Raw genomic sequence first — 72089 nt, 5'->3', positions numbered from 1 at the left:
TGTCTTGCATGATCCATGCTTTATGCCCTTCATGCTAGCTTGTTTTCGCTTCCTTCCATACATGTTTTAGACTCATTTTGACATGTTCTATGACTGTTTTAGGTTGCTTTGGCCATATGCATCATGTTTTGCATAGTTGTAGTACAAATGCATATGCTAGCTTTGAGCTTTGAGTACCATAGCATGCTTCATTTGTGTTGTGTACATGATTTGGCATCATTTCATATGTCATTTTAGAGCATATAGACTTGCCATGTTCCCACTTCTTTCACCCTTTGAGTGCCTTTGAGGGTTGTGCATTGTTGTCTTGTTTATGGCCTAGTGTCTGTGCTTGCATGCCTAGGTCTTTGAGCCCTCGGCTCAGCATGTTTTGGTCTTTGTTTAGACCTACTTGAGCTCTGTCCATGTTTGGTTCAATCATTTGTGCCATGTATTGCATGCCCCTTGTGTAATCCCTTTAATGGCTTTGTGCCTTAAACCCTCTTACATGCTTTACTTGTGCTGTTTGAATGATTTGGCATCATTTCACACTTGATTTCAAAACCTTTAGTGTTGTCACACTTTCATGTTTATCGCTTCTCCATCATGCTTGAGAGTTGTGTTCTTAGGCCTTGTTGATAGGCCATTGCATTGTGCATGCTTACCTTGCTCTTCATGCCTTCATTTTAGCATTATGGCCACTGATTTGGGCATGCCTGAGGTCTATCCATTTTGGTTTAAGTCCATCGAGCATTGTATATGCCATGTTACATTACGTTGAAGTATGACATGTTGCCTTGCATTGTGAACGCCACGTTGTTATTTGCATTGTGTATGCTATTTTATTGCTTTGCATTAAGTGTGCATGCCATTGGCATTGAGTATGCTATGTTACATTGCATTGCATGTTTGCATGCTTGTCCCTTGCATATTGTTCACATTCTCGTTTCATTGTATTGCATGTTTGTATGCTTGATGTTGCATTGCATGTTTGCATGCTTGGGTTGCATTACATATTTGCATGCTTGTTGTTGCATCTTGTTTGGAATAGGTGTTAGTCCAAACACGAGAAACGAGGGGCGTTTCATACTTAAAGTGGTGAAATGTGCCTTAATTCCCGGTCGCTGACGCTCTTAATCATACACGATAGAGTTCTAGGCTTTAGGTGTTTATGTGTGCATTCATTTCATATTGAATTGTGCAGTTTGGCTTCTCGGCCATCATGCATCGAGATGCGTGATTGGTGGCCCGAGGGTCAAGAACCACACTCCCTTGAGCTCATAAAATGATAGGGAGGGCGGTTGTGCACACATATCTTGCAAATATATTGTCATGCCCTTTCTTACTCTCTGTTGCAGCAAATTGGAGAAATACAGCAAAAACTGGCCGGCCAGCTAGAAAAACCAGCTGGCCGATCACTTTTTCTGGTCTGTAGTAACAAAAAGTGGTCGGCCAGTGGCTGGAAGCACTCCTAGGTGGTCGGCCATCCTCTCACAGGTCCCCAAGGTGAGTTAGAAGCTTTTTGGAGCTTGGTGCAAGGTTCTGAGAACAATTGCAAACAGAGGCAAGTTGGGGCATCGCGACGGATTTTCGAACGAGGCGACCGGGCATACATACACTCTTCTCCCTCTGAAGCTCCTGATTTATCACTTTACGTAGCTAATTTGCTTAGCTAGTTTATGCTTTGGTCTTGTACTTAATTAGCTAATGTGCTTAGCTATTCAATTTATGATGTAATAATTAGTTATAGCTAGTTATTCAATTTTGTGATGTAATAATTAGTTTAATTAGCTTAGATTAGCTAGTTAGCTTCTTATTCGGACCCTCCGTCGAGAAGGCCAACTGTTGTAATAAGCGTGTGTGTGTGTGATGCATGTCTTTCAACCCCCATTTCTTTCTCCTTTTTACTTAACCGCTTATGATGGTTAGTTTTAAGGCATATTTCGATTAACATACCTTATGTTTGCATGCGTCCATCCATCCATCTGTTTGCATGCACCGGGCTCGACGCATCATACTAACTGCATTGTGTTTCAATTCCTATTTGAATACATGTACCAAGTTGCATTTCATATGCCATCTTAGAATAGTCGAGCCTATTTTAATTACATTCTCGCATGTGTTGCATTAGCCATCTTAACATGAACTAGAATCATGCATGATTTCTAACTAGTTCTCTATTTTAGCTTGGAGTACACTGTGAGTGTTTACGTTTTAGCATACTGCATGTGTGTTAATGTTGTCATGAAAGCATGCTTGCCATGAGGCTAACTGCTTATGTGATTAACTGCATGAATGCCTGTGGATGAAGATTGGATTGTTCGAATTGGAACAATTCATTGAAATCCGCAATTTAGCCTACTTGCGAGTAGCAACTTTAAACCGTTTTCAAACGAACATGCAATGTTTTGTTCCAAGTTAGGTGATCTAGTCTATACTTGTATGCTGTGCGCATCACATAGTAATTCTAGGTTAATAACCGAAATAAGAACACATGTGTTTTCAAAAACAAAATATCATGCTTAATAAAGACCGATCTTTTGATCGGACGAGTGGGTGTCACGACCCAAACCCGACCCTATGGGTTTAGCACCGTAACCGGCCAGTAATCCGAGATTACCGAAGGCCTGCTTAACAGTAGTACAGTAAAACAGAGTACAGGGCCTGGCGGAAGCCAATATAGTAAAGAAACAATGCCCAATGAGCTGTGACAGTCTGCATGCAAAAAGACTTTCCAAACATATTTACATTCAGTGGAAAGGTAAACGCAACATATATACAATCATTCAGAATAGGGACTTACTCCCTATATAACAGTACAGTAACATTCAGTCCAAACAATCCGTTCAGTTATTACAGAACAGCGAGACAGTACAGAAGGGGGAGTCCTAAAACACCCCTAAGCCTTGGCATGATAGGCTCGGAACCTCGCAGTGAGGTACATAGGCTGGCTTGACAAAACTAGAGTAACCCTGACGCTCCTAGCCGCGGTCTGGTGCCTGTACACCTACATACATATATGAGCAGTGAGCTAAAGCCCAGTGAATAACATAATGCGTAAAGAGGTTAAGAATGAATGTCCTTACAGTAATGAAAACAGTCCATTTAAACAGTATTTTAGTCGTTCAATCAGTACAGTGATATGTGGTATACCCATTAGCATAACTGTAGGTCTTGAAAGACCGAACAGTAATGATGGCCATCAGTCAGTAAACAGTAGTGGTTCCAACAAGGGAACCGACAGAGATCTCTGTAACAGTGTCAGTAAACAGTAGGTGCTAAGGATGCCACAATACAGTTCAGAATATAGGACATACATTCATTCAGTTAACAGTAATCAGTTCAGAAAACAGTACAGTTCAGTTGTTCAAAAGATAATCATTTGCGAACATATCTTTACACAAACGTTACTCACAAAGTTCTGGGCTACAGTATGCTAGAGCGTGTCTCCCCAGTCGCCAACCCTACACAGTTACAGATCAACACACACTAAGCTACACGGTTGGGAAAATAATAACTTAATCCCTAATTGCCTCAGTGTGTTCTACATCTATATCCTCACTAAGATGCCTTAAACTAGGCCTAAGAATGCCTAGAATGGGATGAGGATGCAAAGATGTGATCAGAAAACAGTTTCAGGATTTTCAGAAAAACAGAGTCCCGCTCGAGCTCGGGTTTCCCCGCTCGAGCAGACATGCAACAAAGGTACACGCTCGAGCATCAAATCCCCCGCTCGAGCGTACTGTAAAAGTACTGGATGGGTGAAATCTCCGCTCGACGGACGCTCGACGCCCGCTCGAGCGTGAGACACATGCCTCCGCTCGAGCGGACTGTAAAACAGTGCAAAGAAATACTGGAGGCTCGGATTCCCCGCTCGAGCGCCACTTTCCCCGCTCGAGCGGTAGTGCAAAATCTGGAAAACCCAGATTGCACCTCCAAGCTCAAACTCAAGTTTTAACAACTCAAAACTCGACCTCTTGGGCTGAATTTCCAGAAAACATTTGTAAACACATAGTTAAACATGATTCAAAACTCAACTTTGAGAAATCAAAGCCCAAGGGTGTTTAATTCAAACCCAATTTCAAACCATTTTCAAGAATAGGATGAACATGCAAACGTGCATGAATTCAAATCAATTCAAAGCTTCAATTTGATGCCCCAGAGAGCCAAATCTTTCAAAAACATGATGAGTTCATGGTCTCTTGTAAAAATATGAGCATGCATGTACAATTTTTATGAATAACAAGCTCAAAAATGCAAGAGCATGCCATGCATGCAACAATTAAGCTACAATTCAACATGTAAGAGCCATAACTTGGCTCAGGGCTTCAATTTACTATAAATCATGCAAGAATTTACTTAAAGTCAAGAACAAAAGAGTGGTTACTCTACCTTAGGTCTTGTATGCAAGACTAGGAGCTCAATTTAGCAATCTACACTTTCAATTACCAAGCAATTCTTCAAGTTTCCAAGCAATTCAAGGTGAATTCGTTCTAACTCCCTATTTCCCTCTCTCTAGTCGGTGATGTGCTCAAAAGAAATGGCTGAGCAAATGTTCATATCAGGTATAAGGCTCAAATGTGTGTGAGATAGTGGCCCACTAAGTGGCCTAATGGTAATTAAGTCAAATTATGCAATCTATCAATATTTAATCTAATTCAATCATACCTAATCAGTTTTCAGATAATTACACCATAAAATCACATAAATCACAATGATCGTAAAACACTTAACCAATTCCCGGTTCGGCCGCCAATAAAGCCTTCAATTAGCAGTTTAAACACTAAAATACGAACAGATCAAATAAGCAATCAACAGGTAGAATGCAATTCAAACAGATGTACTCAATCGATTCAGTTTCAAATTTCAGTCAGTCAGTTCAGTATTTCAATCAGTTCACTTATCAGTCATAATCAGTTCAGTTTAACGGTAATCAATGGTTATTCGGTAATCAGTGACGAGGGTTATTACAGTGGGGGTGCTCATTGCATGACTTTCCCCTCTCGTATCCAAGTTCCCAAGCTGAGGCAACTTTGGTGATAACGGACACGTGGCCTGAGACACGAGCCAGAGTTTCCCAAATTCCCCCAAAATAAAATATTTAGGTGGCGACTCTATATCTGACAAAGCAGTCCATGTTGGTAGTTCTTTGTAAAAATCAATTTTTCCAAAACGATTTGCCGGATTTGGACTCTTTAGTGATTTATCAGTCTTGCATTGCACTTTGCGAGATTAGATTCAGAGCCGTGACATTGAGTCTGAACTGTAGTAGCCTAGAACAAAACAAATTTCGTGCCCTCGCAGCGCAGAGCCTGGAGAGTTCTCGGGACACGTCTACACATATGTTTAAATGCAAAACTAAATTTGAATACTTGGTTGAATTGATTAGAATTCTTCCATTTTACTATAAGATTTAGACTCTTTTTTTTTCACAACTGTTACACTTAATATTTATTCAAGACATGGCCAACAATATATCAAAAAAATTAAATTAAATTAAGAATAAATAATAAAATAACAAATTGGGCTGAGTATATGGGCTTAAGGTGGGCTTAGCCCATATCGCAGCCCTAAATGTAGGTTCTCAAACAAAAGCCACAAAAAAAAACACCACCACACCACACCGCTGGTGAAGAGGGCGGTGTGTATGTGCGGTGGTGTTCTCAGCTTCCACAGAGACCCAAAATTTGACGCAAACTACTCAACAGCCGTAGCTCAAACACTGCCTCAGAACCCCTCTCTCTCTCTCTCCTCTGGTGGGATAGTCTTCAAAATTGCTTCTTTGGTTCTATCTTCTGAAACTGAGTTATACCCACCACATCATTTTTCACATTCCATAGTTAGTTTGTACTCGTTCTTGTAGAATTCGCTTTATCGTTAGTCATATTGTATTGGGTTTATCTCTTTATCTCATCAATCACTCGCATGGTCTCGCCTAGACTGCAATGGTGGAACAACACTTTTTGTTTCTCCGACCCCAGAGAATTGGGATAAGTCTAAAACTGGAATTGTTTTTGATTCATGGGTATGTGCTTTTTTTCGAAAAGAAGATCATTTAGTTTAATTTCCACAACTTTATTGGAATTGGGTTTGTTTCAGAATCAAGTTTGGTTCAGAGAAAAATAGTTTTGTAAAATGTATAGCTGTGCTTCTCTTGCTTTGTTGTCAGATGACACAGTGTAAAATGTATAGCTAATCAAATTGTTGTCCCAAGAACAAGTGCGAAAATTTGGAAAAAACGTAAGCTTTATCCGGTTATAGTCAGAGTTTTGAAGTCTTTGAATTGGATGGTTGCAAGAAAAATTAGGTTCTCGAAGATATATGGATTATCTCATTCAAGTGAGGCATTTAGAATCATTACACGTGCTTGCCTTAGCGGGAATGGATAGAGAAGTATATGCTTTTCTTAGGGATATTGTTTGCTACTATGAAAAAACCAATCTTGATTTGTTTGAATTGTTCCCTGCATTACTGGATTCGCCTAATCATGCTTCGAGATCAATTGTTGTATTTGATGTACTTGTAAAGGTTTTTTGCAGCAAATTCGATGCTTGAAAATGCAGTTGATGTGTTTCTGCAGGCTAAGAATATTGGGTTAAACCGTAGTATTTTTTCATGCAATTTCTTATTTAAATGTTTGGCAGAAGCAAAAGAGTGGAATATCTTGTAAGTTTATTTGAGGAAATAAAGAAGTCTGGACCATTGCCTAATGTACGCTCCTATACCATTATGATGAACTTTTACTGCAAAGGACATTATGCAGTAGATATTGGACAAGCCGCTGGAATTCTGGAAGAAATGGAGAGTGGGGAAAGCCCAACTGTTGTAACATACAGCACATACATTCATGGGCTTCGTAGAATTGGATTTGTTGAATTTGCTTTGAACCTCATTCGAAAATTGAGGCAAAAATATCAGCCTGTTAATAGTTACTGTTATAATGCGGTTATTGATGGATTTTGCAAAAGAGGCGAAGAGGATGAATCTTTGAGGGTTATGGAAGAAATGAAGAGTTGTGGAATTTCACCAGATGTGTATAGTTATAGCATTTTAATTTTTGGGTTCTGCAAAAATGGAAATGTTGAGAAAGGTCTTAGTTTGATGGAAAAAATGGAATCCAGTTACTTAAAACCATCGCTTGTTAGCTATGCCTCACTCTTAAAAGGTTTCTGTAATAGTGGACTCATGGAAACATCACTGGACATGCTCTATAAACTCAGAGCTTCGGGTTATAAATGCGACCAGACTGCTTATGACAAATTAATCAACGGTTTCTCTATGCAGGGTGTAGACACAAATTTTAAAACATGAAGTGTTTCAACACATTTCAAAATTTTATGTTACAAATGTCCACTGTTTAGTCTTTTTTTGACTAAACAGTGTTGATTATTTGAATAGCAGGTTCTTATTTCCGATCTGTATTTCAGATCGTTAATTACACATTTTATGCAAAATGAAACCTCTGATTAATGAAGAACAAAATAAACAACAAAAGACAATTTTAAAAAAAGAAAATATTTTATTACGATTATTATGGGTTTTGAACCCTCGAATACAAAATACAGTTTGGGTTTGGAACCCTTTACCTATTCATCGCCATTAGCGTAGGTTCTTGAATTCTCTAGCCTTCTCTTCTTCTTTCTTGTAACGATTTGTTTAGCTCTCAACTTCTTTCTCTCTCTCTCTGATCTTTTTCACTTCTGATCTTCCAATCCCCCGGTCTTGTGTGATGGTCCTCATATTTATGGAGGGCCATCAGGTGATAGGAACGCTTCATCTTCATTTTGAATTTCAAATTGAATGATATTTGAATTTCAAATTGAATGATAACGCTATTTAAATTTTGAATAATAGCGCTATCTGATTAATCGTATATCTGATTAACCGAATTGATCTTTGGGGTTTCATCCTGTGTGATGTCTTTGCTGTAGGCTCTACAGGTGTCATTTTTTCGTAGGCTCCACGTGTCATTTGAGCATCTTGAATAACGTCGTTAAGATACGACGTTGTTTTATTTATATACCTCAACGGAGCAAATTAATCATTTTGGGAAGTGATTGCCTACAACAATCTTATTGTAGGCTCTATGTGTGTCATTGACTGTATTTGAAATTTAAACATAAATTTGATTTAAAATTTATGTGCCAACAAATGCCCCTCGTGACTTGCACAAGTGAATTTTTTTAACTGTGCGAGTCACGACAATTTGGCACTTTTATGTGGATGATCTTTAGGTCTTGGATGGGATTATTTCTGTGTTTTGGTCCCTGGCCTTTTTTTATTTTTTTATTTTTTTTATTTTTATTTTTGGGTTGACGGCTTTTTTTTATAGGCCCTTTTACTTTTGTTGCATGGGTCCTTCTTATGGACTTGACCTTTTATTTTATTTTATTTTTTTTTTTTGAAGGGTCATGAGTAAGGTCCAAGATTTAATTGGGCATTTCCTTTTGTGGGCCTCCAATTTGCCGCCAATTTTTTTTTTTTTTTTTTTTTTTTTTTTTAAAGGCTATAATGGACCTTTCCTTTTCTAGGCCACCGTTTTAATTGGGCCTTTTCTTTTGTGGGCCTCCAACTTGCCACTAGTTTTTTTTTTTTTTTTTTTTTTTTTTTTTTTTTTTTTTGCAGTAAATTGTTTTCTAGGCCATCATGGATTTTTCTAAACCATCATGGACCTTTTCTTTTCTAGGCCACCATTTTTTTAAATTGGGCCTTTTCTTTTGTGGGCCTCCAACTTATCACCATTTTTTTTACAGCAGATTTTTTTCTAGGCCATCATGGATTTTTCTAGACCATCCTGGACTTTTCTTTTTTTTAGGCCACCATTTTTTAATGGGCCCGTTTCTTTTGTGGGCCTCCAACTTGCCACTATATATATATATTTTTTTTTTTGCAGTAAATTATTTTCTAGGCCATCATGGATTTTTCTAAACCATCATGGACCTTTTCTTTTCTAGACCACCATTTTTTAATTGGGCCTTTTCTTTTGTGGGCCTCCAACTTGCCACCATTTTTTTACAGCAGATATATATATATCTATATATATTTTAGGAGTTTGTCTAAATGGAATAGGATGGATTGACATTGGTAGGATTTCTAATCCAACACAAACTCTTACTTAGTATTTCAAATCCTACCTAAACTCTTGCTTGTTTGAAGTATTTTAGGAGAACACTACCTCCTTTCTTAAGCAAGAATTTTTTTGCTTTATATAACACCTATTCATATATTTTTTCCTGCAGCCCCTTTTTTTCCCTGCAGATTTTTTGTTTTCCAGAAAAATTCCAGCAACTTTCCAGCCATTATCTTTCTTCTTTTTCCAACAAAGTTGTTCTTCTTATACTTTAAAGAAGATACAAAAGAATCTCTTCAAACTCCTTTAAATCAGGTATGCTTTCTTTTCCATAAAATATTTTCTTTCAGCATGTATATCACCATGTGATGGCCCTTCCCAAAAATTTTTACTAGACCCTAAGTCCACAAATTCTGGACTGCTTTAAAGGATATAAATTTGTGTCCGTTAATTATAAAGGGGTTTATGGCCTCCAGCAAAATTTATGACAAAATTTTTCCTCTGCTCCAGCAAAATTTTAAGGGACAATTTGTGGACCAGAAATAATTCTGGACTGCTTTGGTTACAAATTTATGGCCTCCCAACGCTAATTAACGATTCTTTAAAACCATTCTTCACGTTTTACTAGACCCTAAGTCCAAGTAGTCCCAACAAAGACCCTTCTTGAAAGGATGAATAACCTACTGCCTTCTTTCATAACAAAAGTTGTAGCCTCTTTTCTTTTTATTATTTTTTTATTTTTACTTGTACAAAAAACCCTGCTGCCTTTCAAGCAGATTTTTTTACTAGCCCAAAGACCCCTTTTTTTTTGTAACAGTTTAATCTGCTCTCTTTTATTTACCTTCCAACAGAAATTCTCCTCTCCATGAACCTTTTTATAACCCATGAAAATTTCCATGAACCTTTTTATAACCCATATGAACCTTGTGTATAACCTGCTGCCTTTCAAGCAGATTTTTTTTTTCGTAGCCCAAAGACCCTTTTTTTTTGTCACAATTTAATCTGGTCTCTTTTTTTTTACCTTCCAGCAGAAATTTTCTTCTCCATGAACCTTTTTATAACCCATGAAAATTTCCATGAACCTTTTTATAACCCATATGAACCTTGTGTATAACCTGCTGCCTTTCAAGCAGATTTTTTTTTTTTTTTCTAGCCCAAAGACCCCCTTTTTTTTTTGTCACAGTTTAATTTGCTCTCTTTTTTTTTACCTTCCAGCAGAAATTTTCTTCTCCATGAAACTTTTTATAACTTATGAACCTTGTGTATAACCTGCTGCCTTTTTTTTCACAATTTAATCTGCTCTCTTTTTTTTACCTTCCAGCAGAAATTGTTCTTCTTATAAGGCCATATCAAGTATGCTTTCCTTTTTTTTTCTTTTTTCTTTTTTTTTTTTCATGCAACCAGAATTTTTGCAGCATGTATGCAAACATCAAACTGCTCCTCACTTTTGCTCTTTTTTTTTTTTTTTTTTTTTTTTGTCAGAGCAGTCCATTTTTCTTTTGAATCAAAAAAAAAAGAAGCAGTCTTCTTATGCCTTGAATTTATATGTCTTATTGTCCTTTACCAATTCAACAAAAAGCACCCTTTTTAGTATAGGCCAACCCCTTTTTAAAATAGCAAACTAGTACTGCTACTAGCCTCTTTATTGGCTCTTGTATTTTCTAAAGGACTCCTGCAACAACCTCATATAGATATGCAGTTACTAAAAATTTTGATGGTCCCAAAAGGGTAATGACCCAAACTTTTTTATTACTTCAGGCATGATGTGAAATAATTTTTAGCCAGAATAACACCTTCAATCACTGAACCTCGATTTTCTAAGCAAAAGGTCCCAAAAGGGTAATGACCCAAACTTTTTTTGTTAACCATAAGCCCAAACAAAGACTTTTAAAAAGAAAAAACATGCTATACCCTTTTGTGTAACAACATATATTTGTTTTTTTTTTTTTTTTTGGTACAAATTACGATTTTATTTATTTATTTATTTTTTTTGGCAATTATTTCACGTCTTTTTCCCTCTTTTGCAGGCAACACGCAAGGTGTTAGAGTTTTTTTGCAGGTATCATTGCCCTTTCCAACCTTATGGCAATGAGTGGCTTAAATCCTTGGCAGTGATTGTGTCCTTCACCCCAATGGGTTGAATCCTTGGCAGTGAATGTGTCCGTCACCCCAATGGCTTGAAACCTTGGCAGTGATGGTGTCTTTCACCCCAACGGCTTGAAACCTTGGCAGTGATTGTGTCCGTCACCCCAACGGCTTGAAACCTTGGCAGTGATTGTGTCTTTCACCCCAATGGCTTGAAACCTTGGCAGTGATTGTGTCCTTCACCCCAATGGCTTGAATCCTTGGCAGTGATTGTGTCAGTCACCCCAACAGCTTGAATCCTTGGCAGTGATTGTGTCCGTCACCCCAACGGCTTGAAACCTTGGCAGTGATTGTGTCTTTCACCCCAATGGCTTGAAACCTTGGTAGTGATTGTGTCCGTCACCCCAACGGCTTGAATCCTTGGCAGTGATTGTGTCCTTCACCCCAACGGGTTGAATCCTTGGCAGTGATTGTGTCCGTCACCCCAACGGCTTGAATCCTTGGCAGTGAATGTGTCCGTCACCCCAACGGAAACCTTGGTAGTGATTGTGTCTGTCACCCCAACGGCTTGAATCCTTGGCAGTGATTGTGTCCTTCACCCCAACGGGTTGAATCCTTGGCAGTGATTGTGTCCGTCACCCCAACGGGTTGAATCCTTGGCAGTGAATGTGTCCATCACCCCAACGGGTTGAATCCTTGGCAGTGAATGTGTCCGTCACCCCAACGGCTTGAATCCTTGGCAGTGAATGTGTCCGTCACCCCAACGGCTTGAATCCTTGGCAGTGATTGTGTCTTTCACCCCAACGGCTTGAAACCTTGGCAGTGATTGTGTCCGTCACCCCAACGGCTTGAAACCTTGGCAGTGATTGTGTCCGTCACCCCAACGGCTTGAAACCTTGGCAGTGAATGTGTCTGTCACCCCAACGGCTTGAGTCCTTGGCAGTGATTGTGACCGTCACCCCAACGGCTTGAAACCTTGGCAAGGGGCTTTCGTCAATTCCTTTATATTTTGACATTTTGCCTTCATTAACCTTTTTTTTTTTTAGGAAGCATGGAAAAGACACTTGAATATCTTCGACGTGACGAGAGGAATGTATTGGATAAATCTGGTCCGAAAATAATTCGGCACAAACCTATCACTGCTTTATTGTCACCTGCGGAGTTGGACCCTTACATCCCTTTACATACAGCTTCCGAAGACTTGATCTATACAGGAATTCGAAACTGCTGTGAGATTCTCGAGAAAGGGCACTCCAAATCAATTGGTTCATTCCCTGTCTCAATCCTTCGTCCATTTTCTGAAGACCTTCACTGCTCCGAATTTAATACTCTTCTTAAGAGAATGAAGCATGAAAAACTAAAGTGGGATAATTCCTTTAATGTCCGTGGCATTTCTACCCATTTGCAATCCCCTATATGGATTTTTTGGTTGAACGACGTTCTTTCCACATTTGCCCCTATTTTGAAGAAGTGTGGGATTTATGCTGCAATCTATGTATCCCAATTTGCTTATGCCAGGAATGTCTCCCTCCTCAAAGGATTCTTAGAGCGATGGTCACCCGACACCAACACTTTCCACACCATTTACGGTGAACTTGGGATCTCTCTATGGGACCTTCATCGCATTAGCGGGCTCCCCATTTGTGGCGAGTTTTATGAAGAGTTCACCCCCTCCAATGACATTTTATATTCGTCCCAGACATCCAAGGCGTGCCGTGGGCTTTTCAACATTTATGCCAGCTCTTGTCAATCCAAGAAGTTTAACCACTGGACTTTCAAATTCATTGACGAATCCCCAACTTCAATTAATGGTTTTCAACGAAAAGACAGGATCCCTGATGATGTGTATCTTTCTGGTTTTTTGGCGAGCTGGCTTAGCGGATTTGTCTTCCCTCACTCTTCCGGAGAGATTCGTCCGACGACCTTTCATGTAGCCACCAAAATGGCAGGTGGAACCTTATTTAGCCTGGCCATCCCCGTCCTTGCATACCTCTATCATTGTCTTGGCAAAATGGCATCATCATCTTCACCTGGGAAGGAAAATATTCAGGGTCCTTTACATTACCTTTTTGGATGGATTTCACTATATTTTGTCAAGACTTACTCTCATGGGGATCCTCAGTCGATTTGTCCGATTCCTGATATTCATTTCATGCCATATCTTGGGTTTATTGGAAACCAATCGGCTGCCCAGTTTTTTACTGATAAATTTCCATTTGTGGACTCTCTCCTAACTTATCGTACGGAGTGTCAGTTTAGGGCTCTTACTCATGAAAGTGAACCTTCAGGCATTCTGGTCGACTCTGAAAGGATATCACCTTTCCACCTTGGATATCTTATATCTTTGAGGCAAGGGATTTTAACTTTTAAAATGGGATTTAATTTCATTTCTGAACCGTACTCCCCTAACCGATACGGTCGTCAATTTGGGTTTTCTCAAGCATGCCCTATACCGCTTAATGTATCTTGTCGGCGGCCCTCTGAGTGGTTTAAATTTTATTACAACTGGCGCCATATGCTACGCTGCGGTACAAAAGTCTCATTGGAGTTACCAGGCTCCCGATCTACTTCTCACGTAACCATGCCTTATGCCAATTGGTGGTTGGGAACTTCCTTTACCGTGCTCCAATATGTTACTCATTCCCAGCCGAAATCTTCACGCAAGAGAAAACTGGATATGCCAATTAAAGACCGAAAGACGAAGAATCCTTCTTACTCTAGAGCTAGGTCATCATCTTCACCTACTGTTCTGGAAGCATCATCACCTCAAAGAATGGATAATAGTCGACCACTTATTGCTCCTTCTCGGTCAAGTTACTCGGTTTCAGATCTCCTTCATCTTTTCAAAGATATGTGTAATTCTCAATTTAAAATGAGATTTAGCTTTGAGAAAGTAGATTCTGGCCCTCAATTTGCCTGTCTCGCAAAGCTTTTTCCAGAGACTATGTCTATCAGTGATTGCACAGGAACTTCCCAACCCACCGTAGCGACAAAAACCCCAATGGATCAATTTCGCACATACTTGTACTCTTTTCTTGAAGATAAAGATGAGAATATGATTCAAGAACTCTTTGAGGGAGATGGGTATGAATTAACTGCCTTGGGTCGTATTCGCATTAAGAGTGTTGAAATTCCTTCTCCTACCAAATCTTTTGATTGTTCTCTCAATGGAAGTAGCGAGAGTGAAGATGAGTTTTATGGCTACACCCCTCTTTTAGATGGCACACCGACTAAGATGAGTAAATCGCCTTCAGCAAATGTAGCTTTTTCTTCTCCTTCAAACGAGCCATCCAAGCTATTGGAGAAAGGTATAGTTTTTTTTTTTTTTTTTTTTTTTTTTTTTTTTTTTTTTTTTTTTTTTTAATACCTTTCATTTTCTTAGGCACTGCGCCTCGGACTTCCCCAGCTGCCTCGCATATGCCATTGGCTACCTTTAAGGGTATTCTTATTTATTCTTTGTACCTTATTTTATTTCATCATGTATAGATACTCAAGGAATTCTTTTCTCTTTAGATCATGCCACATTGCAAAATCCATGGTCCACTTGTGGGAATCACAACTTGTCTCCTCCTCCACCTAAGTCTCTTCCAGCTGTACACCAAGGTATACTTCATTCATATATATATATATATATATATATATATTGTTTTTACCTTCTATGTTTTCATTGAGTATCTCTTTCTATTTGCACAGAAAGTACTTCTGACACATTGGAAGAGACAGACGAAATTGATTCTGATACCTCGGAAGAAGCCCAAATTCTTGCAGACTTACTTGAAGCAAATGGGGTTAACAAATTATTTGACAAACTTGAAGCACCCTTTGCTTCATCTGGCCTTCTTTTGGGAACTTCCTCTAACGAAGCAGCCACCCATATTCAGAAAGGTCTTACTATTTCTCTCCAATCAATGACGGATGTTAATGGCATGATTGCTGTAGCAAACAACGTTTTCATGATTTTAAAGAGTTTGGGTGTAGACTTCATCTCCTTTTATGAGAAGGTGAAGATATTTCTTGGGTGCTTTGCTTTGAAAACCCAACTTGCAGACTCTTCAAACTTGTCTACTGCAGAATTTGAGGCCCAATATTGTGAGAAGAAGCTTCATTTTGACAAAGTTTCTGGCGAACATGAACAGTTGTCTGCTTCAATTATCAAGTCGGATGAGCAGATTGCGGATCTTAATCAAAGGATTATTCAAACCAAAGAGTTACTCAAACAACTTGAAGAGGAATTGTCATCCACCCAAGCGGAACATGCATCCTTTATGTGTGATTTTGCACAGGCTTCCGAGAGTGTTTCTAAATCAGAAGAAGACGTGCAAACTGCTCTGAATGTTTTGAGCCAACACAAGAAGAAGAATGGACAACATAGTGTTGTGGAACGTGCTTTTGAAAGGGCTAAGGCTTCTCTTAATGAATGAATGCACTTTTATTATTTTTTATTCATCCGAACATAATGTATTTATGAAATTTCGCTCAGTGATGGATTTATTTGTTATTCGAAATTTCTCAATACAATACATTGATTTGTCTTATTTTAGCCGTACACAAAAGATTTACTTGTTATATGAAATTTCTCAATACAATACATTTATTTGTCTTATTTTGGCCGTACACAGTTTATACTCTTGCGGGCCAGGAGTATCCAATGTTTTATCACCTTAGATTTCGGTGAGGTATTTTAGCAGTTTAACCACATACAATACCGTTGGTGGTATTTGACTTTTGTTTGGCCGTGCACAGTTTATACTCTTGCGGGCCAGGAGTATCCAATGTTTTACCACCTTAGATTTCGGTGAGGTATTTTAGCAGTTTAACCACATACAATACCGTTGGTGGTTTTTGACTTTTGTTTGGCCGTGCACAGTTTATACTCTTGCGGGCCAGGAGTATCCAATGTTTTACCACCTTAGATTTCGGTGAGGTATTTTAGCAGTTTAACCACATACAATACTGTTGGTGGTTTTTGACTTTTGTTTGGCCGTGCACAGTTTATACTCTTGCGGGCCAGGAGTATCCAATGTTTTACCACCTTAGATTTCGGTGAGGTATTTTAGCAGTTTAACCACATACAATACCGTTGGTGGTTTTTGACTTTTGTTTGGCCGTGCACAGTTTATACTCTTGCGGGCCAGGAGTATCCAATGTTTTACCACCTTAGATTTCGGTGAGGTATTTTAGCAGTTTAACCACATACAATACCGTTGGTGGTTTTTGACTTTTGTTTGGCCGTGCACAGTTTATACTCTTGCGGGCCAGGAGTATCCAATGTTTTACCACCTTAGATTTCGGTGAGGTATTTTAGCAGTTTAACCACATACAATACCGTTGGTGGTATTTGACTTTTGTTTGGCCGTGCACAGTTTATACTCTTGCGGGCCAGGAGTATCCAATGTTTTACCACCTTAGATTTCGGTGAGGTATTTTAGCAGTTTAACCACATACAATACCGTTGGTGGTTTTTGACTTTTGTTTGGCCGTGCACAGTTTATACTCTTGCGGGCCAGGAGTATCCAATGTTTTACCACCTTAGATTTCGGTGAGGTATTTTAGCAGTTTAACCACATACAATACCGTTGGTGGTTTTTGACTTTTGTTTGGCCGTGCACAGTTTATACTTTTGCGGGCCAGGAGTATCCAATGTTTTACCACCTTAGATTTCGGTGAGGTATTTTAGCATTTTAACCACATACAATACCGTTGGTGGTTTTTTTTTTTTTTTTTTTTTTTTTTGCCCTAACTTTTGCCTAGGCCGCCCTTTCGGGTTTTCAACCTAGCAGGCTTTCTTAAGGGTAATATCTCTTCAAGAACCTTGCATTGGTTGGGGGAATGATTCTGTCACCATCCATCGTTATCAACAAATAGGCCCCATTAGAATAAACCTTCTCAATCACATAAGGTCCTTCCCATTTGGGCTCAAGCTTTCCTTTGGTTCTTCGTGAGACTACTATGGGTGTTCTAACCATTAGTACCAAGTCCCCCTTTTTAAAGGAACGAAGCCTCACTCTTTTATTGAATGCATTTGCCATCCTTTGTTGGTAGATTTCCAAGTTCTGTTGAGCATACAACCTTCTTTCATCCAGGGTCTCCAGCTCAGCCAACCTCACTCTTGCACTTTCATCTTCTGTTAAGGATTCTTGTATTGCCACTCGTAATGATGGTATTTGAACCTCAAGTGGTAACACTGCTTCTCCTCCAAAAACCAACGAATAAGGGGTTGCTTGAGTAGGAGTTCTGTGCGAAGTTCGATAAGCCCACAAAGCTTCTTGTAACTTTTCGTGCCAAGCTTTTTTGTTCTTATCCACCATCTTCTTAAGAATTTTGCACAATGTCTTGTTGAAAGCTTCTGCCAAACCATTGGCAGGTGCATGATATCTTGATGAATGGTTGTTTTTGATTTTGTACTTGGCAAATAACTTGTTCAAAGCATCACTCCTGAATGGCTGTCCATTATCCATGATGATACTTTCTGGAATCCCAAACCTATAAATGATATGGGTTCGGATGAACTCGGAGACAACTGTGCTTTTTATATCCTTTAAAGCCACAGCCTCTGCCCATTTTGAAAAATAGTCAGTTGCAGCTAGGATGTATCGATATCCTGCTGAAGATGGAGGTACAAAAGGACCAATAATGTCCATACCCCATGCTGCAAATGGCCAAGAACAAGTTGTTAAATGTAAAGGCTCTGGGGGTTGGTGGAGAAAGTTCCCATGGAATTGGCAGACTTGGCATCTTCGAGCATAATTTATGCAATCTGCAATCATAGTCGGCCAATAGTATCCCAACCGTTTTAGCTGCATATGTAATTTAGGACCACTTTGGTGTGCCCCACATACACCTGCATGTATTTCTGCCATTACCTCTTGAATACGCTCCTTGGCTATACACCGCATGAACATTCCATCCAAAGACCTTTTGTATAACATTCCATCTTTCCACAGGACAAATTTGGTAGCCCTGCGTCTCACTTCAATTCTTTTTACTTTATCTTCAGGTAGCCTACCATGTTGGAGGTAAGTCACGAATGGTTCTCGCCAATCCTCCTCGTTTTCTCCTTTCGTGGTGACGACCAAGATTGGAACCAAGTCAGAAACCTCCTTTAAAGGTTGTAACACCCTTCTTTCACCTACCGTGATAGTAATTGTTTTGCTATCTGGTAGGGTGAGTGATGCAGCCAAACTTGCAAGTGAATCAGCTCGAGCATTTGTTCTTCTCTTCACATGGAAAATGTGTGTTTTCCTGAATTGCGAAAGCAATTGATCAGCCCTTTCATGATATGGGATGAGACTTGTTTTCTTAACAATGTATTCTCCACGGAGTTGCTTTACCACCAGTTCCGAATCTCCATAAATTGAGAGTTCTTCAATAGGAATTTGTAATGCCAATTATAATCCAGCAATTACAGCTTCATATTCTGCTTCATTATTGGAGCATTCTTCACTTAAGGCGAAAGAATGGGTGATTATAGCATTGTCTGGAGTCACAAACACAATTCCAATTCCAGCTTTATTGTTTTTAGGATTTTCTTGCTTCTTGCCATCTGGACTCCTTGAAGCTCCATCAAAATACATCTCCCATCCTTTCTGAATTTCTACTTGCATAACCTCTTCATCTGGTAAATCAGTTACTAGAGGTGAGTTATCAGGTATAGGATGTGCTGCCAAAAAATCTGCTAAAGCCTGCCCCTTTACAGCTCTTTGGGGAACATATTCAATTGCGAATTGTTGGAGAATTACAGCCCACTTTGCAATTTTCCCTGAAAGTATGGGCCGTGAAAGTATATATTTCAAGGGGTCTGCTCTTGATATCAACTTAACTTCGTGTTCCAAGACATAGTGCTTTAGTTTTTTCAAGGCGAACACCAAGGCAAGACATGTCTTTTCGATAGGGGAGTAATTGACTTCTGCCCCAACCAAAGTACGACTCAAGTAATACAAGGCATTTTCTTTCCCATGCTCATTATGTTGAGCCAATAGTGCCCCTAACGAACCATCAATTTGTAGACACAAATTTTAAAACATGAAGTGTTTCAACACATTTCAAAATTTATGTTACAAATGTCCACTATTTAGTTTTTGGACTAAACAGTGTTGATTATTTGAAAAGCAGGTTCTTATTTCCGATCTGTATTTCAGATCGTTAATTACACATTTTATACAAATGAAACCTCCGATTAATGAAGAACAAAATAAACAACAAAAGACAATTTAAAAAAAAAAAAGATATATTTTATTAAGATTGTTATGGGTTTTGAAGAATTTGTAGACACAAATTTTAAAACATGAAGTGTTTCAACACATTTCAAAATTTTATGTTACAAATGTCCACTGTTTAGTCTTTTTGACTAAACAGTGTTGATTATTTGAATAGCAGGTTCTTATTTCCGATCTGTATTTCAGATCGTTAATTACACATTTTATGCAAAATGAAACCTCTGATTAATGAAGAACAAAATAAACAACAAAAGACAATTTTAAAAAAAGAAAATATTTTATTACGATTATTATGGGTTTTGAACCCTCGAATACAAAATACAGTTTGGGTTTGGAACCCTTTACCTATTCATCGCCATTAGCGTAGGTTCTTGAATTCTCTAGCCTTCTCTTCTTCTTTCTTGTAACGATTTGTTTAGCTCTCAACTTCTTTCTCTCTCTCTCTGATCTTTTTCACTTCTGATCTTCCAATCCTCCGGTCTTGTGTGATGGTCCTCATATTTATGGAGGGCCATCAGGTGATAGGAACGCTTCATCTTCATTTTGAATTTCAAATTGAATGATATTTGAATTTCAAATTGAATGATAACGCTATTTAAATTTTGAATAATAGCGCTATCTGATTAATCGTATATCTGATTAACCGAATTGATCTTTGGGGTTTCATCCTGTGTGATGTTTTTGCTGTAGGCTCTACAGGTGTCATTTTTTCGTAGGCTCCACGTGTCATTTGAGCATCTTGAATAACGTCGTTAAGATACGACGTTGTTTTATTTATATACCTCAACGGAGCAAATTAATCATTTTGGGAAGTGATTGCCTACAACAATCTTATTGTAGGCTCTATGTGTGTCATTGACTGTATTTGAAATTTAAACATAAATTTGGTTTAAAATTTATGTGCCAACAAATGCCCCTCGTGACTTGCACAAGTGACTTTTTTAACTGTGCGAGTCACGACAATTTGGCACTTTTATGTGGATGATCTTTAGGTCTTGGATGGGATTATTTCTGTGTTTTGGTCCCTGGCCTTTTTTTTTATTTTTTTATTTTTATTTTTATTTTTGGGTTGACAGCTTTTTTTTTATAGCCCCTTTTACTTTTGTTGCATGGGTCCTTCTTATGGACTTGACCTTTTATTTTATTTTTATTTTTTTTTTTTTGAAGGGTCATGAGTAAGGTCCAAGATTTAATTGGGCATTTCCTTTTGTGGGCCTCCAATTTGCCGCCAATTTTTTTTTTTTTTTTAAAGGCTATAATGGACCTTTCCTTTTCTAGGCCACCGTTTTAATTGGGCCTTTTCTTTTGTGGGCCTCCAACTTGCCACTAGTTTTTTTTTTTTTTTTTTTTTTTTTTTGCAGTAAATTGTTTTCTAGGCCATCATGGATTTTTCTAAACCATCATGGACCTTTTCTTTTCTAGGCCACCATTTTTTTAAATTGGGCCTTTTCTTTTGTGGGCCTCCAACTTGTCACCATTTTTTTACAGCAGATTTTTTTCTAGGCCATCATGGATTTTTCTAGACCATCCTGGACTTTTCTTTTTTTTAGGCCACCATTTTTTAATGGGCCCTTTTCTTTTGTGGGCCTCCAACTTGCCACTATATATATATATATATTTTTTTTTTGCAGTAAATTATTTTCTAGGCCATCATGGATTTTTCTAAACCATCATGGACCTTTTCTTTTCTAGACCACCATTTTTTAATTGGGCCTTTTCTTTTGTGGGCCTCCAACTTGCCACCATTTTTTTTTACAGCAGATATATATATATCTATATATATTTTAGGAGTTTGTCTAAATGGAATAGGATGGATTGCATTGGTAGGATTTCTAATCCAACACAAACTCTTAGTATTTCAAATCCTACCTAAACTCTTGCTTGTTTGAAGTATTTTAGGAGACCACTACCTCTTTTCTTAAGATAGACTTTTCCTTTATATGTATTTTTGTCCCTACAGATTTTTTCCTGCAGATTTTTTTAGCAGATTTTTTTTTAGTTTTTTCAGAAAATTTCCAGCAACTTTCCAGCCATTATTTTTTTTCTTTCCAACAAAAGCTGTACTTTAAAGAAGGCACAAAAGAATTCCTTCATATTCCTTTTAATCAGGTATACTTTCATCATAATATTTATTGCTTTCTTTTCACCCCTTGATTTTTACTGCTGCCATTTTTTATTTTATTTTATTTTATTTTTTTTGCTGCTGTCATAAGAAAGTTTTAACACCCATACCAACTTCATGGATGTCATACTCATAAATTCTAGATGTTTTTTAAGGCATAAGATTTCTTTTATTCAAGAAAGAACATAAAGCAGCAATCTGCGTGATTCTCTCTTTAACCAGATTTTTTTTTTTTTTTCTTTTTTTCTTTTTTTTTTTTTTAAGACTGTTTTGAGCAACCTTTTTTTTGTAGATCATGAATCTAAATAGACCAAGGATTGGCAGATGGCTAATATTTAGATTATAATCTAGAGGTAAACAAAGTCCCTTCCATATCTGCTGGGGCCTCCCATGATATAAATTTCGAGAAATAGTCAGGATGTTATACCAATTAAAAATTTGTGTATGTTAATCTAAAGAAAATCAGGAACAAAGACATGACTGTTTATATCTAGATTCATCATGATGGTATTTAACATCAGGTTTGTGCCAAAAACTTTAATTGGACAGGAACTTCTTTATTTATTTTATTTTTATTTTTATTTTTCAAACTGTTTAGCAAACCTTTTTTTTTTTTTTTTTTTTTGAGATCATGAATCTAAACAAAATGAGATTATTTATTTGCTTTGGTCCTTGGATTTTTTTTTATTTTTTTATTTATTTTTTTTTTTTTTTAGGACCATGAATCTAAATAGACCAAACAAAATGATTTTTTTGTAGATCATGAATCTAAATAGACCAAACAAAATGAGATTATTTATTTGCTTTGGTCCTTGGATTTTTTTTTTTTTTTTTTTTTTTTTTGTTAAAAGTCGAAAATCAACCTTGCCCCCTCGTGATTCGTACAAGTGAATTTTAATTGTACGAATCATGATGACTTTTTTTGGCAATAGCTCACGTCTTTTTCCCTCTTTTGCAGGCAACATGCAAGGCGTCAGAGTTTGTTTTGCAGGTATGAGTGGCTTGAATTCTTGGCAGTGATTGTGTCCTTTCACCCCAATGGCTTCAATCCTTGGCAGTGATTGTGTCCTTCACCCCAATGGGTTGAATCCTTGGCAGTGATTGTGTCCTTCACCCCAATGGCTTGAATCCTTGGCAGTGATTGTGTCCTTCACCCCAATGGCTTGAATCCTTGGCAGTGATTGTGTCCCTTCACCCCAATGGCTTGAAACCTTGGCAGTGAATGTGTCCGTCACCCCAACGGCTTGAATCCTTGGCAGTGATTGTGTCCTTCACCCCAATGGGTTGAATCCTTGGCAATGATTGTGTCCTTCACCCCAATGGCTTGAATCCTTGGCACCAAAAGAAATTGATCACATAAATAATCCAGTGATTGTGTCATTTTTTTTCTAGTTTGCTATTTTAAAAAGGGGTTGGCCTATACTAAAAAGGGTGCTTTTTGTTGAATTGGTAAAGGACAATAAGACATATAAATTCAAGGCATAAGAAGACTGCTTCTTTTTTTTTTGATTCAAAAGAAAAATGGACTGCTCTGACAAAAAAAAAAAAAAAAAAAGAGCAAAAGTGAGGAGCAGTTTGATGTTTGCATACATGCTGCAAAAATTGGCGGCAAAACCTCTTCAAATTTTAAAAAAATTTGAATTGTGTGAAAATTTGAATTGGTCTTGTGAAGCATAAGATTTCTTTTATTTTGCAGTAAGTTTGTGTTGGATTAGAAATCCTACCAATGTCAATCCATCCTATTCCATTTAGACAAACTCCTAAAATATATATAGATATATATATATATCTGCTGTAAAAAAATGGTGGCAAGTTGGAGGCCCACAAAAGAAAAGGCCCAATTAAAAAATGGTGGTCTAGAAAAGAAAAGGTCCATGATGGTTTAGAAAAATCCATGATGGCCTAGAAAATAATTTACTGCAAAAAAAAAAATATATATATATATAGTGGCAAGTTGGAGGCCCACAAAAGAAAAGGGCAAATTAAAACGGTGGCCTAGAAAAGGAAAGGTCCATTATAGCCTTTATAAAAAAAAAAAAAAAAAAAAAAAAAAAAAAAAAAAAAAAAAAAATTGTCGGCAAATTGGAGGCCCACAAAAGGAAATGCCCAATTAAATCTTGGACCTTACTCATGACCCTTCAAAAAAAAAAATAAAATAAAATAAAAGGTCAATATTTATGTTTTAAAATTCTGTCAGAGCAAATTAACAAGTAAATGCAGAACTTTCAAGCGATTGGACAAATAGCTGCAGGCACAGGGCCTCATTCTGGGCTATTGGCCCGCATCTTGAAAGGAAATGAGCCACATGTTGTCTTGGATCTCCTGTGTACGGCCAAAATAAGACAAATAAATGTATTGTATTGAGAAATTTCATATAACAAGTAAATCTTTTGTGTACGGCTAAAATAAGACAAATCAATGTATTGTATTGAGAAATTTCGAATAACAAATAAATCCATCACTGAGCGAAATTTCATAAATACATTATGTTCGGATGAATAAAAAATAATAAAAGTGCATTCATTCATTAAGACAAGCCTTAGCCCTTTCAAAAGCACGTTCCACAACACTATGTTGTCCATTCTTCTTCTTGTGTTGGCTCAAAACATTCAGAGCAGTTTGAAGGTATTTTAGCAGTTTAACCACATACAATACCGTTGGTGGTTTTTGACTTTTGTTTGGCCGTGCATAGTTTATACTCTTGCGGGCCAGGAGTATCCAATGTTTTACCACCTTAGATTTCGGTGAGGTATTTTAGAAAAATACGAATCATGATGACGCTATTATTCTCCCATCCTTTCTGAATTTCTACTTGCATAACCTCTTCATCTGGTAAATCAGTTACTAGAGGTGAGTTATCAGGTATAGGATGTGCTGCCAAAAAATCTGCTAGAGCCTGCCCCTTTACAGCTCTTTGGGGAACATATTCAATTGCGAATTGTTGGAAAATTACAGCCCACTTTGCAATTTTCCCTGAAAGTATGGGCCGTGAAAGTATATATTTCAAGGGGTCTGCTCTTGATATCAACTTAACTTCGTGTTCCAAGACATAGTGCTTTAGTTTTTGCAAGGCGAACACCAAGGCAAGACATGTCTTTTCGATAGGGGAGTAATTGACTTCTGCCCCAACCAAAGTACGACTCAAGTAATACAAGGCATTTTCTTTCCCATGCTCATTATGTTGTGCCAACAGTGCCCCTAACGAACCATCCAAGGCTGTTATATACAACAAAAGTGGTTTCCCTTTTATTGGGCTCATGAGTACTGGAGGCTTCAAAAGATACTCCTTAATACTATTAAAAGCATTTTGGCACTGCTGATCCCATTCAAATGGAACACCTTTTTTCATCAATCTTGAGAATGGCAAACATCGACCAGCCAAGTTAGAAATAAATCTTCTGATATAGGCCAATCTCCCTTGTAGCCCCTTCAATTCCCTTAAGTTTCGTGGAGGAGGCATTTCGGCAATAGCTTTAATCTTGGTAGGGTCAATTTCAATCCCTTTGTTTCGAACCACAAACCCAAGAAATTTTCCTGATGAAACTCCAAATGCACATTTTAGTGGGTTCATCTTGAGTTTGTACCTCCTCAAACGTTCGAAGATTTTTCTCAAATCTTCCACATGGTTTTCCTTTTCCTTTGTCTTGACGACGAGATCATCAACATAGCATTCGATGGTGTCATGGAGCATATCACCAAAAATTATAGTCATCGCCCTTTGATACGTGGCCCCAGCATTTTTCAGGCCAAAAGGCATTACCTTATAGCAAAAGACTCCTTTCGGAGTCCTGAATGCAGTCATTTCTTCATCTTCAGGTGCCATTCGGATTTGATTGTATCCTGAATATCCATCCATAAAAGACAAGGTTTCATACCCAGTAGTTGCATCTACAAGAAGCTCAGTGATGGGCAAGGGAAAGTCATCTTTAGGACAAGCCTCATTGAGATCACGGAAATCAATGCAGACCCTTATTTGACCATTCTTTTTCTTGACCGGCACTATGTTTGCTAGCCAGGTTGGATATTGGACTTCCCTAATGAATCCTGCATTAATGAGCTTGTCGACTTCGGCTTCAATTTGGGCTGTAAGCTCTGGTCGAGTTCGCCTCTGAGGCTGTTTAATTGGCTGTTTCTCAGGGTGAATTGCAAGCTTATGGACTGCAATCTCTGGATTAAGACCAGGCATCTCACTATAGTTCCATGCAAATATATCACGATACTCCCTTAAAAAGGAAATATATTGCCGAGCTTCTTCTTCTTTTAAATTTGCACTAATGAAGGTTGGTTTGTTTTCTCCTTCATCACCCAGATTTATTTCACAAAGGTCATCCACGGTAGCTTGGCCTCCTGCTTCAAATTCTATTGGTGCAGGTTGAGCTTCATCTTGGTCAACATCTTCCGACACATCTCGAGTGATAGTCATGTTTACTGGAAATTTTTCCTCATCACCCCGATAGCCTAACCCTTCTGTCCTAGCGGTGATAATACCGCCTTGCTGTATAGCTTGCCTCTGCGAAGGCGTTAATGCAAAGTCAAAGGGTGTCATTGTTTCGGGTATTTTTTCAGGATCTAAACCAACTTTCACCAACATCTGTGTAATTTCTGCACTGAAATTAGGCTTCTCAAAACTCGAGATGTTTTCTTCTGGCACTTGTTCAACTTTCACTTTCTGTTCAACATCTCCAAGTGAGTGAAATATGATGGGTTTCGATCCTTTTCCCTTAGAAGGGACCACAATCTTATTATATTTCTCCACATAGGTACATTCTGTCCTCCTTAATGGCAACGTGAACTCACCCTTGAGATCCAAAATTGGATTTATTGGGGCTAGAGCCTTTGCCCCCAGTTTCCTTTCGGACTTTGGCACATATCGAAAAGTTCTTTTTGTTGAAACTGGAGTAGACTCTAGAATGTCTTTGACATTCGGAGTATCTTCAGACTTTTTCACATCTTTTTCCTTTCTTTGTGAAGTCTTTGTATAGAAGCGAGCATCAGCATAATAGGCCTCTACTTCACCAAATGGATCATTGTCAGCCACAATTATCCCCTCTTTTTTGGGTGAAAGCAACGGGTACTTGATACATTGGTGATAAGTTGATGGCACTGCATGATGATTATGCATCCATGGTCTCCCAAGCAAAGCATTGTAGGAGGTGTCTACATCAATGACCAAGAACTCAGTACTTTCTTCAATATCTCCAAACTTGGTTCGCAATTCAATCTTCCCCATTGGGCGTTGCTCAGTCTGATTAAATCCTTGAATGACCAAACGACTTGGGCGAAGTTGTGAAATTCGAACCCCTAACAAATTTAAGGCCCTCCGAGGCAGAAGGTTCACCGCAGATCCTCCATCAACGAGAATTCGAGAAATTTTCACATCATGGATAAGTCCAGTGATAAACAAAGGCCGATTATGGTCTGTCATTTCAGCACACATGTCTTTGTCACCAAAGGTTACCATAGCCATGCATGTAGTTGCCTTCTCTTGATTTCTACTCTCGATTTCTTTGTGGAAATCCTCTGGCTTGGACAGGGCATATATTAGAGACTTTCGAAGCTCTGGAGACATTTTCAGTGCATCATATACACTCAACAATGCTGGAATTTTCTTTAGATGAGCTAGCACATCATATTTCACTTGCTCCTCCTCCAGCAAGACCTGTGAAACTTCTGACGTTTGAGGGTCTTGAGGATTTCGTAATTTCCTCCGGTAGGTCAAGTAAGTCTGGCATACTTCAGCAACCGCCTTTCCGTTGACCTCAACTTCTTTTGTTCCCTCACTTATTTGGACCATGTTAACTGGTCCAGCTGCAGGGTGATCATCATCATCAGTCACTTCTCCATCTTCCTGAAGCTGCATTCTTCTCCCATTTCTTAGATACCGGGAGTCACGCCTATAAAAGCATTGAGAATCTTCAAAACCATTCTTCATGGCCTCCCAACTAGGCACCACGACTCCATCGAGGGAGCAATACCAGTCAAAGGCGATCCCCTCTAAGGAAAGGGGGAATTGTTTTAGGCAAAGTGCTTCATTTTGAGCTGTTTCCCCACACTGTTTCAAAAAACGCCTAATATGTTTTTGAGGATCTCCATAACCCTCATATAGGACAAAATTTGGAAGTTCGTATCCTTCAGGAAATGGTGTTTGCTCTACCCATAAAGGGAACAAATCCCTTGGGCGATAAGTGCCCATCTCTCGAAGGTCAAGGGCAGTTTCAATCTTCTCCTCAATCGTCCCTTCTATGAAATCATATGTTTGAGAAGATGTACCTTCGTCATCCAAATGTTCTGACATCTCAATTTCTATTGGCCATGGTTTATAAAATGTCCTATAAAATCGATCAGCCATGGTGTCCCAATCTGGGATTGAATTAGGTGGCAGGCTGAAGTACCAATCCGCTGCCCATCCTTCCAAAGAAAGAACGAACTGCCGTAGAAGTAACGCCTGGCTTTTTACTGTATTTCCACATTGTGCAAGGAAACGAACCAAATGGCGCCTTGGACAACCTGTCCCATTATATAAAGGAAAACGAGGTACTGCATATCCTCGTGGGAACTGAACCCATTCGACCCAATTAGGGAAAGGGTGTCCAGAAATTTGATTTCTTTCAATACTCAAATTTTGATGGGCTTCAAAACCCTCATCTTTCAAAGAGACTGTTACTTTTGCCTGATGTTCTGTTTCCCTTCTAGCTTCAATTTTTGCTTTCTCATCATCACCTGGATTGCGAATGATATGTATTTCTCGCTCTTCAAAATTTACGTCCACAGTGATGACATTACAAGGAAAGTCAAAGTGGTCACTTGATACACTTTCTCCATCGTATGTCCTAGCTGGGGATGTGTGTGGTGAATCATCAGGGGAAAAGTTAAGTTCCCAATCTTCATTAGGATCCTCAACTTGAGATGACTTTGCTTGTTTACTTGAATGCTTCCATACTTCATCATCCGACATACACCTGCCATTCACCTCATCATCCTTGAAATGTAGTCTTTTTTTCGCCTTTTTTACAAGCTCAGAGTCGGACCTACACCCGGTGTCTCTTTGTTCTGTTCCCCTTACATATTCTGGAGTGCTTTGATAGTACATTGGTGGTACTGGCGAATACTCTGGAGAAAAGGCTTCTGGTGTATACTCTGGAGAAGCTGGTGTATATTCTGGAGAGGCTGGTGTGTATTCTGGAGAGGCCGGTGTGTATTCTGGAGAAGTTGGTGTATACTCTGGTGAGTCAGGTATACAGATAGGAGATGTAATGCAATCCCCTTCCCTAACTTTTGAACCAATTTCACCCTCATCTTCCTCGCTATCACTCAAAACAATGATGGTTAGGCAAGGGGCCAAAGTAAACTTTTCCTTCCTTCTTTTATCAAAGTATGTCTGCAACTCCACAGATTGAAATTTTGAAGGTAGAAATTCCTCCAATGTAACTGGGACAAGAGGATCTTGCTCTAACTGCTCATCAGGGACCAATTTCTCCCCCTTTTCCTTCTTTGGGTTCTTTTTTCCTTTTCTCTTATTTACTCTGGCTTTTTTTAGTTTCCTAGAAACTTTTGATTTTTTCTTTTTGGAAACTTTTGGCCCTTGTGTTGTTGAATCAACCACACTTCTAACTTTCACTGTGGCATTTTGTTTTTTCTTCATGCTTTTTGACTGATAAACAACCCATTCACCTTCATTATCATTATCGATAGTGATTGGGTTAGCGGATGCTTTCTCTTGAGGAGGGAGCTCAATGATCTTAGAGTCCAAAAGTTCTTGAATTTTATCTTTCAGAACAAAGCACTCTTTTATCGGATGACTAATCAAACGATGGTAGGGGCAATACTTTGGATCATTGGTCTTTCCTACCTCATGTGGTCTTTTCACCTCAGGGAGAGCAATCAACTTTTGCTCCAACAGATCTTCAAATAGGTCTTCGACCAGATCATCCATGAAAGAATATTTTTTCTCCAACCTCTCTTTCATAGTCACCTTTTTAAATTCCTTGGGCTTTTTAGCCCCTACTACAACGGGACCCTTCTTTCTGGTTTCGATTGTAGCTGCAGTCGAGGACTCAACCCTTTCAACGGCCCTAGACCTCCTTCGTTTAGCTAAATGCAGCTCCATATCATGAGCTTTAGTGCATAGATCATTGAATCCTTCAAAAGTTTGAGCCATAAGAGCCGTAGAGAGCTCATGTCGGAAGTTGTTAAGGCACATCCGAATTAACTCTAATTGTGTAAACTTTTGAGGACAAGCAAATGTCAAAGCTCGCCATCTTGCAATGAAATCTGTAACAGACTCATTGTCACGTTGCTTGGTCTCAATCAGTTCTGGTACTCCAACTCGTCTTTGTGTGTTGCAGAACTGTTTAAGGAACTCCTTCACCATGGAATCCCAATTTAGGATTGATCCCTCAGGAAGATTAGCATACCAAGTAAATGCAGAACTTTCAAGCGATTGGACAAATAGCTGCAGGCACAGGGCCTCATTCTGGGCTATTGGCCCGCATCTTGAAAGGAAATGAGCCACATGTTGTCTTGGATCTCCTGTTCCATCAAACATTTTGAAATCTGGTTGGGAAAAACCAGAAGGGAATGGAACAGCATCTACCCATGCTGGGTAAGGTTTTGTAATTATTCGAAAATTCTCATCATCTTTTTCTTTGACTTTCTTTACTTGTCTCCTCACCATATCATCAATCATGGCCATGAGCATTGGATTCATACCACCACTGGTCAGATCAGAGTAACAAAGACCATTGCCCCCTGGGGCTAGTGTACTTTGTATGCCTACAGATGTCCCTACAACAGGTTGTGTCATTTGTTTGGGTGCACTTCCTGGTCCTGTCATTTGGGCCTGCAGCTGTTGCATTTGCTCCAACATAGCAGCCATTTCCCGTTCTTTTCTCTCGAGTTGTTCTTGTAGGGCCACCACTTTTTCCTTGAGACTTTGGTCCTGTTGGACCTGCGAACTTTCACCTTCTTTCTCAACCTCAGTCATCATAACCGCGACTTTGTTGATATCTTTCAATTCATTATTTCCAATATTTGTTGAAACAAACGAGATAGAATCATCTTGTTCGTATAAAGGATTATCAACCCCCACAACATTACTCATATTTGAAGCATCTGACTGCGATGCTTTGTTTTGAGCCTGACGGGTTATGGACCTTGTCACAGGCCCTTTTCTTATTCCCTCCATAGATAGTTCAACCAAAGTAGAAATATTTCTCAAGGGTTGCTTACCCTCATCCACCTTGGATTTTCCAACAAAGATAGGACTTTCAATTTGTTTTTGGGGTTCATCTTTCGAGAGAGCCCTTTCAATAGCTCCTATAACATTTGTTGCCACTGTTCTTAGTTCCAGTTTTTTTAAAGCTTTATTTCTTCTTCGCCTTTGTCTTTTCGAAACTGGACCGAATGGCATATCAAGTTGAGCCCCTAAGGGCATAGAAGGAACTGTTTGTGCCTTTGCAAATTCCTCATGAATTTTCAAAACAGTCCCTACATTTTTAGAGTGGGTCAATTGATGTTGATTCAAATCCCGTTGGGCCAATGGGTGTTTCTTATTCTGTTGGGCCAACGGGTGTTCCTTATTCTGTCGGACCAACGGGTGTTCCTTATTTGAACCCTGTTGAGCCAACGGGTGTTCTTTTGGCTCCTGAGAGTTGACTGAGATTTGGTTTGACCGATTTTGTGCTCTGAACAGAACTATCGGTTTATAGGCATCAACTGTTTTTTCAACAACAGGGGCCTTTTTTTCATCAACAGAAGTTTGGGTCATTACCCTCCTCCCAATGGCCCTAATGATGGCCATGTTTTCAACAGAAGCTTTCTTCTGGGCAAACTCCACCATTTTAATGGAGTCTTCTACCCTTTTGAGTAGTTGGGCCACAACATTTTTGGTTGCCCCCGTTGAAGCTGCAACAAAAGTCGTAGTTGCAAACTGATTAGTCTCCTTTGCCTGAATTAAAAAGCTCTTCGTTCGGGCTGTGGCCCTCACAATTGCGTACTGCTTTGACGCTTTCACATAATCTTCAGTAATCTTTCTCAAACTTTCAGCTTTCTGGAGAAGTGTGACTTTTTTCGTCACACCAGTTACCTTCGGGACAGCCAAGAGCTTTCGCTCCGGAGCCCCTTGGGTGGCAGGGGAAAGAAGTGCATCTTTCCAGGATTTCGTTGACTCTACCTTTGGGACAGCCAAGAGCATTCGCTCCGGAGCCCCTTGGGTGATGGGTGCTATCTCCAACCTTGGTGATTTCAGAACCACTGGAGTGTAGGCTTGTCTCCTAACAGTTGCTTCAGCATTCCTATAACAAAAGAATACGTCAGTAAGTATCAACTGTATATATATATTATTATTATTTTGTTCTTCAAAAGATGAGAGGAGAAATAAGTCCCACTGGGCGTGCCAGAATTTGTAGACACAAATTTTAAAACATGAAGTGTTTCAACACATTTCAAAATTTTATGTTACAAATGTCCACTGTTTAGTCTTTTTTTGACTAAACAGTGTTGATTATTTGAATAGCAGGTTCTTATTTCCGATCTGTATTTCAGATCGTTAATTACACATTTTATGCAAAATGAAACCTCTGATTAATGAAGAACAAAATAAACAACAAAAGACAATTTTAAAAAAAGAAAATATTTTATTACAATTATTATGGGTTTTGAACCCTCGAATACAAAATACAGTTTGGGTTTGGAACCCTTTACCTATTCATCGCCATTAGCGTAGGTTCTTGAATTCTCTAGCCTTCTCTTCTTCTTTCTTGTAACGATTTGTTTAGCTCTCAACTTCTTTCTCTCTCTCTCTGATCTTTTTCACTTCTGATCTTCCAATCCCCCGGTCTTGTGTGATGGTCCTCATATTTATGGAGGGCCATCAGGTGATAGGAACGCTTCATCTTCATTTTGAATTTCAAATTGAATGATATTTGAATTTCAAATTGAATGATAACGCTATTTAAATTTTGAATAATAGCGCTATCTGATTAACCGAATTGATCTTTGGGGTTTCATCCTGTGTGATGTCTTTGCTGTAGGCTCTACAGGTGTCATTTTTTCGTAGGCTCCACGTGTCATTTGAGCATCTTGAATAACGTCGTTAAGATACGACGTTGTTTTATTTATATACCTCAACGGAGCAAATTAATCATTTTGGGAAGTGATTGCCTACAACAATCTTATTGTAGGCTCTATGTGTGTCATTGACTGTATTTGAAATTTAAACATAAATTTGGTTTAAAATTTATGTGCCAACACAGGGTGATTTGGATACTGCACAGAATCTTTTCGAGGAGATGGCCAGCAATAATTTGGTTCCTAATGCTTCTAATTTTGAGAATATGATTTATGGGTTTTGCAAGATAGGCTCTTTGGATAAAGCATTGGAACTTTTCAATATCATGCTGGAAGGAGGTGTGGTACCCCCAACGTAGTCACTTGCAATTCTATTGTTCATGGCTATTGCAGGGAAGGTCATTTGTACGAAGTTTTGCAACTTATAAACGGAATGAGAGACCAAGGCATTCTTCCTAACAGGTGTATCTATAATGCAGTTATTAGCAGGCTGTGCAAAGAAAAAAAACCAGAAAAAGCATGGGAGCTTATCCCGGTAATGCTTAAGAGTAATCTTTTGCCTGAAGCTGTAATTTACAGCACCATTATAGATGGATTTGGTAAACAGTTAAATTCAAAAAAAGGCCTTCATGTTGTATTCAAGAATGTTAAAAGTTGGGGTTACTCCTGATCTAATTACATATACAATTCTCATCAACATATTGTGCAATGAAGGTAGAATATATGAAGCCTGTAATTTATTTGAGGAAATGATTTGGAATGGCCTGAATCCAGATAAGATTTCTTACACATCAATTATAGCTACATTTTGTAAAATTGGAGATATGAAGAAGGCTTGGGGATTGTTCAGTGAAATGTTGCAAACAGGCCACTTGCCTAGTGTTGTTACTTACACTTGTCTAATCGATGGATTTTGCAAGGCAAATTGGATGGACATTGCTCACTTGTTGGCAGATGAACTGAGACGAAAGAAAGTCTCTCCTGATGTTTTCTCTTACAATGTTCTCATTGCTGGGTATCGTAGACTTGGAAATCTTGATAGAGCTCATGAGTTGTTCAAAGAAATGAGGAAGGAGGGTATTTTTCCAAATGATTATACTTTTAACATTCTAGAATTGGATGCTGCCTCAGTTAAGGAAAATTAAGAAGCAGAGAAAATGATTCGACGAAGACCAGATGGTATATGCTCAGACATATTATGTTAATTACCTCTAATATCTCCATTTGTATATGCTATGACAATTTTTTGAAGTTCTTGCTTTTCTGAGCATTTTTATCTCTTGAGGTTTTCTTCTTTTCTTGATGTGTGTGAGAATGCAACTCTTTCATTTGCATAACAACAACATGCTAATATGTAATATACTTTTGTTTTCAAAATTGATAGAAACATGTGATACTGTCTCAATGGGACTTGACACACATTAATTCGGCATCTGTTATATAATTATCAGCTCTTCTTTGAAGATGATATTGTTATAGTATTTGTTTGGTGGCCATGAAACAAAAATATTTTACCTTTGGGCTGCTTAGGAGATCTCTCAATATGGTTTTCTGAATTTTTTATGAAGTTCCCGATTACAAGATGTGCGGACTCAATTCCGCAATAAAGAGTGAGTGTGTTTCGTGGACGAACTGCCATGCTCCTGGAGATGAGGGCCTGCACAATAACGAATGGTGAGGCTGCCCGACTGCAGTTTGATCGGAAACCACTCCGATGGTGAAGTCAGGCTAGAGAGAGAATAAGGAAGACGGGTGTATAGAGAGAGAGAGTCATGGAAATCGGATCCTTGATAAAGGAAGTGAGGTTACCTTTTATAGGGAAGGCTTGACTTGCTCATCAAGTTCCTTTCTCTACCACCTGGCATTCAGTCGTTATGCTAGGTCGCTCCTTATTGGAGAAGGGCAACAAGTCTGCCATTCGCTTGAGTGAACCGTTCCATGATTTGCAAGGGGTCATGTGCTCTTCACTCACATAGTATTGAGTGATCTGTTAGAGCTCAACTCAGCTTAACTCACTTCAGAGTGAGTAGGAGTCTTGGAGTCATGGTCATGGACTTACCCACTTCGGAGTGGGGATTGGGACTAGGGCTAGGCCCATGACTTTGACTACTTCGGAGTGGGGAAGGATGCTAGGACCAACCCTCTAGCTTGGCTCACTTTAGAGTGGGGAAGGATGCTAGGGCTGAACACCTAGCTCGGTCCATTTCGTACTGGGCTTTCTCCTTGTTAAGCTAGGCCTTTGCACAAATGGGCTTGAGTAATTGTGCCCCCTTCACATGCTATGCTTTCATGAGAAGTATGTAATGAACTTATACTATGAGGTACGATATTTCACAAATAATTTATTAATTTTATAGATATTTATTAAAGACTAGAAAATTCTCTATCATCTCATCGTGTTTCTACTTGCTGAGGTTATTAGGTACAATTTGTTTTTAATGGGAAGAATTACCCAGATTCAACTTATCAAAAAGATTACCCAGATTCATTTCTTCTTTGGTACTTAAAGAATTTCCATGTTATTGCAACTTCCACCAGAGAAAGTTGTCTTTCAAAGTAATTCCCACTTTTTATTCAGTACCATCCCAATTTTATTGCTTCTTGCTAAATTTTTAAGTACAAATGCCATTTTGAATGGAAAGAGATATCTAAATTCATGCAAGACAGCTTCCGTTATGTCTATTTGTGAACTTTTCTATGATCACATACGGTCTTGATCTACTAGTATGGGATAATTAAGTGTTTACATGTATACATGTCAAGCTGAAACACAAAACTCTTTTCTTTTTTCTTTTTTATCTGCAGTTGTGGTTTTTCCATGGAATGCAGAGGTAATGGACCTTGTGTAGCTGACCTGTACGGACTGCAGACATATCTTCAGTTTGCAAATGCAATCTAGTAAGGAATGGTGATTGAGCTTATGTCTGTTAATTTTGCTGTCTGAAGTAAATGAAGAAAATGAATTGGTGCCCTTCTTTACTTGCTTACAAATGACAATTTATTTTATTGTTGAGTTAGAACACAACGGCTATACAAAAGTGAATCTTTATTTAGATGCAAAGATACACTCAAGTATACAAGAAGACTCTCAAGGACACCTCACTTTTGGAATCACTCACACTCAAGCACTTGACACCACTCTTGATTGTTGTGTCTTGTACCTTCCAAATGAGGTCACTTTCCTTTATATAGTCATCCACCTCCTCAATGGATGGCTAGAATCATTTTGATCCAAGGGCTATTATTAACCCTCTAGAATATTCTAGCATATACTCATACTTTCCAATATTCTAGAACTCTCTAAACTATTCTAGTATATAATAGTACTTTCTATACTTCTAAAATATTCTAGAACCTTCCAGAACCTTCTAGATTTCTACAAGCTTCTCTAATGTTCCGGTATCTTCTACAATGTTCTAGAATCTTTTGGATTTCTCTAGGTCTTTCTAGAATCTTCTAGATCTTTCTGGAATATTCTAGATTCATGTGAAAACTTCTAGAATATTTTAGAGAGAAGATTCTAGAGAGTGAGGAGAGTTAGTGATGACTCTCAACATTTATTTGATAAATATACACTAAGCACTGCTAGTGTGTGTGCTTTCTTTTTCTAACTTCTAAGAAGACTCGCTGTAGAATCTTTCACAAGCTAAACCATTTTGTCTGCTTGGGCGACAAAAGGAGGCCTATTAAATGCATTGCCAACAAAAGAAAATCCATATACTAGAGGCCTGGCTTGTAAATTATGAGATCTATGCAGAAAATACATTTGAAACTAAACTAGACATGTACTTCACTTGATTCGAAGGTTGATTATGTGAGGTTTGCCCCATATTATCTAGCATTTGCCAAATCAAGGCTTGTTTATGCCATTTATACACCTTTCAAGGGTGCTCCATCTGATCTCCTTTATGGTGTGCCGGATTCTAATTTACTTCGAGTGTGCTGTATGAGGTGAGGAACAAGCGTATGGCGTGTTTCCCTCTACCTTATAGCTAAAGAATACAGATGTGGTCAACACCTTCAAACATCATCTGAATGGCTTGTTGGAGTACTTAAATCTGAATGGCTTGTAGGAGTACTTAAATCTGAATGACCTCAGATGAGGAAATAATTTCATTTCTAATCAGTATTGCATGTGGAAGGAGGATACAGGATTTATTGATTAGCTAATCATCCATTTGTATGTCCTGTTTATAAGCTGAGTTGGGCTATGGTGAAACCACTGAATGGGGTGGTATAGATCAATGGGTTGCCTTCGCTGGTTGGTGTGGAAAGAGTGGATTAGAACTTTCTAAGATGATATTGAAAAAACTTTCCCCTTATAGCTAAAGAACAATATTGAAAATTCCGTTTATATGTGATCTCTAGATTGGTTTTTGTTAAAATTAATACATATAGAAAGAGAGAGAACAAATTATGTATATATATTGATGTATTATTAATTGGTGTCTATTGTGTTTACAAGGATTCATATATATAGAAGAGAAGAAGGTAGTAGGTGAAGGGGAGTAGGTAGTGGTGTAGTGGGTTAGGTTTAGTGGAGTAGGTGAGGTGGTAGTGGTGGTAGGTGATAAATTTTAACAGCCCCCCGCAAACTCAAGGGGGATAGGAACTAACCAACTTGAGTTTGGAGAGAGTAACAAAACAAGAAAATACATAAAAATAAAAGAGGATAGGAGACACTGTATGGTCGTGTCAGACCGATGGTGAAGACACTGTATGGTGGTGTCATAACGTTGTAGAGGACACTGGATGGTTGTGTCAGACCGATGTAGAAGACAGTTTATGGGGTCATGTCGGACCGTTGTAGCAGACAATGTTGTGATAGTTGTTGTGACAGTTTACGGAGTCTTGCTGGACCCTTGTAGAAATTAACCGGAATCAATGTCGGGACAGTTTACAAAGTCTTGTCGGACCCATGAAGGAGCTAACCGGAATCAATGTCGGGACAGTTTACAGAGTCTTGTCGGACCCTTGTAGAAACTAACCGGAATCAATGTCGGGACAGTTTACAGAGTCTTGTCGGACCCTTGTAGAAACTAACCGGAATCTATGTCGGGACAGTTTACAGAGTCTTGTCGGACCCTTGTAGAAGCTAACCGGAATCTATGTCGGGACAGTTTACAGAGTCTTGTCGGACCCTTGTAAAAGTCGCACCCTCAAAAGGTGTGCCCAATTTTGTCAAAAGGCGTGCCATCAAAAGGCGTGCCCAATTCATCAAAAGACGAGCCATCAAAAGGCGCGCCAGATCCATAAAAAGGCGTGCCATCAAAAGGCGTGCCAAGTTGTCGGGCGTCAAGAGGCGCGTGATGCGCATGTCTGCCTCTTCGTCAAGGTCTTTATAAATCGAAGCGGAGGCTGAGGCTGAGGCAGAAAACCCGCTAAAAAAACTCTGAAAAAAACTCTTCGTTTTGCTGAGAGAGATAGTTCCTTTTGCTGAGAGAGATAGTCTGTAACACTCTGTTGCCCAGAAAATGGCTTCGTCTTCCCGCGGGCTGCTCACCCTCTTTCCCGACCTCAACGAGTCAACAAGAGAGAGAACTGGTGCGGTGGCACTGGAACCTCAACCAAGCGCCCCGGAGTTTGCTCCGTTGAACTTTCTGATGTGGTCGGTGGAGCAAAGAATGGCAGTGCAGTCGGATGTGGAGGCCAATCAGTATACTTTGAAGTCATGTGTGGAAACCATGACGGCGGTCACAAACTTGTCGAACCGGCTGCAGAGTAGGACAAATGAGGTGCAGCAGTTAACCTCCCAGCTGGCTCTGCTCCAACGCATGTATAAGGATGCGCGAGCAGAGATAAGTGTGCTAAAGGCGGAAAATAAGGAGCTGAAGCGGAAGGCCACCGTAATGTTCCGATTTGGAGGGCCGCCATATGCTGCTGTGGAGGAGCAGGGAGTAGTGATCGTGCCCAGTGGAGTGGGAAACACGGAGGCAACACCGTCAAGGGCCGCGCAGGACGGAGGCAAGAAGAAGAGACCGGCTGCAGAGTAGAGAAGAAAAATCCCACCTGTGAAAGTGGGTGTTTTTTTTTTTTTTTTTTTTTTTTTTTTATGGAAATTTGTTGTGTTATTTTTATGTTGTTGTTTGTTGTGTGGTTTTTTTTTTTGTTTGTTGGTTTTTTTTTTTTTTTTTTTTTTTTTGGTTTTTGTGTTGTTTGGGTGGTTTGTGTGTAAAAATGTGATCGGGGTTGTTTTCTGAGATGAATAAATTGGTTGCAATGGTGTTTTGTTTGTATTTTATTTTTTTTTTATTTTTATTTTTTTTTTATGTGGTCTTATAATAAAAAAAGTAATGAAAAATGATGTGAAAAGGGCTGGCGCACTTGCCGTGGAAAAGGGTTGTAAATAAAGAAAGAAAAGAGGGAAGGGAGTGCTGGTGTGGGTGGGTGGGAAAGTATGGAAAAGTGGTTTAAATAAAGAAATAAAAGAGGGAAGTGAGTGCTGGTGTGGGTGGATGGGAAAGTATGGAAAAGTGTGTTAAATAAAGAAATAAAAGAGGGAAGTGAGTGCTGGTGTGGGGTGGTGGGAAAGTATTTGAGTGCAGAGTGGAAAATTCATAACAAAATTAGGGATTCCATAGAAATGGAATATGCTTTTAGGCTGCGTTCTGCTTTTGTCAGCTTTGCAAGCTCTTGTCTGATCAGACCACCCCTCTTGATTTTTGCTAACGTGAGCTTGAACCTATCAAAATCATTAAGAGCAGCGCCTCTCTGTTGTACAATCAGCTTTCTGCCCCAGGAGCTATTTTCCCACTTGTTCTTAACATCTGCAGCCTCCATCGCTGCAACTAGTGTCTTCTTCGTTGGGACCCTTTTGATGTCAATTGTGATGTCTGTGAGAGAGAGCCTCTTAAAGTTCATTTGACATCTCACCATGTCAGGGGCATCAACAAGAGCTCTGTTCTGGTCGAGAACGTCGACGATGACGACGAGCCTCCCATAGTCCTAGCCGTAGTGCACAAGGGCGACCCTCCCGACGTAACGCTTGAACGGCATTTCGGGCTAGGGAATGCGAAGCCGAACTCAGCTTCGGCTCGGGCAAACTCGGCGTCGAACAACCCGGGGTGGACTTGGATACCGGAGTTCCTAAGGTGGGTGATGAATATGACAGCGATAGTGAAGGTATGTGTAGAAAATAAGCGGAATAGGTTGAGGGCCGGCGGACGGCTAAGGTGAGGGTGCGTGCCGCCCGCCGGTGAAGCGAAAATATTAGGTGCTAAACCCGCTCTGATACCATGTTAAAATTAATACATATAGAAAGAGAGAGAACAAATTATGTATATATATTGATGTATTATTAATTGGTGTCTATTGTGTTTACAAGGATTCATATATATAGAAGAGAGTGAGTGTGTAGTAGGTAAGTGGGTGAAGTAGAGGTGTAGTGGGTTAGGTTTAGTGGAGTAGGTGAGGTGGTAGTGGTGGTAGGTGATAAATTTTAACAGTTTTGATACTATTTTTTTCTTAGGAACGATAACATTCAAGTTCCTTGGTTTTTCTAGTTTAGAGAGGGAAATGTAGCCTTCTTTTACAACTTGTATGCCTAGTGGTGTGCCTATATGTCATTATTTATCAAAGAAAAAGTGAAAGGAACCCTTCATGTTTTGTCAAACAATTCTCATGTTCTTCGTCCTATTCTTGATACATTCTTAATTCCAGTTAATGATTTTTTTTATTTTTGTTTTTATTTTATTTTTTTTGTGTGCATGTGTGGTTAAATGAGAGGCATGTATCTCTTTTTCTCCTTCATATTGCTGCTATTCTAGTGACGGCATTGTTTTTAAGTGCAGAGAGTTTAGAAAAGATGCTGGAAGCTACAGAATGCATTGAGGTAGAAACAAAACAACAGCATAGCATCAAAACTAATCAATGGCTTGTTGGTTGACTTGGTTCCAAACCATCATCAGCCATAGCCTACAAACTCCATGTGTTTGAAGAAGATATCATTTACAACCCTTGTTCTGCAGTTCCGCTAGTATCTTGAAGCTTCTGATGAAGTTATATCTCAATTTTGCACGGGTGTAATTCATGCAGTCAAAAGTATGGAGAAGTCAGGGATTGCCTGGATGAGTTTTTACTACATTTTCAAAATCAGTGTTATCCCTCAATATGTCCATATGCTCATTACCATACTTTGCCATAAATTTCCTTCTCCTTGAATGGTTTAATTTTATGAAAATTTCTATTGGTTGAATTGTTGCAGCCTCGGGGCTTGATTTGGATGGATCGATTTGGGAAGGATTTGTATATCAAATTGTTGGGCAGCTTCATTTTCCTTTTATCTTTCTTACCTGGCTCTGAGTGTATTATTCAGTGGCCCGGTCACTTGCTGAACTCCGGCAGGTATTGTCTATTTTCTTGATAAAAAGTGTTGGAAGTTAGAAGAGAAGCTGTATTTGGTTTTGTAAGCATCTTCCTATTTGCTGTGAAAGTTTTACTTAAATAGAAGTAAAATATGTCCCTTTCCTCAGTAACATCATGGCATGGGTTACCTTTAGTTTTAGCATAATTCATTCATCTATATTTCTTGGTTCGAAATATTTGATGCTTGTATTCTGTCAACTGCAGAGTGTCGCAGTGTCTGTAACGCCTTGATGCTTGAAGTAGTTAAGACTTCAGAGGTGTCAGCAACAACTAGGGCCTCTATTGCGTTCAGCTGCCTTATTGGATGCGCACATTGGTTCTGGAATGGTATGGCCTCTGTGGTGGTCTGAAGCTATATCGTATCTGCTTTGTTGCCAATGCTGTAGAAAAAGAAAAGGAAACTTGCAATCTTATGAATAGCTGCTCCAACCCTCCCATCCCTGATCAGATTTGAAGTTTTCATTTTGCTTCGCCGGTGGTTTCCTGGTTATATAACAAATAACCGTAAGGATGATAATTGGTAGGTACATTGAGTTGTTCCATATATCATTATTTGGATATTGTCAAATGATTTGTGTGATATACTCTCTTGGCTTTGCTTTACACCGGGTTTAGGGGGGGCTTTTTGCTTTGCACCGGGTTTAGGGTTTATAGTACAATTCCCATTCAAGTTCTACTTCTGAATAGGGTAGTGGATCTTGTATTACTGAAGTCAAAACAACAGAGAGCAGCTTGGACATCTTAACCATCAAATGCAAGGATGACTTTTAAGTGGTCCTTCATTTTTTTTTTTTTCCTGGGTAAATGTCCAGTGATTTCTAGTTATTCTGTACCAAATTGTCTCATGTTTGATTTTTTTTTTTTTTTGAACCAGGTCTCATGTTTGATTGGATGAGTAGAAAAATCAACCACAAATGAAACCCAATAATCTGGTGCCTATTTTTTTTTTTTTTTGCAACTTTGTCTTTGGCAATTTTTTTATTAAACTAGTTTATATATATAGCCAAGATTATTTATTTATTTACTTACTTTTTTAATCTTCTAGTCTTGTAGGACCTTTAAAAAATAATAAATAAATAAATCACTTATAAACAAAAAGAAATAAATGAAATATTGCTTGAGGTAGTGAAGATGCCAGTTAGATTCTATTTTTAGGTCCAAGCAGAAAGAGAATAGGTATTTTGAAGAATAGCATTGTGCTAGCATCAGAAAACCAATAACGCCTTTTTGGCATGAAAATTCATGTCATCAAGTCATCATATATCAAGGACTTGTAATCAAATGGCCGTCATTGCCTTACATGATCCGCTATTAAGCCAAAAGTCTGCATAGCGACAACATCAACGCAATATAAATAAATTATGGCCAGCCACTGTTTAGGCAACCTAGCTAACAAAACTGGAGTCATAGAAACAGCTAAAATAAAATAAAATAATAAAGATAGAAAAATGAACATAAAACATATAGACAATATAAAAACAATAAAGACACTTTTTTAAGCATTGATATCATAATAGGGTTTATAAACAAAATGGTGCTCCCCAGAAAACAATGTGGTGACTACTAATCACCTGTTTTTCCCTTCTTTTTTCCCTTCCCTTTCTTCTAATTACACCCTATAGCAAGGAGCACACAATTTCAAATCATGCCAAGGCAGCCTATGAGTCATTTGCAGTGGCTTCATCTTCCTCTGGCTTGACAAAGAACTCGATATAAGCAATACGACTAGGTTGCTGATAGCCAGCAGAATCAATGTGCGGATGTGGAATAGATGGTCTGGCAACAGAAACCAGGTGCTGAACTTTTAACATCCCACCTCTCCCAATAGTCAACTTGCTCCCTCTATTATCCTTGATGACGCTACCGGGAATGTTTGAAGTTGTTGCACGGAGAAACTTGTATTTGTACCTGTGCATATCAATGTAAACAATTGGCAAACGAATATTAGAATAAACGGGGTGATTTTCTATGTAATCACTCAAAATGTATCAACAGGTACCTGTAGGAGACTAGATGATCACAATGAAATGCAATCAATAAATCCGTATTTACATAATACATGAAGTCTATCTGCAAGGAAGACAATGGTCAAAACCTCAGGGGGGAAAAAAGGATAATCCTGGAAACAAAAATTTGCTTATTTCCGAAGTTGAACAACACCTGCAAGTCGCCATGGCCTTCACCTCTAAAGGTAACGGATGGGGGAACTGGTTGTAAAATTATCTGGATACTTGATCCAGGCCATTCAAGATCATCAATAGCTTCCTTCAAAGCTGCAGACTAGGGATTAAACACCAAGATTTTAGCATTATGTTCACCTTAAATATAGTAGATTCTCTAAATACAATTATGGTAGAATCAAATACTGAATTGCCTAATCATCCATTCCAATCGTTGCTTGCAGAAGGAAATAGTTGATAAATGCATAAAAATGTCAACCGTAATATGAATTTAATAACTAGTTGAAACCCCCGGATTTTTCCTTGTACTTTCCAAGAAATCAAAGAAGCCTAAATTGTTAGGATTTTGACAACTAAAATAATTTTGTCTGCAGGATCTTCACAGTGGAGAATGTGGGCTTGAAATAAAATTTTCTCTTTTGCTAAATATCCATCACCATGCTCCACAGGATGGGATAAAGACATGATCACAGCTATGTTGATGATCTGATATTGTCATCAGATACAAGGTAATAGTAATAGGAAAGTCTTTTACTGACTTGTTGGATATGTCTGGTTTGTAAAAAGGTCTGGCTGCTGCCACGAGGCAAAGCGGAAAGAGACAATAAAGCCCTGATTATAAAATAACATCAGTTGACGAAGTAGGAAGATACTGCAACATGAAATTCCTTTCATTTCTATAAGATGGAACTCATTTTCAAAGAGAATACTTTCATATGTTCCCAACATACATGATTCCTTCCTTTTTACATATTGCTTAAAAGCATATCTCAATGGACAAACCTTAGGTTGAAGATATAAGAAATAACCAAGGGAAAAAAATGGCATGACTCATCGTAGCAGTCACACAAGTCAGCATACTCATTGTTTGTATGATGCAAGAACCTTGTAGACTTCTCAAAACTGAGGAAAAGATACATTATTGAAGTTCGTAGTTATGATGAATTTCTCTACATCCTCAACATATACTCATAAGAAAGACTTACAAGTTACATCCCAACCATGAGGGTTGGCTACAAAAATCCAATTTTGCCATTCTCTATTCAGGATGTAGTAATATTGCAGATAATTGTGTATAAAAAGCACATTCTTATCTCATACATCCAGTACCACGGAACCAGCCTGGGTATGACTTATGAGTGCTGCTAAAAACTGAATAGTACCTTAACAGTAAAACTGAGTGGGGTGCTTCCAGCAGGTTCAAAGTTGTAGTCCCATGAAACCATATCTGGAATCCTTGTTCTGATCTCAGCATAAATGCAAGCACCCAATGAATCAACAGATCTAAAAAGAAGAAGCAGCATTAGAGAAGGATTAAAGTAATGTATACAGAAAGAATCATAAACTCATTTGCATCATAAACACGTGGTCATTTGTAGCCATTAGTGTACTTCAGGTTTTAATTCAAATATTTGGAGCAACTTCGAATTCTCAGCCTAGGCCAAAAAATAAAAACCTTTTTATTTATTGGAAAAAACTTAGGTATATGTGTTACATGGTGCAGGTTGGCCAATGACCAATAAGAATGTATCACGTCTTCAAGTCAAGCCAACATTTGTGAGGCCCAGCATTAAAGTTGTCACTCAGGAGTGAGCAAGATGGCCGAGCAACTTGCTTTAATTAGTAACCTTCATCTAAAGAACTGTATCTAAATTGTTTGCATCTTCATACTCGATTCAATACAAGTGCTTTAACATGAGAAAACAGAAAACAGATAACAAGAGCGAAGACACATATAAGCACTTCAGAGATAATACTGAATCCACTAATTCTTGCTTCCATCAGTCCCTCACAAATCAAAATCTACAGTCTAATACATTGTAGTGAATTCAAAATACAGCTTTATAGATGTAGCCAGAGTGTTTAGTATTTATAAATTTTCCACAAGCCAGCCTAAATGCGAAGGATGGAGTACACAACAGCCCTGCCCATGATTCAAACTGAGAATAAGAATCCAAAAATTAAAAAAGTCTTACAACTAACAGGACCTACACAACTATTAAAAGGGCAATCAAACCATTTACCTGATAATGAAGGTAAAATAAATAGTGATTAGCCTTAAGATCTTAGATAATGTTTTACTAAGGTTGTGCCCAGTGCACTCTTCACAGCTATTAAAATGAAGTAGAACTTATGAATTTAGCTCTGCCTGCAAACCACCCCAAACTCAAATGGACTACACAATGTCTGCACACATCATTTAAACAGTCGAGACATTGTCATAGCAAAATAGGACCTAAATAACCATTAAAAGCACCAACGAAGACAATGGAGATCAAATCTGCAATGATTATCCCAAATTCATTCCATATGCAGAAATGTCTAAAAAAGAACTGACAAGACAAATCAAGAGAAGAAAGCAAATGAGAACATACTTGAGAAGAAGCTGCATGTCAGGCCCAGGGTATTGGATTTCGATTGTGTTTGAATGCCCAGGAACAGAAAATGCATTGATGCAGTCAACAAAGAGGCCCAAACTCACTCCAAAACGAGGCCGTCCTTGTGCAGTATATTCATATCGAATGAAAAGCTGCCAACAGAAGCCATTTTTTTTTTTAAATCTTTAGAATGTAATGCTTCCTATCCTTCGTAATTTTGTTGCCAATAAACAACCATTTGAATCTTTGACACTCAGTTGATTGGAGTTTCTCTTCTTTTTTTTTTTTTTTCTTTCTTTCAGGGCACTCAACAACGAAAACTTTTAGGAGCTAATCAATTGATCTCTTTCAAATTTTCCTGCATTTTCTCAGCAACCAAACAAGTGATTTGAGTGAAAAAAATATCATAAAAATTCCCTCCACTCCTTTCCTCAAACTTATACCAAATTGAGTTTTACTCAAATCAATGATTACCCATTTCCTCACTCAAATTTCTATCCAATCTAAACTTGACACTTTGGACAATTTTACCCAAACTTTACACTAATCTCCTTTACTCCAACCCATAGCTTCCACTAAAACTAACACTAGGCAATTTTACTCAAATTTGAGTATATGCATTGGAGTGCTTCATATAAAATAAATTTTTTTACTCAAACCTAAACTCAATTTGAGCAAAAAGTACAAGTAAGGATTGGAGATGATCTTAAATGAGTACCTCACGTTGCAGATAAACTTTGGCCTGAAGACATCTGGATTCCTCAACAATCAAGACTATGCCATGCTCGGACAATTCCACAACCGCGTCCTACACGAACAAATTGAAATCAAAGAAACCCTATCTCTCTTGTTCAAAGACTGTAAATTTAAAACCCTAGGACTCTGTTCGTAAGTTTGGTTCTCGAGAAAAAGAAAGGGGAAAAGAATAGGAACCTGGTGGCGTTTCCAGCGGACGGAGGTGAGAGCATCGACCATGCCTTGGACATTGTCGAGCTGACACACCAGATCGGGTGCCTCTGGCTCCACCGCCGACGAGCTCATCCTGCTCCTCCTCCTCCTCTTTTTTCCCGCCAACAATGAAATACCAACACCTTTTGTGTATATATATATATATATATATATATATGCGCACTACCATATCACTATGCACATTTTATTTATAATTATATATATATATATATATGTGAATTGTGATTTTTAAATTTTTTTTTTATTTTTTATATTATATTAAAGTTTAATATTTTGATAATAATAATGTGTTGGAATTTTAAAAAAATTAAATGTATTTTTTTATTATATTATATTAAAGTTTAATATTTTGATAATAATCATATGTATTGGACTTTTCAAGAAAAAGATTTTATACTTGTTCTTAATGCATTAAAGTGTTATTATGAGAGATAATAATCATATGTGTTCGAACTTTTCAAGGAATTCATATGTGTTGAATTTCAAAGAATTTTTTTTATGCTTGTTCTTAATGCATTAAAGTGTTATTATAAGGGTAAGACTTAGGAGTTGGGAGAAGTTAATAAATGCTAAATTTTTTTTAAATCAAAAAATCAGGAAATTTAGATTGGGAGATTGGAGCCCCCACAAGGCTTGGAATTAAAAACTCCTTTCTACTTAATATATAGTATAGATAGACTAGCATAATTACCGTGTTATGAGGTATAAATAAATAATCAAAAGTTAATTCTTAAAATTAAATAATAATTTAAAAATTTTATCTACAATATTTAGTAAAAATAATTTAAAATTAATTGAATTTTATTCATTTTTATTACAATTATGTATAAAAGAATATTTTTTTATTCTTATTTCATTAATTGTATGTTTTAAATTCTTAATAATAAATATATGTCATAATTTAAGTGATAAAAATTAAAAAATAAATCACAAAAATTATATTTATAATAAAATATAAATACATTTCGTCTTATGAGTTTCATAAATTTAATTTATCAAATGATAGTAGTAAATTTCATTTGTCAATATAGTAATTTTTTTATGTTTGTGAAGTTTAAAAATTGTAATTTGTCTTATGTTATAATATTTATGTAAAAATGAATTAAAATTCACTTGTAATATTAAATTTTGACTTAACATTAGATTTACGCAAACTTGTTTTTCACTTAATCATTAAAAATTGTCTTGTTCTATTCCCAACTTATATGAATCATTTCACCTATCTGTTTATTAAATTAATAAATAAATTTTTATAAATTTTTTTTATAATAAAAATAAGAAATGTAGACTTATTTTATGCATACTTATTAAAAAGTTTGAAATATAATTTTTTTTTTAAAAAAAAACTATACATTTATGTATAAAACAATTATTTAAGATAAAGTCGTCTTAAATTGTAGGTCATATTCTAGTTTTAATAAATTTAAATTATATCATAATTTATCAATTCGTTACTGATATGAGTTAATTTAGGGATTCTAATATTGGATTAAACACTAAAAAGTAGTAAAGAAAATTCAGTTCAAAATGATTTTTTTTGCCAATAATTCTTGATTTAAGAGAATCGTTTAGTTCATGGCCAATCCATGAGTTAATAGACCTACCTATTTATTTAATTTTTAATTGGTAAATATATATATTTTTAAAAAAAAAATTAACAAATATAAGAAATATGTAAATATTTGTTTGGTATATTTATTAACAATTTCAAAATTAATTAAGAAATTATGTACTTATTCTTAAAAAGATAAATTACATTGGTAATTCCTATATTTTAACTATTGTGTTATTTTTGTCTTTACAATTTTAATTTGCTCAATTTTGATCCTAAATTTATAATTTGTCTCAATTTAGTCCAAATGTTAAAATTGTTTTTTTTTTATTATTGAAAATACACACATGAGTAGCATCTGTTATACTTTTATAGACAAAATTATAAACTTGTTCAACTCAATAAGTTAATCTCAACCAACTCAATAACTACTTTCTTTCAAAAATCTTAACCGGCAATATCAATTGGACCAACTTAATACAAAATCTAAAATTATGGGTAAAAATCAAACTAATTGAAATTACAAAAACCAAATTGACACAAGAGACAAAATGTAGGGACTATCGATATAATTTACCCTTCTTAAAATATGTCTAATATTGATTGTATCAATATTAAAATATATTTATATCTGAAAAATTATTTAAGACCAGATCAGGTTAGAACCTAAATAAAAAATTAATGACTTATTAAAAATATTTGTTATGAATTAAAATTTGATCAATTTTTCATTTAAATTTTTTCATAGAATTAGGTTGTTTGATAATTTTAATTTATAGTTCCAATTTTTTCCTATATTTTTTTTAAAATATTTTAAAATTAAATATAATTATAACTTCTTTTGAAATTTCCTTTTCAATCTCAAATTAGTTATAACTTGAATTTGGTTAAAATTTATTTTTGACTTCTCATATACAAAAATTAACAATAAATATAAATTAATTTTTTGAACATTGTAAAAAGGTAAATAAAGAAATATATTATCACTAATAACAACAAAACATATTTTTATTTATTATGTGATGTCTCACCACTCATTTATAATAGACATTAATAATAAAATTCATTACGGTAATACAACAATAATATATCAAATGATAAGTAACATGTGATCACAATAATTTTTTATAGTTATACAAAAGTACCCAAAATTATATATAAAAAAAACAATATATGATCCATATTCAATTTTTATATGGTAAAATTCATACTTAATCTCAACCACACATTAATTTTCTAAATTAATTCATCACTCAAACTATCTACTATTCTTTTAATATTCTCCTGTAATGATCCAAAATTTTCTTTTAAAATAGTTAGTGCATAATTTAATTGAGCAATATTTGGATTTGACAACTCTGTAAAATTATTTATAAAAATAGTTCATTATATATATATGCGCGTGAGAGATTCGGTAGATCATCTTGCCGACCTGTATATTCGGGACGTAGTGAGATTGCACGGGGTCCCAGTGACGATCGTCTCAGATAGAGATCCTCGTTTTACTGCTAGGTTGTGGCAGAGTTTGCAGAGTGCCTTGGGCACTAAGTTGACCTTTAGTACGGCTTATCATCCTCAGACTGACGGGCAGTCCGAGCGTACTATTCAGATCCTCGAGGATATGCTTCGGGGTTGTGTCCTGGACTTCAGTGGGACGTGGGAGAGGCACTTGCCATTGGTAGAGTTTGCTTACAACAACAGTTTTCAGTCTAGCATCGGTATGGCACCGTTTGAGGCCTTGTATGGCCGACCGTGTAGGTCTCCAGTGTGTTGGGCCGAGGTGGGTGATGCACCTTTGTTGGGTCCGGAGTTGGTTAGGGAGACGACGGAGAAAGTTGAGCTTATCCGTAGGAGGCTTGTTACAGCCCAGAGTCGACAAAAGAGTTATGCCGACCGTAGGAGGAGGCCTTTGGCGTTTGAGGTAGGTGATCATGTCTTTCTGAAGATATCACCTAGACGAGGCCTGATGAGGTTTGGGAAGAGTGGGAAGTTATCCCCTCGGTTTATTGGTCCTTTTGAGATCCTTGAGAGGATTGGTGAGGTTGCTTATCGATTAGCCTTACCACCGCAGTTGTCCGGAGTGCATGACGTGTTTCATGTGAGTATGCTTCGGAAGTATGAGCCAGATCCATCACATGTGTTGGATTGGACTGATTTAGAGGTAGATGAGGATGCCTCGTATGAGGAGAGACCGGTACGGGTCTTGGATAGGCGGGATCAGGTCCTGCGTGGCAAGACCATTCCTTTGGTGAAAGTCTTGTGGAAACATCACGGAGTGGAGGAAGCCACTTGGGAACGTGAGTTGGAAGTCCGAGAGAAATATCCGGACTTGTTTGTTGACGTGTGATCTTGTATTTAAATTTTACATTATGTTGAACTTAAGAGCTTTTATATATGTCTTAAGTTGTGAAACATTAAAAATGTTTTGATTATTGGAAGTATGTTTGGAACTTGCCTCATATGGAAGTTGAATGTGACACTATATGTGTTGAATATATTGTTGAAATTGGAAAGATAGTGCATAATGTTAATGCATGTTGAAAATACATATGTTGTTTACATATTGTGATATGTCTCTTGTTAAAGGGATGGGATGACCGGTAATGGGTCGAATTGTTGAATGTTAAATTGTAACATTGTCTAAAATGAAGGAAAACTTGTTTTGAAAACTTGTGCTTAATTTCGGGGGCGAAATTCTTTAAGGGGGGGAGGTTATAGCGATCCCGGGTTTACCCTTGTTATACCGTGATCCGGACATGTGTCCGTGGATGTTGGTAGTTGTTTATTATTTTGTTTACATCATTTTACTTCGTATTTGAGTTATAGGATGTGTTGGGCGGATTTGTTTCAGGTTGGTTGAGTTTAGAAACCAAAATTAGTTGCCCAGATTTTTGGCCTGTACGCTCGAGCGGAGGTGTTGGCGCTCGAGCGGATAATACACCCATCCAGTATTTGTTGTGCAGTGTTGTACGCTCGAGCGTGGAGTTGGCCGCTCGAGCGAATCTGTGTGAGTGGCCGCTCGAGCGTAGGGTTGGGAGCTCGAGCGGAGGCCTGGTTCTGCAAAAGTGCTGGGCGAGTGCATTCTGCGCTCGAGCGGGCGGTTGGCCGCTCGAGCGGAAGTCTGTGAGTGGACGCTCGAGCGGGGTGTTTTACGCTCGAGCGGAGACCTGGGTTAAAGTCCCGAAATTGTGACTTTTCAAATCACTTTTTCACTTTTTCTTCTCTCTCTTACTTTTCCAAAATCACCATTGTTGAGCCTCTCACTCTAGACTCTACCTTCTCTCTAGGTTTTGATCTAATAGGAGTGATTTACTCACCTTTGGCCTTTACAAAAAAGTTGTTGATCGTCGAGGGCTTCATTTTAATCTGAAAATCTCGGGTTTTGGAGCACGTTGGGTTTTGTCGTCTTCTCCTTTGGGACTCCGAATTTGAGGTAGGGATATCCTACTCCTCTCTATGGGTTTTGTCTTTAAATTTTGGTATTTTGAGATGTTGGGCTTGGTTTGGTAATTTTGTGAAAGTTTGGGACTTTTGTGTAATTTTACAAAAGTTGGGGTTTTATTCATAATAAACCTAGATGCATGTTTGGCATGAAAAGAATGGAATGATTGTTGAATCATTGATGAAAATGGGACCTAAGGGTTGAAATGTTAATTATGGGAATTGCCCTAACTACATTGTTTAATTAATTGGGATAATTAATTGAGAAGAATGAAGAAATGAAATGTTGATTGAATATCCATTTGTGCATTTATTTTCTGTTTTAGAAATAACTGCTTTGGGCTATCGGTGGAGGATAGTCGTGATTGTTGTAGACAATACATGATGATTAGGTAAACTGAAACTAATCAATGAAATGTGTCATGGAACTTGACGGTTGATAGAATACATTATTTGTATGTATTGGGTGATTGTATATAGAACCATTGTGTTTGTATACGTTATGTTTAGAGGAGGAGATAGGGGATGTACTCCGCGGTTTAGGGGAAGATAGGGGATGTACCTCTAAACCGGATAGGTATTGGGAGGAGATAGGGGATGAACTCCGTAGACACAGCTCATATGCTTGTCTAGAGAAGTGAAGATAGAGCTCATATGCTTATCTTTGTGAAGTGTGGATACAGCTTGTATGCTTATCTGTGGATATTGTTGTTATACATATCTGTTGAGAATGTGGATATAGTTTTTATGCTTATCTGAATGTGAGATATAGTTTTATTACATATCTGTGGAAATGATGATAGAGCTAGTATGCTTATCTGTTGTTAAAGGGAAAATGAAAAGTAATTGGGACTTGTAAGTCGTTGACATAAATATGTTATTTATGTGATTGTATCAGTGTTGACCAACTATCAATTGCTAATGTTTTAGTCATTGTCCATGGTTGGTTTAGTGCATTTCTACTGGGCTGTGGCTCACCCTATATGGGAATATCATTTTCAGGTACAGGATGCATGCCACCTCCAAGGACATAGCTTGGGAGGCTAGAGGCGGACATAGTGTAGTTGTTTTACTTTTGATGTATTACATGTAACTTCAAGCCAAGGGCTTAATGTGTAACGAGTTAGTACTCTTTTGTTGTAACCAAGTGCTAACTTGGAAAGCTGTAAGCCCGTAGGGCATTTTGTTTTGATGTTAACATGTAATACTTATGTAATGAAACTCAATGAAATAAAGGAATGTGGTTAGTTTATATGTAAATGCATGTCTTATCTGATGGGTTTAATGTTATTATTTTGAGGGTGTTACAACTTGGTATCAGAGCGTACCGGGTTCGAATACTTTGGGTACGTGGGAAGTGATTAGGATCACAATGGGTTTGTCTCGCTTGATAGAGACGTAGATGTAGTACCATATGCTATGTGTTTATTTGATAACATGCTTATGTGACTATGTGGGTATGGGATTTAATTTCTAGGATATTGATTGGATCCTTGAGTTTCTGGGAGTCTTGTTGGAAAAGCACTTGATCAATGCTGTTTCTAACCGGAACTCTAGTAACGCCTCGGGACTATTATTATCCGGAAATGAAATTCGTAAGTGCTTATGTGTTTATGTGCTTATGTGGAGTGAATTACAGTTATCCATGCATTAGGACGTGAGTGTTTAGTTTCGGCACATTTATGAATGTGCTAATGTTCTGTGTTGCCTTTATTAGGATGTCAGGACGAGGAAGAGGTGCTAGGCGTGGTAGACCTGCGAGGCAGGAAGTACCGTTACCTGGTGAGATTCTGGCAGTACAGGAGGGGGTTGGGCAGGCCACTGTGGCCGAGCCAGTAGGTCAGCAGGCTATGGGTGCCTTGGCCAGAGAGATAGCGGGAGCTTTGGGTATTCTTAGAGCTGGGAATCAGGCAGCTGAGACAGGGCCTTCCTTCTTGAAGAGGGAGTTCTTTCGGTGTAATCCGGATGAGTTTATCGGGGATCCTAAAGAGCCGCTTAAGGCAGATGAATGGCTCGAACAGACAACGAAGACGTTTGAGATGCTTGGCATCAAGGACGGAGCACTGAAAGTGACCTTGGCATCCTTCCAATTGAAGGGAGATGCGGGTCAATGGTGGAAATACGAGAAGGCTCGTGTGGGCAGTACTTGGGAGGCGTTTATAAATGCTTTTCAGGAGAGGTTTTTGTCTACAGTAGCTAGGGAGAAGCTGAGGGATCAGTTTAGCCGGCTTAATCAGCAGGGCTTGTCAGTGGCCGAGTTTGAGGCTACTTTTACCAGTCTGTCTAGGTTTGCACCTGAACTGGTGGCGTCTGAGGAACGCCGTTGCTATGAGTTTGAGCGGAAGTTGAGGCGGGGCCTCAAGTTGAGAATTGGTGGGTCTTATATTCGAGAGTATAGACACCTAATGGACGCTGCAGCTCATATGGAGCTTATGATGCAGGAGGAGGATGAGGGTCAGAGAGGCTCCAAGAGGAGCCAGGATAGTCAGAGTGATGGCAGGAGACAGAAGGGTTATAACCCTCAGCAGTCGCAGGGTGGTGTTGCTAGATCGACCTTCCCAGTGCCGAGTGTAGGCTCGGGGAGAGGCAGTCAGGGGGAATTCACTTGTTACAAGTGTGGCCAGCTGGGTCACAAGGTTTCTGTTTGCCCGCAGAAGGGTGGGGGTCAGAAAGCTGCTTCTTCTTCAGCTAGACCGCAGAGTCAGAGTTTGGGCAGGGGGCAGCTCTTGACTTGTTATCAGTGTGGACAACCTGGGCACATGAAGAGGTTTTGCCCACAGTTGAGTGCCACTTCGGGAGCGTCTGGTTCTAGGCAGACGCAGGGTTTTCAGCCAGCTCAGTCTGTGCAGGCCTCGATGGCCAATCCGGGAGTTTCGTCATCCCAGTCTGTGCAGCAGTCTTTTGCTCCGAGAGGTGAGCAGGTGGACCAGGGGCCTACGGGGCGCGTGTATGCTGTTACCGCGCAGGATTTAGTACCGGCTCCATCAGTAGTGAGAGGTACTTTTCTGTTTTGCAACTCAGTTGCTAATGTGTTGATAGACACGGGTGCATCTCATTCTTTTGTATCTGCTGCATTTGCATCTGTTTTGGAATTGGAGTTAGCACAGTTAGCATCTCCTATTTGTGTGGTATCGCCTTTGGGTGGTGAGTTGATCCTGAAACAGGGTGTTAGAGGATGTGATATAGAGGTCGCCGATTATAGGCTTCCTTTTCCGTTTGTTGTCATGCCCATGAAGGGTTTTGATGTTATTTTGGGTATGGACTGGTTATCGTCATACCGGGCTGTTATTGATTGCTACCGCCAAAGGGTCACGTTATGTACCTTGAGCGGGGAGTGGTTCCATTTCTTGGGAGACCGGGTTGGTAGTGTTTTGCCACCGGGGTATGATTCGCGAGGGCGAAGTGAGCTTAGTAGTCTACTTGCCAGCTTTGAGAGTGGTGAGAGTGGTGAGACCCAGGTTGTATTGCCAAGGGTGGTTTGTGAGTATTCGGATGTCTTTCCCGAAGATCTTGTTAGTTTGCCACCTCACCGAGAGATAGAGTTCTCTATTGATTTAGTGTCTGGTACGGCGCCGATTTCTATGGCACCTTACCGTTTTGCTCCAGCAGAGTTGGTTGAGTTGAAAGTTCAGCTCCAGGAATTGCTCAATAAGGGCTTTGTTCGCCCTAGTGTTTCACCGTGGGGAGCACCGGCACTCTTTGTTAAAAAGAAAGATGGTGCCTTGAGATTGTGTATAGACTACCGGAAGTTGAATCGGGCTACGGTTAAAAATAAGTACCCTATGCCCCGTATAGATGATTTGTTTGACCAGTTGAAGGGTTCCCGTTGTTTCTCTAAGATAGACTTGAGATCGGGTTACCATCAGTTGAGGGTCAGGGAGGAAGATATTCCTAAGACGGCATTCCGTACGCGGTATGGCCATTATGAGTTTCTGGTGATGCCATTCGGACTTACCAACGCACCGGCAGTCTTTATGGACTTGATGAACCGGATTTTCCGGGAGTTCTTAGACCGATTTGTGGTCGTCTTTGTGGACGATATCCTTATCTATTCGTCTTCTGAGGAGGAGCACGAGGCACACTTGAGAGTGGTGCTTGAGTTACTTAGAGCCCATAGGCTGTATGCCAAGTTTGGGAAGTGTGAGTTCTGGCTGAGGGAAGTCAAATTCTTAGGCCACGTGGTATCCGGGGAAGGGGTGTCTGTTGATACATCCAAGGTTGAGGCAGTGCAAGATTGGGCACAGCCTAAGAGTGTGTTTGAGATCCGCAGTTTTCTGGGATTAGCTGGGTATTACCGTCGGTTTGTGAAAGATTTCTCCAGGTTAGCGTCACCGTTGACTAGGCTGACTCGGAAGGGAGTCAAGTTTGTGTGGAGTGAGACTTGTGAAAAGTCGTTCCAAGAGCTGAAAGTTAGATTGACCACCGCTTCGGTGTTGATTATTCCGGAGAGAGGGTTGGGTTATGCGGTTTATTGTGATGCCTCACGAGAGGGTTTGGGTTGTGTGTTGATGTAAGAGGGGAAAGTGGTAGCTTATAGCTCACGTCAGTTGAAAATACACGAGAAGAATTACCCCACACACGACCTAGAGTTAGCCGCAGTGATCTTTGCCTTGAAAATCTGGAGGCACTACCTTTATGGTGAGAGGTTCGAGGTATTCTCGGATCACAAGAGTTTGAAGTATCTGTTTACACAGAGAGACTTGAATTTGAGGCAGAGGAGATGGATGGAGTTCATCGAGGATTATGATTTTGAGTTGCATTATCATCCGGGAAAGGCCAATGTTGTGGCCGATGCCCTTAGTAGGAAAACCATTAGTGATGTAGCTTGTATAGCCATCCGGGAATGGGAGATGTTGGGAGCACTGGGCGAGTTTGATTTGCTACTGGGCGAATCTGTTGAGGCTGCGGCCTTGTTTTCTGTTGTTGCGCAGCCTACACTTGTGATTAGAGTGTTAGAGGCACAGAGAGGTGACCTTGAGGTAGAATCCCTCCGAGAGAAGATCTCCAGTGGGAAAGTTGAGAAGGGTTTGACGGTGTATCCCGACCTGAGTGTGAGATACCGAAACCGTTTGTTTGTACCGGAGTCTTGCCGAGAGGAAGTACTCCGAGAGTTTCACCATTCGCGCCTTGCGGTGCATCCGGGAGGTACTAAGATGTATCAGGATTTGGGTCGCCAGTTTTGGTGGCGGGGTATGAAGAGAGATGTGGCTGTTTTCGTATCGAAGTGCCTTACTTGCCAGCAAGTGAAGGCCGAGCATCAGAGGCCAGCGGGTTTGTTGCAACCCTTGCCTATTGCCGAGTGGAAGTGGGAGCATGTCACTATAGACTTCGTTGTAGGTCTTCCGAGGACTCAGCGGGGTAGTGATGCTATTTGGGTGGTTGTAGACCGGTTGACTAAGTCGGCGCACTTTATTCCTATGCGCGTGAGAGATTCGGTAGATCATCTTGCCGACCTGTATATTCGGGACGTAGTGAGATTGCACGGGGTCCCAGTGACGATCGTCTCAGATAGAGATCCTCGTTTTACTGCTAGGTTGTGACAGAGTTTGCAGAGTGCCTTGGGCACTAAGTTGACCTTTAGTACGGCTTATCATCCTCAGACTGACGGGCAGTCCGAGCGTACTATTCAGATCCTCGAGGATATGCTTCGGGGTTGTGTCCTGGACTTCAGTGGGACGTGGGAGAGGCACTTGCCATTGGTAGAGTTTGCTTACAACAACAGTTTTCAGTCTAGCATCGGTATGGCACCGTTTGAGGCCTTGTATGGCCGACCGTGTAGGTCTCCAGTGTGTTGGGCCGAGGTGGGTGATGCACCTTTGTTGGGTCCGGAGTTGGTTAGGGAGACGACGGAGAAAGTTGAGCTTATCCGTAGGAGGCTTGTTACAGCCCAGAGTCGACAAAAGAGTTATGCCGACCGTAGGAGGAGGCCTTTGGCGTTTGAGGTAGGTGATCATGTCTTTCTGAAGATATCACCTAGACGAGGCCTGATGAGGTTTGGGAAGAGTGGGAAGTTATCCCCTCGGTTTATTGGTCCTTTTGAGATCCTTGAGAGGATTGGTGAGGTTGCTTATCGATTAGCCTTACCACCGCAGTTGTCCGGAGTGCATGACGTGTTTCATGTGAGTATGCTTCGGAAGTATGAGCCAGATCCATCACATGTGTTGGATTGGACTGATTTAGAGGTAGATGAGGATGCCTCGTATGAGGAGAGACCGGTACGGGTCTTGGATAGGCGGGATCAGGTCCTGCGTGGCAAGACCATTCCTTTGGTGAAAGTCTTGTGGAAACATCACGGAGTGGAGGAAGCCACTTGGGAACGTGAGTTGGAAGTCCGAGAGAAATATCCGGACTTGTTTGTTGACGTGTGATCTTGTATTTAAATTTTACATTATGTTGAACTTAAGAGCTTTTATATATGTCTTAAGTTGTGAAACATTAAAAATGTTTTGATTATTGGAAGTATGTTTGGAACTTGCCTCATATGGAAGTTGAATGTGACACTATATGTGTTGAATATATTGTTGAAATTGGAAAGATAGTGCATAATGTTAATGCATGTTGAAAATACATATGTTGTTTACATATTGTGATATGTCTCTTGTTAAAGGGATGGGATGACCGGTAATGGGTCGAATTGTTGAATGTTAAATTGTAACATTGTCTAAAATGAAGGAAAACTTGTTTTGAAAACTTGTGCTTAATTTCGGGGGCGAAATTCTTTAAGGGGGGGAGGTTATAGCGATCCCGGGTTTACCCTTGTTATACCGTGATCCGGACATGTGTCCGTGGATGTTGGTAGTTGTTTATTATTTTGTTTACATCATTTTACTTCGTATTTGAGTTATAGGATGTGTTGGGCGGATTTGTTTCAGGTTGGTTGAGTTTAGAAACCAAAATTAGTTGCCCAGATTTTTGGCCTGTACGCTCGAGCGGAGGTGTTGGCGCTCGAGCGGATAATACACCCATCCAGTATTTGTTGTGCAGTGTTGTACGCTCGAGCGTGGAGTTGGCCGCTCGAGCGAATCTGTGTGAGTGGCCGCTCGAGCGTAGGGTTGGGAGCTCGAGCGGAGGCCTGGTTCTGCAAAAGTGCTGGGCGAGTGCATTCTGCGCTCGAGCGGGCGGTTGGCCGCTCGAGCGGAAGTCTGTGAGTGGACGCTCGAGCGGGGTGTTTTACGCTCGAGCGGAGACCTGGGTTAAAGTCCCGAAATTGTGACTTTTCAAATCACTTTTTCACTTTTTCTTCTCTCTCTTACTTTTCCAAAATCACCATTGTTGAGCCTCTCACTCTAGACTCTACCTTCTCTCTAGGTTTTGATCTAGTAGGAGTGATTTACTCACCTTTGGCCTTTACAAAAAAGTTGTTGATCGTCGAGGGCTTCATTTTAATCTGAAAATCTCGGGTTTTGGAGCACGTTGGGTTTTGTCGTCTTCTCCTTTGGGACTCCGAATTTGAGGTAGGGATATCCTACTCCTCTCTATGGGTTTTGTCTTTAAATTTTGGTATTTTGAGATGTTGGGCTTGGTTTGGTAATTTTGTGAAAGTTTGGGACTTTTGTGTAATTTTACAAAAGTTGGGGTTTTATTCATAATAAACCTAGATGCATGTTTGGCATGAAAAGAATGGAATGATTGTTGAATCATTGATGAAAATGGGACCTAAGGGTTGAAATGTTAATTATGGGAATTGCCCTAACTACATTGTTTAATTAATTGGGATAATTAATTGAGAAGAATGAAGAAATGAAATGTTGATTGAATATCCATTTGTGCATTTATTTTCTGTTTTAGAAATAACTGCTTTGGGCTATCGGTGGAGGATAGTCGTGATTGTTGTAGACAATGCATGATGATTAGGTAAACTGAAACTAATCAATGAAATGTGTCATGGAACTTGACGGTTGATAGAATACATTATTTGTATGTATTGGGTGATTGTATATAGAACCATTGTGTTTGTATACGTTATGTTTAGAGGAGGAGATAGGGGATGTACTCCGCGGTTTAGGGGAAGATAGGGGATGTACCTCTAAACCGGATAGGTATTGGGAGGAGATAGGGGATGAACTCCGTAGACACAGCTCATATGCTTGTCTAGAGAAGTGAAGATAGAGCTCATATGCTTATCTTTGTGAAGTGTGGATACAGCTTGTATGCTTATCTGTGGATATTGTTGTTATACATATCTGTTGAGAATGTGGATATAGTTTTTATGCTTATCTGAATGTGAGATATAGTTTTATTACATATCTGTGGAAATGATGATAGAGCTAGTATGCTTATCTGTTGTTAAAGGGAAAATGAAAAGTAATTGGGACTTGTAAGTCGTTGACATAAATATGTTATTTATGTGATTGTATCAGTGTTGACCAACTATCAATTGCTAATGTTTTAGTCATTGTCCATGGTTGGTTTAGTGCATTTCTACTGGGCTGTGGCTCACCCTATATGGGAATATCATTTTCAGGTACAGGATGCATGCCACCTCCAAGGACATAGCTTGGGAGGCTAGAGGCGGACATAGTGTAGTTGTTTTACTTTTGATGTATTACATGTAACTTCAAGCCAAGGGCTTAATGTGTAACGAGTTAGTACTCTTTTGTTGTAACCAAGTGCTAACTTGGAAAGCTGTAAGCCCGTAGGGCATTTTGTTTTGATGTTAACATGTAATACTTATGTAATGAAACTCAATGAAATAAAGGAATGTGGTTAGTTTATATGTAAATGCATGTCTTATCTGATGGGTTTAATGTTATTATTTTGAGGGTGTTACAACTTGGTATCAGAGCGTACCGGGTTCGAATACTTTGGTGGAGAATACTTTAAAACTGAATTCTGTGAATATTTGGCCAAATTGGATACCATTCACCAAACTTCTTGTACTGATACACCTGCATAAAATGGCCACGCTGAGCGTAAACACCACCATGTCCTTGAGACAGCTAGGTCTCTCCTTTCTTCTGCCTCCGTTTCAGCTTCGTTTTGGGGTGAATTAGTTCTTATTGCTGCTTTCCTTCTCAACTGTATGCCTACTTCCCTTCTTTCTGGTTAATCTCCTTATAAGGCTCTGTTTTCTCAACTTCCTAATTACTCACTCCTTCATGTGTTTGGGTCTGTTTGTTTTGTCCTTTTACCCGTAAAGATAGGACCAAACTCAGTATCCGATTTGTTCTATGTGTGTTTTTGGGTTATAGTCTCACTCAGAAATATTATTGCTGTTATGACCTTATTTCTCGTCGCATTTATGTCTCCTGCCATGTTGCCTTTCTTGAACGTCTACTTTATTTTCAGCTTCCTCCTCTCAGCGTCCTAGTTTCCAAAGAGGATTTGATTTATATTGATCCATTTCCTTCTGAGGTCCCATCTGATGAGTATATCTCCACAATTTCTCCTGAGCTTGTTCCATCTCCTTCTGTTTCACCTCTGACTGCTTCTTCTCATTCGGTTTCTTCTATTCCTCCATTGTTAGTTTATTCTTGTTACTAGGCTCCTCCTCCACCGGTTGTCTCTACCCCTGCAGCTGATCCTTCTGCATCTGACGACTCTGATCCTGCTGCATACTGATATCCTACTCGAGCGCGTCATCCTCCAAACAAGTTGGGTTGATCTATGTAGACACCCCATTTTTGACCGACCTTAAGACTCAGACGTCACCGATTGAGCACTTGGTGATGTTGCATAATGTGCTCGTTCAGAAGTTTCAGAGTTGCGGCCGTGAGCCCTGCCTCCGGACTTCCGAACCCTCTTTTGTACTTTGCCTCGGTTTGCGAACCAGGCTCGATTTTCTTTGTTTCTTTTCCTGAGGGGAGGGAGAGGTCCCGTAGACCATCTCTCAGTGGCCGTAGGCTACATTTGGTGGCCGTAGGCCATTTTTCCCATTTCGGAGTCCGATTTCCGGTTTTCGGGGCCGTCAGGCCGTATGCCTCGGTTCGGGACCGCTTAACCATCTCCGTTTGCTCTGATTTTTTAGCATACTTCCTATTTTCTCCCTTTTGAGGGACACTGGGGTCTGAGAAACCCACTTCGTGGCCGAATGCCACTTTCGGTGCTTAACAGCCCATTTTCGGGACCCCGAACTGCGCGTTTTGGCCCCCGAACATTCGTTTTGCAACGGTTTTCGTTCATTTTTGGCAGGTACCTCTGTTTTATCACCGGGGAGGTCACTGAAGGGTGGGAGGCCAGCAATTGTTGCAGCTACCAGTTATACATCCTCTGACGCCCTCCGGCGCCCGTTTTTCGCACTTCCGGGCTAATGTTGAACACCTTGGGCCCAGTTTCTTGAACTTTGAACCACATATTTGTGATGTACACACATGGGAGGACCCTAAAAAATGGTGGCCGGCCATTAATGCTACTTGACCCTTTTGACCCCCTTCTTCCGGGCTAATGTTGAACCCCTTGGGCCCATTTTCTTGAACTTTGAACCACATATTTGTGATGTACACACATGGGAGGACCCTAAAAGTTGGTGGCCGGCCAGTAATTCCACTTGACCCTTTTGAACCCCTCTTTCCGGGCTAATGTTGAACCCCTTGGACCCACTTTCTTGGACTTTTAACCACAGGGTTGTGTTGTACACACATAGGAGGACACCATCAATTGGTGGCCGGCCAGAAAATCTGATTGACCCTTTTGACCCCTAGCCGGCCGGCTAGGGGATGTGGCCGGCCGGCCACCTGCAGCAAAAGTACCAGGCCGGCCGAGCTCCTTGCACTGTTCCCTTTACAGCTGTGGGGCTTTATCCCCCAGAAAAGATCTTTATCCGGGGGATATTTTGTGGGGGAAAGTTGCTCTCCTTTTCCCCCACCTTTGCACCCCCTTTTTGGCCTATATAACAAGCAAGCTATATCACATGTTGGGGTTAGAAAAATTCTTCTTCAAGCTTCCATACACAACTCCATCTCTATACCTCTCATTTCCTTGAAAATTCCTAAGTCCTTAAGCACCATTTCTTCTACACCACCAAGCTCTACCATCACCACCTCATTTCCAGCAACAAGGAAGACTTCTCAAAGGCCAAAGGAGCTGCAAATTGGTCCAAGAAGCAACAAAAGTCTTAGTCTTCAAGGGTGAGTAACTTTTCTCCTCTTTGACCCTTTTTCTTGATCCATTTGCAAGCCTTTTATGCTTTTTGTTTCAAGCTCCGGCACTAACTGAAAAGGGCCCTCTTTTGAGCTCATCTTCACTTTTCATTAAGGGCTCAACCCTGTTTGAGCCCTCCATGATGCACTTGCTTCATTGATCCTCTTATATGTCATAATCTTGCATGCTATTTTTGGCCCATGAGTAATCTGTTTTTGAGCATGTTGTAAACTGATATTAGGCTTATTTTGAGCCCCTCTTCAACATTGAAGAAGGGCTCAACACCATTTGGGACTTCCATGTTGTACCTACCTTTATACTCCTCTTTTCTTCCCCATTCTTGCATGCAATGGCAGCCTACCATGATTTTGTTTTTGGCCATTTTACAGTTCTGAAAAAGTGCTTATTTTGGTCCATTCTTCATGTTTCATTTAGGTCCTTTCATAGTTTGGGACCTCCATATGCCACTTCATCTTATATCTCTCTTTTATTCCCCATTCTTGCATGTTTAGTTAGCCTATCATGCTTTTGTTTTTGGCCATTTTACAGTTATGGAAATAGTCCTATTTTGGCCCATTCTACATGTTTTATTAAGAGTCTTTGGCTGTTTGGTGATTATTTTGCATACCTCATGTTATAGCACCTTTTGAGCCTCAACCTTGTGCCTTTTTTTAGCATGTTTGTATACTGATTTGAGGTTTGCCATATACTGTAAATATTCATATTTTTGGTCCCTCTTCAATGTTGTAGAAGGAAATTTTTCAGTTTGGGTTTTGCTTATATCACTTGCTTCATTACCCCTCTCTTGGCCCCTATTCTTGCATGCCATTTTTTCCATACCTATGCTTGCTGTTTGGCCATGTTTATAACTGTGAAAGTGCCTTTTTTGGGACTGTCTAGCTTCTGTCTTTGCATTGCATGTCCATGTTGTGCATGTTTGGTATAGCTATAGGCCATTTCGGGTGCCTAAATTCGCATTTCGGGACAATTCCATGCATTTGGTGTCATTTTGCCTCATTTCGGGACTGTTTTCCCCCATATTTTAGTGCTGAAATCCCATTACCATGATTGCATGCCATTTCCATGCCATTGCATCGCATTTTGCCATTGCCTCGGTTTGCGTGCCCGTGCGCACGCATTTCGAGGCACTTCGTTTTTATCCGCCGACATCCTATGTGAGTGTGGCTGAGGCTCACTCATGTTGGTATAAGTCCATATCACATTTCCATGTCATTGCATCGCATTTTGCCATTGCCTCGGTTTGCGTGCCCGTGCGCACGCATTTCAAAGCACTTCGTTTTTATCCGCCGGCATCCTATGTGAGTGTGGCTGAGGCTCACTCATGTTGGTATAAGTCCATATCACATTTCCATGTCATTGCATCGCATTTTGCCATTGTCTCGGTTTGCGTGCCCGTGCGCACGCATTTCGAGGCACTTCATTTTTATCCGACGACATCCTATGTGAGTGTGGCTGAGGCTCACTCATGTTGGTATAAGTCCATATCACATTTCCATGTCATTGCATCGCATTTTGCCATTGCCTCAGTTTGCGTGCCCGTGCGCACGCATTTCGAGGTACTTCATTTTTATCATTCGGCACCCTATGTGAGTGTGGCTGAGGCTCTCTCATGTTAGTATAAATCCATGTTACCTTTTCCATGCCATTTTAGTCACTTGCATTGCATATACCATCGCCTCGGTTTGCGTGCCCGTGTGCACGCATTTCGAGGCATCTCATTTTCACAGCATAGTGCATACTAGGTTGTATCTTAGATTGCATTCTGTCATTTTCTCGGTTTGTGTGCCCGTGCGCACGCATTTCGAGGCATCTCTTTTTCATAGCATTGTGTATGTTAGGATTATATCTTAGTTGCATTTCATGCATGTCATGCATATTGCATCGTGTTCGGAATAGGGGTTAGCCCGGGCACGGGAAACGAGGTACATTTCGTACTCCGAGTGATGGAATGTGTCTCAATTCCCCAGTCACCGACACTTCGGATTATCCATGATGGAGTTAGGTTTTAGCTGTAGTTTCATGTGCATTCATCCTATATTGAGTTGTGCATTTCGGCTCCTCGGCCATCATGCCTCGGTATGCGTGATTGGTGGCACGAGGATCGAGGCATGCATACATTTGTGAAAATACATTGCTATGCCCCTTTCCTGCTCTCTGTTGGAGCAAAACGAAGAATCAGCAACTTTTTTGGGCTTGGCACGCATTTCAAGAACAGGTGTAAACAGAGGCTAATTGGGGCATTCCGGTGGATTTCCGCGCAAGACAACCCGGACATGCATCATCCATCAGAAGCAAGGCAGTCCGTGGCTTGCATGCCAGTTTTATTAAGCTTTCTTAGTTAATTCATTAATTAATTAGGAATTTGTATATTTTGGACTGTGATATTCTTTTATTCGGGACTGTAATATTTGGACTGTATTATTTATTCGGACCCTCTGAGTGAGGGCACAACTGTAATAAGTGTGCGTGAGTGTGATGTATGTCTTCCAACCCCACGTCTTTCTCCCTTTTATTTATCCGCTTATGATGGTTAGATTAGGGCATATTTAAATTAGCATACAGTATGACAGCATGTTTGCATTCATTCATCTGTATTGCATGCACCGGGCTCGGCGCATCATACTAACTGCATTGTACTTTCAATTTCAAAGTTGAATACATGATAATTGTAACATTTCATATGCCATCATAGAATAGCCGAGCCTACTATAGTTGCATTTTGCATGTGTTGCATTAGGCATTTCTGTATACTTAGGATTCATGCATGATTTCTAATAAGTTTCTGTTTTGGCTTGGAGTACCCGGTAAGTTTTATGCTTTAGCATCCTTGCATGCATGTGAGTGACTGCCATGAATAGCATACTTACCATGAGGCTATGTGCTTATCTGATATAACTGCCTGAATGCCTGTGGGTGAAGGTTGGGTTATCTGAATTGGAGTAAATCATCAAATGTTTCAAGCCTACTTGCGGGTAGCAAAACCTCTTTCAAAAAAGCAAACATGAAATGTTTTGTTCCAATTCAGACAATCCAGTCTATACTTGTATGCTGTGCGCATCACATAGTAACCTAGGCTAAAACCGGAATAAGAACTCACAATGTCTTCAAAAGTAGATATCACGGTTAGTAGAAGCCGATCTTTGATCGGGCGAGCGGGGGTGCTCACGAAGTGACCTTCCCCAATCGTACCCAAGTTCCCGAGCTGAGGCAACTTTGGTGATGACGGACACGTGGCCTTTTGGCACCGAGTCAGGGTTTCCTAAATTTTCCAAAATAAAATATTTAGGTGGCGACTCTGTATCTGGCAAAGCAGTCCATATTTGGCACTTCTTTCAAAATCAGTTTTCTCAAAAACGATTTACCGGATTTGGACTCTTTGGTTCAGATTAAGAACCGCGACTACGAAAGTCGAGTCCGAGCTGTGGCGAGGTCCCCCCGCGGGCGCGTCTACAGTCTAATACATGTTTTTCTACGTCCTATCGTACTTTTTTATCTGTTATTCAATCTTTTTCAAATTTCAGTCTTACAAGGAGGTCTGTTTGGATCCTCATTGGGTTCAAGCTATAGAGTATGAGTTGTCTGCTTTATAGAAAACTACTTGGAAATTGGTTCCTTTGCCTGCTAGTAGGAATCTGGTTGGTTGCAAATGGGTCTACAAAGTCAAGACTCATTCTGAGGGTTCTCTTGAGTGCTGCAAAGCTTGTCTGGTTGCTAAAGGTTTCTTACAAGAGTATGGTATTGATTATGAGGAGACCTTTGCTCCTATTGCCAAGATAACTACTGCCATACTTTGATCTCTGTCGTTGCTATTCGTTCTTGGCCTCGTTATCAGATGGATGTTAAGAATGTTTTTCTTAATGACCATCTCATTGAGGAGGTTTACATGCGTCCTCCCATTGGCCTTCATCATTCCTCTGGACAGGTTTGTCGCCTTTGGCATGCTCTGTATGGCCTAAAACAGTCTCCCCGTGTTTGGTATGATCACTTTCAGACTGCTATTACTGAACTTAGGTTTCATCCTTGTGTCCAGGACTCTGCTTTATTTCTTCTCCACACCTCTGCTGGATTTGTTGCATAATTACTGTATGTGGATGATATGATCATCACTGGTTCTGACTCTTCTGTTATATCTGAGGTCAAGTAGCATCTTTTCTGCACCTTTGAAATGAAGGATCTGGGCCCATTGCGGTATTTTTTTTGTATTGAGGTAGCTTCTTCTCCCAAGGGTTATTTTCTCTCTCAGGCCAAGTATGCCAATGAGATTATTCATCGTGTCGGTCTTGCTGATATTAAAATTTCTGATACCCCCATTGAGCTTAATGTAAAGCTCACCATTATTGTTGGTGTTCTTCTGGATGATTCTACTTTATATCGAGAACTCGTGGGTTGCTTAGTCTATCTGATGGTTACTCACTCTGATCTTGCATATGCTGTTCATGTGGTTAGTCAGTTCGTTTCAACTTCTCGTTCTACACATTGGGCTACTTTGGCTCGGATTCTTCACTATCTTCGGGGTACTATATTTTAGGGTTTGCTGTTGTCTTCTACTTCCTCTTTGGACTTGGTCGCTTATGTTGATTCTGATTGGGCTAGTGATGTCATTGATCGCAAGTCCACTTCTGGCTTCTGTATGTTTCTTGGTGATTCCTCGATTTCTTGGAAGAGCAAGAAACAGATTGTTATTGCATGTTCTATTGTTGAAGCTGAGTACCGTGCTATGGCTCATGTCACTGTTGAGATTGTTTAGCTTCGTTGTCTCTTGACTAATTTAGGTGCCCCTCAGTCTTCTCCGACCTCCTTTTACTGTGACAACCGCTGTGCTATTCAGATTGCCCATAACACTGTCTTTCATGAGCAGACGAAGCACATTGAGATTGATTGTCATTTTGTACGTCAGCATTTGCAGTCTGGTTCCATTTCACGTTCTTTCGTCTCTTCGGCTTTACAACTTACTAATTTCTTTACGAAGACTAACACCACTGCTCGATTTTAGTTTCTTCTTGGCAAACTCTCAGTGTTTTCTGTTAAAACACCTTGAATTTGAGCGGGGGTGTGAGAATATTATGTAAATTATAAAAATATATCAATTAGATTATTTGTGAATATTCGATTGATTGCAGATTGATTGTATAGGGTTATTTCCTATTGTAGATTAGGTTTCGAATTACTATAAATATTGGTTGTATTCTTTATATTACGTACATTTTGAATATACAAAAAAACTTTCAAAAAACTTACAATTGTATATATATATTTCTCAGATTTTTGTTTAGTAATTTTTGGAAGAAAAAGTATGTTGAAATATTAAAAATTTTATTGTTTCCACTTTTCAATAAATTTTACTTTCTTATTTTCCGTGTTTTTTTGTTTTACTGAATTTTTTTAATATTTTAAGTAATTTTTTACTTTTTAGACACACCTAACATAAATACACCTAAAAAGTAAAAAAATTGTAAAAAAAATCTTTTAAAAATTCACTAAATACCAAAAATATAAAAAAAATACAAAAATTCAGTACATTTTTTGTATTTTTATGTATTTATTAATTTTTTAAAATATTTTTTCACTAATTTTTTACTTTTTAGATACATCTAAGTAAGGTGTATCTAAAAAATAAAAAAAAAATGTTTAAAATTTAAAAAATATTCACTAAAAACAAAAACAAAAACGAAAATTAAAAAAGTCAGTTTTCAAAAAATTTAATCCAGAAAACTCAAACCAAACACACTGATTGGTGTTTCGAGATTGATTTCGAAAAATCACCTTGTGTTGATAATTTTTTGCTAAAAATTCGAAATTAAATTTTAATAGCTATATGGTTGTATCTATATCATATTATGATTAGAAAATTTATTCTGAGAAATATAAAGTTGAAATATTTTTTATCTTTGATTTTGAAATTTACTTTTGAGAAAAATAAATTGATATTGATGAATATTGTATAAATTGTTAAGTTAAAATTATAGAGTTGTTTTGGGATTAAAAACTCTAAAGTATTATATTCATGATATTTTATGGAAGGTGATATGTTGATGATTAAGTTATGTCTATTTTTGTGAAAATGAAAATGTATAATGTAAACTTTTGAACTCACAACCTTGAAAATGTTACTTTTTGGCATATTTCATAATTTTTGATGTAAATATCATGTTGATTAGGTAATTTTAGAAAAAGTTGTGAAATTGTTATTAATAGAGAATTTGGGAAGAAAATTAACTTTTTAAGTAGCTTGGCATGAAATATGGTTATGTTGAAATATGGTTATGTTTGAGAGATGAGGCATGTGAAGTTATGTTTGGTATTATTAATTTGAAATTTTTTGAAATAATGAACTTACTAATTTGATAGATTAAATTAGTTTGGTTGATATTTTATATCCTTTATGATTGAAAGTGTGTTATTGAGATTATACCATAACTTTTAATATAATAGGATGGAAATGATAATATTCAATAAGTGTGGGATTTTGTGAAAATCATATTGGTTATCTTGGTTGAGGTGGAACAAAATTGATTGAAAGTTTTGTGTGAGTCAAAACAATTGGAAAATTAATTAATAGTTTTAGTAATTGGTGTATGTTAATATGTTGTTTTTGAACATCAAATTCATATATGAGATATGTGAATTATAAATTGAGAGTTTGGTTAAATTAGGAGTTGATCACCTATAATCTTGCTATTTAATGCATTTTCTATATATAAAACTACATGTGGGGTATTTGAAAGTGATGAAGTCCAAATTTGTGAAAAATCCTAAATGTTAATGTTTTGGGAGTTGTTGGATTATTGAGAAAAGATTTTGTTTGGTTTTAAAATTGAGAATTTGATTGGAAAACACTTATAAAACTTTTGGAATGTCGAGTATTGGTTACTCATTTGAAATTTTGAGTTTAATGGAAAGTTATATAAGTTTTGAAAAATTGTCTCTAATAACTGTAGAATATGGATTTTTTTAAATGTTGGAAATCATGGGAGATTCCAAGTTATGGACATATATTGGATTGTATATCCATGTTGTTATCTTTTAATTAATACATTATAGATAATTATTTTGGCTATCGGTGAAAATTTACCACGTTGCGTTTAATGAAGGATTTCTTGGAAAGATGAGAAATATTGAAACTTTGGAAGTTTGATATATAGTATGTTATAGATTTGTCTTGAGATGACTAAATTGGAAATGTTGATTAACATGTGGAGACTATAAGAATGTGGATATTGTTTTATTATCTCTTGAAATTGTATTATGATATTACATTAATAGAGATATGGAATTTGATCACAATGGAGTATTGTGATGGAATTGAAATTGGAACTATTCTAATGCATTGTTACATATTGCATTGCCATTCCATTTCATTGTTATCATGGATTTCGAATTGCAATTGAAAACTATTGTTTTGAGAAAAGAATTGTTTTTGTGAAACAAGATTATTTTGATTTGTTTTGGGTAAATACGTTGGTAAGTCCAGATAGGGGGTGTAGTTTGATATTAGTTAAGTTGGCCTGAGTGTCCGTGGTGAAAGATCGAAAACACGCGCGGAGGAGGCACCACGTGCCTTCCGATGTGTAACAACCCCGACCCATGATTAATGTTAATCCATGCTTAAGTGTGCCTAACAAGTAATTAAGAAGAAATCCTGAGTTAATTACTTGTGCAATGCATTGTTTATGTTTATATCTGTTAAACGTAGAAAGATCTGTTCATGTTTCCGTTTTCGTTTGTGAATCGAATTCCTTACCGGCATCCGATTCAGAAATTAACTTGATATATGTATTACTTGGGATTTATAGAAATTTGTAGTAGGTTTAATTGAAATTCAATTCGGAACGATTTAAATAGATTAAATTGATGTCCATATGATTAGCCTTAATTAGCTATCATTAGGCAAGCCTATATAAGGCACATTTTTGCCTCTACTCATCCTTTCTTCCTTCATTCAACACACTCTTGAGCCTATACACACACACAAATGTAAGAGAGGGAGAACAATGAGGAGATTGAGCTCACCCAAGAGACTTACTAAGAAGAGATAAAATTGAACCTAGAGATTCAAGAATTAAGGCTCTAGCCCTTAATTTTGGGAAGTCTAGGTAAAGAGTCAACCTTTATATTGTCTAAATATGATGTGTAGGACTTGAACTCTAAGGAATTAGGAAGGTTAATACAAGATTTGAGTTAAACTTGAAGAATTGTAACTCAAATCATGCATGCATGCATATTTCATAGCATTTTGAAGTGTTTTCAAAGATTTTCCCTCATGCATGTTGTAATTCTAGCATGGTTTGAAGAATTCATAACATTTCTCACCATTAGACCTCCTTTGATCTTGTTTTGGGAGGTTGAAGTTTATAACAACTCAAGCATGTTATGTTTCAAAGCTTTGAGTTTGAATTTTGTACCATTCACATGTTCCTGAACCTTGATTTTGCGAAATGATCCTAAATTCACTAAGTTTTCTAAGTTTACATAAGTTGTCTTAAGTTTTCCATCCAAAAGAACATGAATTTCATCATTGGATTCGAGTTTGGAGCTTGGGAGTGCAATTTGAAAATTTCAGATTTTGCACTTCCGCTTGAGCAGAATACCTCGCGCTCGAGCGGCTACCTTTGTTTTTGCATCTTTTCTCGAACGACCTGAAGTCCGCTCAAGCGTGAGATGCATGCTCCCAGAAGTTTCATGTTTTGCAGACCGCTCAAGCGGCAAAAGTTGCGCTCGAGCGGGGAGTTGAGTCTTACGCTCGAGCGACCGTCGACCGTCTGTTGAGCGTGAAAATCACATAACCAGTACTTTTTTTAAGTTTTCAGATCGCTCGAGCATAGAAGGTTGAGCTCGAACGGCCCCTCACATGTTTGCTAGTCCGCTCGAACGCGGAAAGCTACACTCGAGCGGGGACTCTATTTTCAGAAATTTCACCAAGTGTTTTCCAATGCATTTTGGTATCCTCATTGCATCCTCAGCGTTCCTAGGTCATGTTTAAGACACCAAAATGAGGATAAAGAAGTAAAAACACACCAAGACTAAGAAGAACTAAGTTAATTTTTCCAGGTGTGTAATTCTGTATGTATTCATTTTGTACCCGTGTAGGTCACGCGCCTTAAGAGATTTGAATTGCCTACTGTATTCGACTATTGGAGCCATCTATTATTTGTGAGTAATAACTCTGTAAAGTTATGTTTAACCTTAGTTATTTTCTGATGATATGAAATGATCAATTTTCTGAAATGCTATGTTTTGAATGAATGAATGATTATCTAAGTTTCTGAAATGTATTTGTGGCATTCTTAGCATCATGTGATATGCGTCCCTTTTATGGGTCATCGGAATATCTTTATGGTCGTCCCATCATGGGTTATCGGAATGCCTTTATGGCCGTCCCTTTATGGGTCATCGGAAACGTCTCTATGCACATGAGTCATCGGAATGCCTTCAAGGCCGTCCCTTTATGGGTCATCGGATTTGTTAGCACTAATGGATGTACCACATATGATCATATGCAAAATCTGAATATGAAAATGAATATGAACAAGTATATTAATCTGTTTCTGATTTGGAATCTGAATATG

At 38.8% G+C, this 72089-nt stretch overlaps 2 protein-coding genes and 1 long non-coding RNA gene across 9 annotated transcripts; 2 read left to right on the top strand and 1 right to left on the bottom strand.

The window, feature by feature from the left end:
• Positions 1-14354: 14354 nt before the first annotated feature.
• On the top strand, positions 14355-15734 carry LOC114301608 (uncharacterized). The gene is made up of 4 exons (XM_082902084.1): positions 14355-14442; positions 14517-14573; positions 14648-14737; positions 14828-15734. Exons 1-4 carry the CDS (start codon positions 14370-14372, stop codon positions 15553-15555), a joined length of 948 nt encoding a protein of 315 aa, XP_082758210.1. The 5' UTR covers positions 14355-14369; the 3' UTR covers positions 15556-15734.
• Positions 15735-32724: 16990 nt separating this feature from the next.
• LOC145806112 (uncharacterized) lies at positions 32725-44918 on the top strand. Of its 7 annotated transcripts, XR_014348766.1 has the most exons (8): positions 32725-33718; positions 35345-35437; positions 40330-40579; positions 40743-40882; positions 41108-41423; positions 41778-41835; positions 43458-43592; positions 44588-44918. It is a non-coding gene; the product is annotated as an uncharacterized LOC145806112 (long non-coding RNA). The 7 variants fall into 7 exon arrangements; XR_014348765.1 differs by lacking the exon at positions 44588-44918 and having other exon boundaries at positions 43458-43811; XR_014348769.1 differs by lacking the exons at positions 35345-35437; positions 44588-44918 and having other exon boundaries at positions 43458-43811.
• LOC114274662 (PCNA domain-containing protein) lies at positions 42377-46554 on the bottom strand. Its single transcript, XM_028216634.2, has 7 exons — positions 46395-46554; positions 46180-46269; positions 45459-45613; positions 44247-44367; positions 43064-43183; positions 42903-42973; positions 42377-42811 (listed from the first exon to the last, which is right to left on the bottom strand). Exons 1-7 carry the CDS (start codon positions 46500-46502, stop codon positions 42562-42564), a joined length of 915 nt encoding a protein of 304 aa, XP_028072435.2. The 5' UTR covers positions 46503-46554; the 3' UTR covers positions 42377-42561.
• Between the last annotated feature and the right edge of the window lie 25535 nt (positions 46555-72089).

The sequence above is a fragment of the Camellia sinensis genome, chromosome 13 (assembly GCF_055761805.1).
Source record: "Camellia sinensis isolate YWXY chromosome 13, ASM5576180v1, whole genome shotgun sequence".
Classification (NCBI taxonomy): Eukaryota; Viridiplantae; Streptophyta; class Magnoliopsida; order Ericales; family Theaceae; genus Camellia; species Camellia sinensis.
Note: the sequence above shows the minus strand (reverse complement) of the source record. Positions and strands in the feature narration are given on the sequence as shown.

Bases quoted from the DNA above. Each gene is read 5' to 3' on its own strand.
- LOC114301608 (XM_082902084.1), top strand. From the start codon at position 14,370: ATGAGTAAATCGCCTTCAGCAAATGTAGCTTTTTCTTCTCCTTCAAAC. The intron at 14,574-14,647 runs GTATTCTTATTT...TTTTCTCTTTAG, and splicing joins GCCATTGGCTACCTTTAAGG to ATCATGCCACATTGCAAAAT. The intron at 14,738-14,827 runs GTATACTTCATT...CTATTTGCACAG, and splicing joins TCTTCCAGCTGTACACCAAG to AAAGTACTTCTGACACATTG.
- LOC114274662 (XM_028216634.2), bottom strand. From the start codon at position 46,502: ATGAGCTCGTCGGCGGTGGAGCCAGAGGCACCCGATCTGGTGTGTCAG. The intron at 46,270-46,394 runs GTTCCTATTCTT...TTGTTCGTGTAG, and splicing joins TCCGCTGGAAACGCCACCAG to GACGCGGTTGTGGAATTGTC. The intron at 43,184-44,246 runs GTACTATTCAGT...TTTAATCCCTAG, and splicing joins CACTCAGTTTTACTGTTAAG to TCTGCAGCTTTGAAGGAAGC.